This window comes from Drosophila erecta, unplaced genomic scaffold (genome assembly GCF_003286155.1).
Source record: "Drosophila erecta strain 14021-0224.00,06,07 unplaced genomic scaffold, DereRS2 tig00000021-arrow-pilon, whole genome shotgun sequence".
In the NCBI taxonomy this organism is placed as follows: domain Eukaryota; kingdom Metazoa; phylum Arthropoda; class Insecta; order Diptera; family Drosophilidae; genus Drosophila; species Drosophila erecta.
In genome coordinates, this window is record NW_020825198.1 from 14,034,883 (window position 1) to 14,106,007 (window position 71,125).

General features: G+C 40.6%; 6 protein-coding genes across 6 annotated transcripts in view; 3 read left to right on the forward strand and 3 right to left on the reverse strand.

The window, feature by feature from the left end:
• Positions 1–15,546: 15,546 nt before the first annotated feature.
• On the reverse strand, positions 15,547–35,977 carry LOC113563911. The gene is made up of 4 exons (XM_026977187.1): positions 35,813–35,977; positions 24,308–24,509; positions 20,887–20,996; positions 15,547–15,762 (listed from the first exon to the last, which is right to left on the reverse strand). The coding sequence occupies exons 2-4, from the start codon at positions 24,336–24,338 to the stop codon at positions 15,559–15,561; spliced, it is 345 nt and encodes a 114-aa protein (XP_026832988.1). The 5' UTR covers positions 24,339–24,509; positions 35,813–35,977; the 3' UTR covers positions 15,547–15,558.
• A 22,280-nt stretch (positions 35,978–58,257) lies between these two features.
• LOC26526976 lies at positions 58,258–58,773 on the forward strand. Its single transcript, XM_015158888.2, has one exon. It carries the CDS (start codon positions 58,409–58,411, stop codon positions 58,652–58,654), a length of 246 nt encoding a protein of 81 aa, XP_015014374.1. The 5' UTR covers positions 58,258–58,408; the 3' UTR covers positions 58,655–58,773.
• A 2,909-nt stretch (positions 58,774–61,682) lies between these two features.
• LOC6545569 (farnesol dehydrogenase) lies at positions 61,683–63,234 on the reverse strand. Its single transcript, XM_001972636.3, has 4 exons — positions 62,648–63,234; positions 62,433–62,573; positions 61,773–61,879; positions 61,683–61,698 (listed from the first exon to the last, which is right to left on the reverse strand). Exons 1-3 carry the CDS (start codon positions 63,221–63,223, stop codon positions 61,838–61,840), a joined length of 759 nt encoding a protein of 252 aa, XP_001972672.1. The 5' UTR covers positions 63,224–63,234; the 3' UTR covers positions 61,683–61,698; positions 61,773–61,837.
• Positions 63,235–63,553: 319 nt separating this feature from the next.
• LOC6545609 lies at positions 63,554–64,028 on the reverse strand. Its single transcript, XM_001972637.3, has one exon. The coding sequence runs from the start codon at positions 63,915–63,917 to the stop codon at positions 63,687–63,689; it is 231 nt and encodes a 76-aa protein (XP_001972673.1). The 5' UTR covers positions 63,918–64,028; the 3' UTR covers positions 63,554–63,686.
• Positions 64,029–64,940: 912 nt separating this feature from the next.
• On the forward strand, positions 64,941–66,621 carry LOC6545610 (CD82 antigen). Its single transcript, XM_001972638.3, has 2 exons — positions 64,941–65,279; positions 65,376–66,621. The coding sequence occupies exons 1-2, from the start codon at positions 65,223–65,225 to the stop codon at positions 66,405–66,407; spliced, it is 1,089 nt and encodes a 362-aa protein (XP_001972674.1). The 5' UTR covers positions 64,941–65,222; the 3' UTR covers positions 66,408–66,621.
• Positions 66,622–67,626: 1,005 nt separating this feature from the next.
• Positions 67,627–71,125, forward strand: part of LOC6545611 (hemocytin) — a 13,885-nt gene continuing 10,386 nt past the window's right edge. The window contains exons 1-11 of the mRNA XM_001972639.3: positions 67,627–67,799; positions 68,435–68,530; positions 68,610–68,774; positions 68,837–69,226; positions 69,286–69,413; positions 69,469–69,564; positions 69,629–69,826; positions 69,929–70,092; positions 70,152–70,309; positions 70,371–70,525; positions 70,585–71,125. The exon at positions 70,585–71,125 is cut by the window's right edge and continues 62 nt beyond it. Of these exons, the coding sequence (XP_001972675.1) occupies positions 67,696–67,799; positions 68,435–68,530; positions 68,610–68,774; positions 68,837–69,226; positions 69,286–69,413; positions 69,469–69,564; positions 69,629–69,826; positions 69,929–70,092; positions 70,152–70,309; positions 70,371–70,525; positions 70,585–71,125 (2,195 nt within the window). The 5' untranslated portion in view covers positions 67,627–67,695. The remainder of the gene's footprint in view (positions 67,800–68,434; positions 68,531–68,609; positions 68,775–68,836; positions 69,227–69,285; positions 69,414–69,468; positions 69,565–69,628; positions 69,827–69,928; positions 70,093–70,151; positions 70,310–70,370; positions 70,526–70,584) is intronic.

The window sequence follows — 71,125 nt, forward strand, 5'->3', positions numbered from 1 at the left end:
AAACGACCTCGTCAACAACTCCAGCTTAAGAGCAAAAATATCACAAGTGGGTGGAAAAAAGGGGGCGGGGCCAGCAGCATCATCATCATCATCATCATCATCCACGTCACCCATGGCAACTTTGTTGCTGGCAGCATAGTTGGCAGCAAAAAAAGTTCTTTCGTGCTGGGTTTTGGCCGGGCTGGGAGGCTGGGGGTGCTCTTTGCCGATTGCTAAGCAACGCAACAGTTTGCCATGGCTATAATACGTTATAATTTGTTATTGAGTTCTCTTCAGAGCAGCTGCAAAAATGCAGGGAAAAAACGAGAAAAATGAGAGCAGCCAGAGCCGGGCTGAGCTGAACTGGGCTGAGTTGGGGGGCGTTGGGAAATATGCGAAAAAGTAAACAAAAATAGAAATGGCAGCCGGGCCATAGCCGAACGGCATTTACCCTTCCTTTTCAGCACTGGAATTTGGCTTGCCAAAAATGGGCATCATTTTGGTGTTTCTCCTTTCTGGGCTTCCGCTCACGCGGATTTAAACATACTCAGGGGAGATACTCCTATTGAAAGAGTATGGAAGGCTGTGTCATAAGTGCCCTTATCCTTGTTGGTTTTGGGTCCGAGAAAGGCCTGCACAAAAAGTATATTTTTATATATGTATAGATATATATGATTGGCAACAACAGCTTTTTAGTGCCAGTGAGTCCCTTTTATATTTTTATTTATTTCATGTTTTTCTGCTTACTCCCCGCCAGCTTTGCTTTTTGTCATGAGGAGAAAATATAAAAATAAACTTTTTTCAATTTGGCTGTTGCTTTGTGTGTGCCTTATGAAATTGATGCTCGAAAATCGCACTCAATTAGTTGGGATTTCATATTTATTTATTGAAGCTGCTGCTTTCGCATCGTTTGAGGGAGTGAAGCCAGGCACGCGTGTCCTTATGTGAAGGACTCGGGGATTCGAGGAAGCAGTTCTTGGCTCAAAGGGTGTTTATGCGCTTCATTTAATTTATTGCCGACTTTATTTGAAAGACAAATACCATCCCAAAGCCTTGATGTCGAGAAAACCACCTAAAGGTTCGTTTGATTGGACAAATCTCTAAGTTCCCTTGAAAATTTTTAAGTAGTTTTTATAAATTGTTTAAATTAAATAAAGATTCTATATTTGTTTGGTTATTTATAGGGACATCTTTTTTACAAAAAGGACACCTTTTATCCAAATCGGAAAGCTCGTAAGTTCATCAAAAAGCTTTATCAAGTTGCGAGTATAGGAATAGGAAAAACCTTTATTCTTGGAATGTCCTTATAGTTGTAAAACAGTACCTAGTTTTATAGAAAAGTTAATTAAGTTGCATACTTATGGCTAGAAACAATACAGAAAGCTTTGGAACTACTTTTCGCCAACGGTATAGTTTCCTAAAGCTTTTGTAGCAAAGCTTTCCAAAGCTCGGTGCGTATCCTTTAAAGTTCATGAAAGCGTTTTACAGTGTTATAAGAGCTTTCCTGCCATATAACACTTTATCCTTAGCTTTCTAACAGACCTCGAAAAATATAACTGTTGACAGACATTAGCGAATATTAAGCCATTTCGGCAAATTGTGCGTGGCCCCTGGTTCCCCCAATCCCTATTCCTCTTACTTCCGAAACGCCTGGCAGCCAATATCTCGTTAGTGCGTCTGTAGCTGTAGCTTAAACACAGGACATTTACTTTATGTGTCCTTAAATGACAGTCCCAGGATGAGGACCAGCCCGCAGCCTGCGAGGCAAGGCGATGCGATGCGATGCGATGCGAACGGGGAGCTGAGAACTGAGGCATAACGATTACATTAGAAGCGAGTAAAATTTCATAAAAATGCTCTACGTGCGCTGCCTTTTTGAATATGTAATGATGCCACGATGGGAGTGCAATTTGCACACACACACACACCCGTACGCTGGCACACTACCACACTCACACAGAAACTAATACCCACGTAGTAGCGACCGAAAGCGCCAAAAATTCTATTTGTGGTTAGGGCGGCCAACTTTATTACGGCTAAAGTATGCATGGAGAGTTAAAAAACGAAAGCCACAGCCAGCAGAGCAGCAGAGCAGCAAAAAAGGACCAAAATATTTTACTATCAATTTGGGGGCTGGCATTAATTTGCGCAAATTTTCGCCACTCCAGTTTGATCAATTGCGGCCTATGGTTTATTTTACGCCAGTTGCCTGTCGGTTGATGAGGGTGTTGTCAGTTGGACCACCTGTCAAAACGCTGGCTGTCCTGCCTGTGGTCAGTGGACAGTGGGTCAACTAATGAGTTTACACAATTGCATTCAGGCGGTTGCCTGATTTGCACATTTTAAAATTTAAAATTTCATTGGAGCAATAGCCAAATATTTATGAAATTATGAGATTTATTCTGAATTTACTGGCAGAGTTGACATGGATTGTAATGGATTTAGCAATCACACATCATATTTAATGTCAATAATAAATAATACAATAATGTCTGAACGTATATACTTAATATTTTTATTAGCCACTAAGTATTATCTTTATACTAATCGCAGCATTCTCTGGAAAGACACTTTAACTTAATTATTATTAGATTGGGACCAGCATTCTATTCACCCAAGGCTACTAAAAGCACCCAACTATTTGAGGTTTCTGACCTGTGAGGAATCCATTTGTCTCGAATTTGGACTCCCCTACAAACAAATTCAAATTGATGAAGGTTTGTAGGTCTGTATAAAATTTGTAGTCCTTGCAGAGGGCAATGCTTTTACCAAGCGAGTGCTGGTATTTTATGGTCAATAATTGAGCAATAAATGCAGGTTTTTAAGTGTTTGGAGAAACATAGCACTTCTATTTGGGCAATATTCTCACATTTCACTTGCGGCCCCACCGTGCAACGTCTGTTTTTCAATCCATTCAACTTGCCTATAGGCCTGGTCGGCACAGTTGGTCGTAGGCGTCCTGCGGTTTTCATTACATTTTCGATTTTGTACATTTTGCAGTCGTCGTCGTCGCCATCAGAGTTCGTCATCGTCCTGTTATGCCGCCCGTGCCCCTCGCTTTTCGCCACCGTCTGTTTGGGCTGCAACTTAAGCGGCTTTTCCCTGTAAGTGCGGGTGTTCTGCACGTGTGTATGGGTGTGTGTGTGAGAAAACTGCCCCGGACGGCGGCAATTTGGCTAAAACGGTAAGCACACGCCTACCTGCGCCCACAAAAACGCACTACACAAATTGCTATTTATGTGAGTGCCCCCTCGCAGTTCAACCTTTGCCCCTTTGCCTTCTCTGTTGGTGCGGTTGAAATGAGCAAATTGTATGCGATTGTGGCAACCACAAAAGGGAAAAAAACGAAAAAAGGCCCCAGTTGGAAAGCAGAACCTGTAGTGCAGCCAAGGTATTTTCGTCATTTTTTTTTTGGATTTTGTAAAGGGGTTGTGCATGATGAAATTTGGGTCACGTAGTTAAATTTTCCAACTCGTTTCGATTTTTTTAAGCAACTTACTTAAAATAAATTAGTTTTGCCAAAACCACAAAACAAAAACGCCGGCAGAGGGGCAGCCAAGAATATCAAAAGCAATGTATGAAATAAATGTGAAGAAATCAGTGCCAATGCCCAAAGGACTTTCACGTTACAAACAGGATTCGGAACGGACAGAGAGCGTCCTTTAGCGCTGGTCAGGGAATGGAAGGCGGCGGGCAGGCAATTTTATGGTCAGACACGCAATTTACGCCCTCGTCTATCTCGGTGTGATTGTGTGAATGCAAAGAGGCAAAGGCAATGGCAGAGCCAGCAAAAAAATGCCCAACTATTTGCCATTTCAGTCACCAGGGGGCCCATGACTCGACCGACCAACCGACCAACCGACCGACCGACCAACCGACCAAGAAGAGGCCAAAGGACGAAGGCTCGGCTAGCTGTAGCCGGTTGGCAATTCTATTAAAGCAGCAACGCGCTAAGCATTCGAAATCGAGTGCATTACATTGGCCGGTCAGGTCCTTGGGCCAAAGCCAACACAGTGGGGTAAAGTGGGGAGTTGCAGAGTTGCAGGGCTCAGAAGGGGAGCTAGGTGACAAATTAACAACTACCAGGGGTTAGGACCTGGCTGATCAACAATTGATCAACGTTTTCTAGGGTCAGACAAGTGCTTCCCAATGGGAAACTCGACAAGCAAATTGGACAACACAACCAGCAGACATGCTTATCACTTTTATTTATTACATGAGCCATTTTAGAAAGTCCTAGAAAAGAACAAAATCAGTTATCTGCAGAACTACACCAGCTCTTTAATGGGTAACTCAATTTCGCTGTTTCATATAACCATATTCAAAGGCCCAAAAGATCATTCTTCTTGGCCCATTTATTCTTAATTTAAATTGGATTAAGGGCTGGCTTTAGTTTCAGCTTACAGTGAACACTGTTCACCACCATCAACATAACCATCTGGCCATACCGTTCGGCTAAATAAAAACCAATTACTTAAAAAAAATCCCCAGCAGGCGCAACTGGACAACGGACATGCAAAATAGACCAACGAAAATCTATAGAATTTGAAATAAAACTGAGCAGAGCTAAACTTTATTGCAAAGGCGCACTGTATCTATGCGATCAGAGCAAATTAAAATTCCAATATATCTGCATATTGGACTAACAAGTGCAGTCAGAGATTAAATAAAATACGTTTTTGTTGAGATTTTTAATCAAAAGCGGGGGAGAAAAACGGCGTTGAGGCAAAAGTGTGATCACAAAACCAAAATATTCCTCCTAAAAATTCACCACTAGGGCGTTGGGGTGTGGGGCTTGGGGAATACGACCAAAAAATTACACATACGTACTGTTGGCCAGCCCACAACAGCAACAATGACCCATACCCAATGCCAGCTCTGCAATGCAAAACTGTCCGGTGTGTTTGATGCACAAATCCCTCAACTGAAATAGATTTACGTCACTGCCAGACGACGGCATTTGGTAGTACGGAAATGGTGGGCATACGGGACGGGTGCGGGTGCGGGTGCGGGCTTATACGGGGCTCAAGCTGCAACTGCAATTGCGTTTGCTGGCCATTTTCGGCTGCTCCTATTCCGTAAACCCCCCACATCTGACGCTCTTAGCTCTGGCAATTTATTTGCAAATATTTTTCAACATCAAAAATATGTTTTCTTTTTGCCTAACGTTTGTCCTCTTTTGCTTTTTATACCCAGTGTTCGAGCCGTACATGGGCATACTAGATTTATAATGGTGCGAGTATGTGTTTAGGTACAGACATCGCTTCAAAATCAAAAAGAACTTGATATTAATGATATCTATGATTGATAAAACAAGTAATTCCTAATATATAGAAAATGTATAAATGATTAAAATATTCCTCCTCCCATTATATTACAAAGTCCATTGGCAAATGTTATTTATGGCCATGAGAAGTCAAACCAAAAGGTACTACTGCGAAGTATGACAATGAATGGGACAGGACACCATGCTCTGGCACATCCGGATAAGAAATCGAACAACATTTCCCTGTGCGTGCCTCTCCTGATGAGATGTCACATGTCGTCGCCTGCAATCCGGTGTCCTCATCAGCAGGCTCATCCCGAAGTCTGTCTGCCAGCTGCCAGTTGGCTGTTTAAGTCCCTGGATGCGGGAAAAGTATTCGCTTGAAAATATGGAAAGTTTGCCGGCAACTATTTTTTAATTAACTCGATTTTGGCTTGAGTTGTTCAGACCCAAGCCATCAGGACAGAGCAAGCGAGCCGAAGCAAAAAGAAAGAAGTCAGTTGGTGCAATTCAAGCCAATGTCAAATCCATTGCTGGACGACTGGCTTGTTAAATGTCAGGAACACGCCTCACTGATTTTTCAGGGTGGAACGAGGGGCGACGAGGGGGTGTCGGTGTGGCAGGGCAGAGGGCACAAGGAAAAGGCAGACGCAGAAATTTATCTGGCAGGAAAATTCGATTTTCCTATTCTCATTCTGTATGGGAGGCTGAAAGCATGCATCTGGTTCCACAATCAGATTCATTCATTTTCATTTATTGCCACGATAATACAATGCCAAGCTGTCAAGTTTGTGTAAAGATAAGAGTAAAAACCCTGCAGTGGATGGGTGTGCCAATCAACATGGGATTATTTAAAAAATTATAAAAACCACACCATTATTTCGCCCAGAGACGTGAAAAGTTTATTAAAGAAATGCATTACTGCACGGAGCGAAGGAAAGGTTAATGAATACATTCATTAAAAGATATTAAATGTATTTTATATCAATAAACACGATCATGCCGGGTATCATTAATAAAACCATACATTCATATCAGTTTTAAAATTTAACAATAAATTATAAAGTTAATCGCTGCATAATCTATATGACCAAGTTAAAGGCAAAAATGGCAGTACTGAACACCTTCCTCGCGAGTCTTTCACCCAGTGTCTCATTGTTAATCCACTAAACATCAGCGGTCTTACTTGTGTTTTGCTGTACCTAAGAGCCCCAAGCGGCCTTTCACTTGAGTCAGGTTCATGCCTCAGTTTTCTTTCTCAGTCGGCTAAATTGCTCCCAGTTAAAAAGCACTTAAGAGGGGTACTTACTCTAGTATTCCACTTTACGCTAAAAAAAAGACATTTCATCGTCGGCAGGCACGTTTAACAGCTTGTCCCACGGACAGTCGTCCTCAGATACCCAGTTTGTAAGAGTGGACTTTTGAATTGTATATGGCAGATCTACCTTGAGTATTTGCCCGAGGAGGATACTTAGTTGATACCACAGTCCGAGCTCGAGGCTTAGTAAATATTGACCATTTTAAACGGTCATTGAGAAAAAAACAGCAATAACTTTGTCTAATTGGAAAAGAACCAGGAATATTTTCATGTGAAATATTAAACAAAAATGTTCCTAATAATATGTAAAATAAAAAAAGAAGTACACAAAAATTAAGTAAATAAAAATCCGATTAAGAAATGTTATGGAGTTTAGAACTTCAGCCTTGGGACGTTTCTTCATTTTTTTTGAATTTCTACAACTCATCACATCAAAAATATTACAAAAAAATTAAAAAAATTAAATTTCCAAAATTGGAATGCAGTTTTTTAGAGAATTGCACCAGAAACATTTAGTGGGTATGCCATTTCAAAATCCAATTAAGATATGCTGAGTTATGGAGTTTGTCAAATAGTTATCCGCATATAGATTTGATTTAAAAAGTGAGCCGCCTAAGGCGTCCTTAAATCGGCGAAAGCTGAGTCATTTATTTATTTATAAGCACACAATCGAGCAGGGGCACACAGACAGGAAGCGTTGTTGGGGCAATCCATTTACGTGCCACTTCCACCTTTTCGTACTCGTACTCGTTCTCGTTCTCGACTCTAGGTAGTGGCTAATTAATTTTACACCGTTTATCGCTGCGTTTCACGGGCATACACTCGTGGCTTAAGTCAAACAAATCAATCACGGGGGGAAGTTGGGCAGAAGGATGGCGCCGGCGGTTGGCGGCCAATTAGCAAAGCATACACCACACAGCTGCTCTTTGCATGGCGACAAGACGACGCCGTCGCCATCGCCGGACGCACAGGACTCACAGGACGCAGGACTCGCAGGACATCCACGATAATGTCAGTGCGGTAAGCCCTTAAGACAGATGAATGAAGTGGCAAACATAGCAGACAGTTCCACTCGACTTACAGCCCAGCTCAGTTCTGTTCAGCTCAGTTCAGTTCAGAGGCGTCGACTGGCTACTGACATTTACAAATCAGCAGTCATTACTTATTGCTCTCGAGCACACAATGTCAGCCCATATGGGGCGCCAAAAGCAGATTTTACTGAAGCTTGCATATACAACACGGAAATGGAATTGATAAGACTTAAAAATGTTTGGGTGCATAAAAACATCAATTAAGAAATTGATTAATTTAATTATTTGACAATTAAGTATAATTCAGCAAATGGCATACCTTATTGAGCTGCCTTTTTTAAATATATCTAATCCTTTTTTTACGGTGGAATAAGACGATGTGAGGATACACATTTGTTTTTAAAGCTTACCAGCAAATCCCCCGTTTGCAGCGAAAAAATCGGAAATGCACCATTGAGTACCGACAATCGGGAATTCGACTTTGGCATTCACGATTTTTTTAGAGTCTAGTTCCGAACATTTTTTTCTGCCTGCTATATAAAATTGCAGGATTGCAATATAGCCATGTACTTCACAGGTTACGCATATAAAAACCAGCGCTTAAAATCCGACAGTGAAAAAATGCTAGGTGAACAAATAGACACGAGGAGAGCCAAAGAAGAACGGAGTATAAATGCAACAGCATTGAGAAGAAACTGAGTTCAAATAAAATAATAAAAACGAGGCATTTTTCAGCTTCATTAAATACCGACAAAGTTTGTTTTATATGCTGCAAGTCACAGGCCAGAAAGCAGCAAAAGATGGAGTTTCCTCCTACATATGAAGGGCAGGAAAAACAAATAGAACGGATGTTTTCGAGACGATCAACTGGAAGATACCCTGCACTTGGAAATATTAGCCAATTACACAAATGAGGCATATTTTAAGGTAATTAAGTAAAATGCCTATGCTAAGCAAAGTCTGGCTTCGTTTTCTTTTGTCAAAAAGTACAACAAAATATACATTATGTGCGAGCCTAAGACGCAGCCACAATTGCAATCAAAATACCCTCCTTACTGCATTGGACTTTAAGAAAACTGCGAGGACGAACAGGATATATATCCTCTTATTGAGGTTGCGAGGTTGCTGGCACACGGCCTTTGGGCCATTGACAGTGGTCGGAGACGCGGTTTTATGTTGGTAAATGAATTTGATAAGGAAAATGGTTTTTTGATTGGCAAACATCTCAAATGCAAATTGGGGTTCGGCAATGGTTTCCTGCGCAGTGTCCTTGGTGCTTACCGAAAGTACGACACAAAACGGCGATCCAGACCACTGTAAATTGGACATTGACAAATATTCAAAGCGGAGGCAGAGCACAATTGCCCAGAAGAGCATTGCCTGCAGTTTGTGTTAAATCAGCAACAATTGTTTGAATTGGAAGCCAGTCTCATATCTGTTTCAGGCTTTTGGCGTCGCTCTGGCTTGGTTTGGGCTTAGGATTGGGCTTTGGCCAGCCGCCAGACAGAGGAAATTAAAATTTATATAGTAAACCGAAAGCGGCAGATGCTGACTTCAGCACATTGTTTGGGTGGAACTCTGCATTTTTGGTACTTAGCATGCCTTCTTTAAAGCGGAGGGGAAATGCTAGCGGGCTAGAAATGAGCGGAGTGGAGCGTGGCTGCCAATAAGCTTCCAATAGGCCATTTGTCAGCTTTGACCATCACGACAAAAAGAAAGAGGCCATGGCAAGAATCGCTTTTTCCTTCCTTCCTGCTTTCCCAATGCCAAATGGTTGCCAATGGCTTTCAATTGGGTTAAGTGATTTGGCATTCAATCAATGTTCGTTTTTCTAACTTCCCCTTCAGCGCAATCACCACATAATTATAGCGTTTCCTGACTGTTTGTTTTTACCCTGGCATATAATACATACGGCACGTCTGGAGCTCTGGGCCCAAATGCATGGGGCAAATCAACAGTTGGCAGGACGAATGGAGGTGGAGTCGGCCCATAATGACTTTATTATCTGCGCCGATAGAAACTGATCTGCTGGCGGCCAGGGTCCTGCGAAATATGTCCATTGTTTTCCTCTCTGTGCGTGTGTAATTTAAATCAATTATGCGCTTGGGACCGAGAACATGTACGCGCTGTCCATGGATTTGGACAATGAACCCGACAAAAATGAGCAATAATAACAGCAAATTAATGAGTTGGGCAATTTATGGCGCTTTTCCGTTTAATCGATCCGTTCGCCCGCTACAATCAGATTTCAGCTATGCGGATGTCCTTTAAAGCCTTGCTGGCAACACACACATTACTCTCCGTCTACCACCTCGAATTCATTTGACATTTGATTTAGAACGCATTGTCGAACAATCCCTGTCTGAGTTGCCGAAGGAAACGAACAAATAAAAGGCTCAGCCGCAATCATTGCGGTAAACAAAAGACAACTGCAGGGTTCACGAGGACACATGTTTATCAATGTCCTCGGCAAAAAATTAGTTCAAAGCGGAATAGAAACATCGGGAGCAAAAAAATAGCACGTTATTGCGATAGCTGGTTGAAAAAGCAGCAAAGCCACAGACGCAGATGCTGAGTCTCGAGTTGCAGATAAAAAGCCGGGACCTAAATTGACAGACCACATATTAAGCCAGGATATGGATTGATTTATTGCCTTCAGACTCCATTTTACGTGTTTTTCGTGATACACTAAAAATTTGTTACACAGCCCGCAGGGAACGCTGAACATTTTTTTTTTTTTAAATTAGCAAATAGAGTTTAAAACACAACGAACTTAAAGGTGAAGATCGTTAATTTAAAGCAATTGAATATGTTCTGTTTTACTCACTTGTTCCATTTTAAAATGCGATTGTTACTTACCTAGAAATGACAAAATCAAAACACAGAGTTAGTTTACTTATATGTTATTCAGAAAATACTTATAAGATTCTTACTTAAGATTATATCCTAAAGCTTTCGCATTTCATGCCCATTCCCACATCATAAGACCCTTGACAGCACATGAGGCCTATTTGTGGCAGACAAAGCACAGAAGTAAGAAATGACAATAATGTATTACACTCGATCACAAAAACAATGCCTACGCCACATCGGCCTCCACTTGTACATAAAAAAAAACCGAAAAGGCGATAACAAAACCATTCACAAAAAACTTGAAGTTCTTGAGCAAGGACATGCCCAGAAAACACAGCCAAGTAAAAACAGACACAAGTGGAATCTCCGCAGGCAGGACATAAAATATTTCTGAATGGACAAGAGAAGCAACAGAATTTCCAAGTGTTTTGTATTGATTTCAATTGTTTGTTGGCACCCGAACATAAATATCATATTGATTGGGGATACATAAGGAATACTTGAAGTAGACCTGGAAGGTCAATCACTCTTAAAGAAACATTGAAATATGGCTTTAAAATGTCTATAAACATGTTTGGGTTTTCGGTATGGAAAGTAACCAATGGTATTTTGCTCTCGGATTTTATGTAAGAATATAGCATTTTTTCATTTTAGAAAAAACATTTAGAAAATTCTTTCCGGTACAGTTGAATTAGCATATTGATGCAAGTTTGTTAATGCCTTTCGTGAGCAACTAAACAAATTGGTTAAAAGCGTCGATTTCATGGCTGTATTTTAATTATAGAGCTTTTAAGTTTGCTTTACCTTTGCGTTTAGTTTTTTCATTTTAACTAAACTGTCTGCGTGTTTGCATATTTAATCAACATTTTTCCTTTTTGCCTGGCCAACTTCCGCCTTCGCTTTGGAGGCGGGACGACTTCAGCTTTCGTTAAGTTAGACTATGCTCTGCGTTGGCATTTATAACTCAGTCCAGGAAGGACTCCTCCGGAGTGGAGGAGGGAGTGTTGAGGGAGTGTATGAGTGGGTTGGTCGTCTGAGAATGACTGGCATAAATCACAGAGGGCAATATGCAACACTATTTCCAGAGCGGCACTGCAAATACTCCTCGCTGCTTTATGACCCCGCAAACCTGAAACCTGAAAGCTATTCCAAGTCCTCTAACTTCTTGTTGCAGCTTAACGCGTTAACTCGTACCTAAGCCAAAGTTTTAATGGGAGCTTGAGGAGTTCCTGGAAGTTCACTGGAGGTATTACGGGTCGTTGCGAAAGACCTTCGTAGCATTTTATTAAGCCCCAGTGATCGATTATATTGGCCAGGGCGGAGACCAAAAAGTTGGTGCTTGAGGGAATCACTGAATAACTAAGTATCAAAAGATAAAAACCAAGATGAATGTCCAGCAAAAAGGAACTGCTTTCGGATAACCAGCTCAGGTCTGTTTTTAAAACAACATAAAAGTCGTACATCGGCGAGCAGCTTAAATATTTATCCAAGCAGGAGCCCTGTTATGGTATTCCCAAAAACTTGTTGGCTCTAGAAAAACTAGCGAAAATAGAATTAAAATTTAAGTTCTCGTCATCCTGGACAGCTTCCAAAAGGAAGGAAGAAAAAACTCCAGCACACGCAATCCAGGCAGCTGCATCTTTGGACTTGTAAATTGCATTTGCAGCCAATTTACACAGAATTAAATTGAATTTACGCTACGCTTGCCCAAAATATCAATGAGTGTCGCCCAGAGAGGGAATGCGCACAGATGGCTGCTGGTGGGCGGCATGTCCTTGGCATGCAAGGACTCTCCACAGAGCACCGCAAAAAGTCAACTGCATTTTATCAAAATTCAAATTGTATTTTCGTTGCCCGTCGCCGAGTCCTCCAGTCTGCTTGTTTAGCATGCGTGATAAGCAGCCAACAAAAAGCAAAAAGGACTGTCACACAAAAGTTGAAAACGCACACGGTCGCACACAAATGAAGTGCCTGCAACTTGGCCGTGTAGTTTGTTGCATGTTGCACATGAAGGCAACAAAACGAGGGGGGAAATGGGACCTAAGACAGCATGGACAACAAACTAATGCACTCACTCGTGTGAAGCCAACCCACCCACCCCACCTCCAACATTTCGCTGCTTTAGTTGTCCGTGGAACTCACCGACTTCCTCGACAAATCACACGAGCTCACTACGGCTAGCAAATGAATCCGTGCCCAAGTTTCCTACCTGCGTAACTTTACAAGTGTTGAAAGCTGGTAAGGAATGGGCTTGAGCAGATAGTACAGGCGTATAATAAGTCAGTTAAGTTCTACTATCGACCAATAAGGATCAGCCGCACCTTCCACGAATAAGTGTTAGTATTTAATCAATCCTACCTCGTAGAATATGGCAAATTATGAACCAAGAGAGCAACCATTTTTATAACCTTTTGTCACCTCGTTTTAGTTTCAAGAATTTAAGTTTGGATTATTTATATTCTTGATAAATTTAGTGTTTAAATAGCTGCTGTTATGGGCCAATGAATTTTTTATACCCCGTCTGTATGACAAACAGCGAATTTGAAATGTTTCACACCCACTAAAACCAAATAAATATGTGATGACTGTTTCTGTATATATATTATACATAAATTTACACCTCAAATTTTTAGCCACAAATACATATTTCGAAGTAGTAGCTGAATAAATTTGTCACAGAAAAAAAATCCAATAAAATTACACAGAAATCGAGCTTCAATAGGCTTTAAAAGAAGGAAGAGCTGTATGTGCTGTAGCATTTCTTGGCTCTATTGAATTTTATTGAAAACATCGATACGCCGTAAACAAAACTAGGGTTAGGCGATGTCCCAGGGAAGGGACCCCCGTGTCCCAGCGGTCGCCAAAGGTCTAACCCTGTATCCTCCAAGTAGCGTTAAGGATTCCGTGTACATACTCATCAATATGATATTAATGCTTGGCTGCCAACAAACAATTGAAAACAATACAAAATACTTAGGAATTCCTTTGCTCCTCAGCCCGTATTTATTCCCCAGTTCGTGACGTGTTTGTCTGGTTGTTTGAGACCGTGTGGATGCCTCAAGTTTGGCCTTGTGCCAGAAATCCTACCTTACTCATTTTTATAGATGTGTGTATATACTCATACATATAGTTCTCCGCCACTTTTTGGGTACGGGCTTTGTTTTCGTCTTGGCAAGTGGATATCGAAATTGGGTAGGGAAAAGGCAGAAATACTTTTCGGTTTGGGCCGTTATGCATATTTGCCATTTGTTCACCTCTGGATCTGTTCTTTGAATGCCAGAAATATGCCGCAAGTGCTGTCAATTGTTGATGATGTGGGAATTGTTCGAACCTAATGTTTTTAAGGAACCGATCAATTCTACAGGGCTTTAATGTGGTACTTTTCGTGTTCGCTAGCTGCTGGTAAACGGATATGGATATATTTAATTCACATGCATCTGATAAACAGGAGCTCACGGCGAAGATTAAATATTTTATAAGCCAGAATACTCCTGCCTTCTGTCTAGAAATGTTTCACTTAGCTACCAAGTAGCTTTAACAAGTGACGATTTTACCTAATAGTCCGCTTATAAAGCTGGCGATATTTGGTAACTAATACATATGTTTAGCAGTTTACCAGCTAATAAGCCAGCAGTTCTCATTTATATTATAAAACTTCGTAATGAAGTGGGCAAGAACAAAGAGTGTCCAGCGAACTTAAAGTCCTTAAACCGAATTGAGCTGGTCATGTCCAGCACTGCTGAAGGGCAGCTCCGTGCTGCTGGGCCACATACACGATGGAGATTGGTAGGTGGCAGATGAAGCCCATCCTGTTGGCAACAACATCTTGCTCGGAATTTACGTGATGTACATTTAAACGCGGGTGAGCAACCGGAATTATGCGTCCGCCGGGTCTGAAGCTGGTGCAGCCCTGGGAGTCCTGCGATGGCAGGGTCCTGCGATGTGGGGCTGCAGGGTTGGGATTTTCGAACAGTTTGCTAAATTGGCATGGCCAGACTGAAGGCACAAGGCACGCCTAGGTGAGCGCGCGCCCTCCAATATTTCTGGCTCGACTGCGACGGGTCTATAAGTATGCTGGAGCAATGGCGGCGGGGAATCGCACATCTGCTGAAAAAATTGATTGATGATTGATGGCAATACAAAAAGGACGACGTATGCCTCCCGCACATGAGCATTTCGGTGGGAACGGTGCATTCACATCCACATCCACATCCAGGTCCACATCCACATCCAGAAATAGAGGGAAACACCGAATGGGAGAAAAGCGCAATTTCGCATGAGTATATACTCGTTTCGGAAAGGGGGAGGCGCTCTGAATGTGTAGGCGGCTTTACGGGCCTGGGCTGGCACAAATATTCATGAGCAAAATGCCGTGTGCTCGTCGCCCGTCGCGCGGCTCAGACAAAATTTGCATAAATTTGGAATTTGAAAAGCTATCCAGGCTGATGGAAATGATGACGAGAACAGCACACACCTAAACACCCACTTCAAACAAACCGGGGAGGCGACGATGAAGATGAAACGCCCCAGTCAGTTGTGGTACGTTGTATTAAGGCATTAAATGTTTGCAGAGCAAATATGTTGGATCCAGAAATGGGAGTGGAAATGCCAGCCAAAATTGCTGAATTATTATCGAGAATTTTGGATAAGAAGCCTTGTATATATCATTTTGCAAATGTCAAAAATGTTTGCTCGCACTCGCTCATATGTCCATTTCTAATTTGCCTTGCTAAGTGGCAAATTATTTACCATTCGCCAAACCTCGCACACGAATATCATAGAATATAATAGTCTCAGAATTAAACATAAGACCTTTGTAAATAAGCTGACCCATATACATATTTTTGCAGGAAAATTGAAATAAAAAATTGTCCCCAAGAGACTTTTTAGACTGGCTTAGACTGTGAGTCACCTACCAATTTTCTGTGACTAATTTGGCTCGGCAATTGCTGCAGTTGCATGTGCAGCTTGTGCGATTGCAGAAGCTGACCCGATGGGCTTGATATTGTTCCTGGATTGCTTGATGTTGATGTTGGGTTTCTTAATGATGTTGTTGATGATGTTGTTGCTGAAGTGGCACTTGCATCGCTGGCAGCGGAATGCAATTGCTGTTAGCAAATTGCCTGGGTCTTGCAGCAATCGCGCAAACTGTGGCGGCTGCTCAAACTGAGGCGGCCGGAACTGGATGGCTGATTTGGTAGTGGTTGCTGTTGGTGGCGTTGCAGCTGCAGACGAGGGTAAGGGTATCCAAGGGATTGTGGATTTTGCTGCCAGCGCAAGCGCCGCACGTTTAGGGCGCCACATGGATAGGCAACCTGCAAGAGAATTGATGAGAGATTCAAGAAAAAACACAACACGAAATGCTGACAGATATCCGAGGAAGCTGTCACACGGGAAATAATAAAAACATATGCATAGTTACGGTCAAAAAACAACAACATCAATGAGCAGGGAGCACAACATCGATTGGTAAATGGTATGGTTATAGGTATGAGTTAAACGGAAATCATGACAACAGATAGTGGTCTTGCGGTATTTAGAGAGGCTTATGAATATGTAGTAGTAGCAGTAGAGTAGTAGAAACAACATCAACAACAACAACATCAATTATAGAACAACATCAATTTATTGGAGTCAATAACAACATCGATTCTTATAAGTTATAACTTATTTCCGATTCCCAACTCTATGTGATTCAATTTTATGTATATTTTTCCCCATTCCCACCTTGCAACCGAAAAAAACACACACAATCTTCAGGACTTGATTATAGACTTAAATACATTCAAAAAAGGAACATTCCGACACACTTAAGATACTATTTTACTTACCTTACCTTATTATTAATTAAATTGTATAATTTGTTAGAAATACACATTTTATGAGCTTGAAAAAAACATGCAAAAATGCTAGAGGGGTAACAACATATATTACTGTTGCTCAAATCGAAAGGAAATGTATTTAAAAAGTAAAAAGAAAGTAAAAGTAAGAGTAAATGACACATTTTGCAAAATGTCTGAAGTCTACAATTATTACAAAATATATTCCTACAAAATTGTACTACAATATACTCAAAAATAGTAATAAAAAAAACATTATTTTTGGAAGGACCGAAACTGCTCGTGAAAAGATGTATCAAAATTGCGGTTTCATTTTGGTTTCACTAAAGTGACGAGGTGGCATAACACCCACAAAGACGCAAAGACGCAATGGCAGATATACGGCAGCAATGTAAATCGACATTTTTATTACGCTGTTGGAATATGTCAAGCTCCTTTTCTACAATAAAAATGTCGCGCATTCGGCTTTGAAATGCAAAAAATATTCAAGGGCTCCCACTCCTTCCTTTGTGCGGAAACATTTTCGAGTTGAGGAGCTACCAGTTTTCTAATAAAATATATTTTTACACATGCGCATGCATAAAATATTCTCTTTGTAGTCGGTGTCGGCAATATTTCATGGGCTTTATAAAGTTGAAAATTGTTCCTTCTTTGGCTCAGACAGCTTTTATGGCCGCAGAAGAATGGAGTCAGAGGCTGGTTCTTTCGACATTAATCAAACTCTTTATCTCAGTAAGCGAAAAAGTTCCAAAGCGGTATTAGTATAAATTTGTTTAAAAACATAATTTTCCCTCATTTTTTAAAACTACTTGTATTTCACTACAAAAATATAGATATTTATACAGTGAACTTGAAGAAAAACTGTATTGGCCAAATGAAAATCCCATGCTTGAAGATTGATTCTTCCGCACTGCTGAATTTTCGTTACAGACTGCTTGGCTCAGCTGGCTATCTTAATTAATTAACTGATTTGCAAAAATAATAATAAAACTGTCAGCCGCAAGAGAGGGAGAGCAAAACAGCCGACAGAAATCTCCTATCCAACTCAACATACTATGTGGCGAAAATATATATTTTTTTCTTATCTTAAATTCCTCTTGGCCAGCAAAAGGACACGGGTCCATCTGACTTTCCCGCTTACACTCTCTGCTGGCCATTGGCAGAGAGTGGCAGAGTGTGGCCGTTGTCCTTGTTTTTCCTGGAAACTGGCATCCGCCAACACTTAATTAAAATGGCATCCGGCCGAGGCGGAAAAAATCCTGAGCGGCCCAACATGCCAACAACCACCTCCAACCCCCCGCAATCGTCCACCTATATAGACCAGGCCATCCCATCCATCCATCGCGTCCAGTGGTGTGAGTAAGTGAATTCGTTTCCCGCTTTTGGCCGTTGATTGATATGCCAATGAAGCGAACGCCAAGCTCAGGGCTCCTATTCCATGGCTCCATGGCTGCATGGCTCCATGGCCAGACGGATCCCAGAGACCAAGGAAAGAATGCGGAAAAAATCTAGTTCGTTAGCTCTTATGCAAAGCGGGACAATAGTGTACACTGCGGCCCAATCGCCGGCGCAAAGTCAACAAATGCAGATGGGGCCAGATAAATTGCCAAACTGAAGCGTCCAGCACCAAAGCGGCTTCGGGCCCAATAGCAATAGCTTGGCTTTTAGCTCAGTTAGTTGCGGTTCGGTTCGGTTCGGTTCGGTTTGGTTTGGTTCAGTTTGGCAGAGGCCTGCCAAGGTACTATATGGTGTATGGTATGGTGTGCTATGGTCACTCTCGTCTGCAATAACAACACAAGTTTTTACTTTTTTCTATGCCGAAACAAAGTTTGGGTGAATAATGAAAGAGGAGTGGCATCCGAAAGGTGTGCTATAAAATCAAAGGGATTTTTTTAATCACGACGGATATGCCCTTTCTATAAAAGTCAAGCCGATATTACCAATATGCATGACTGGCCAAAAAAAAAAAAGATTAAATGCCAAAGAATGCACACATTTTTGTGCCGTGTAATACCAAAATAACTGACTAAAAACGTGCATAGGCCTTTTTAATCATGGGTAAGGGTATTTACTATTCATTAGTTCTGGAAACCCACAACTAACCACAAAATCCATTCATTCATGAATTGTGCTACATCAGGGGCGAGCGTGATTAATTGCAGGTTGTGGTTAAATCCTTTTTCGTCCTGATTTCGGAATTTTTCTGGTTAACTCGGCTAGTTTTTTTTTTTATTCCCTTTTTCTACTATCTTTTGAGGTAGGTGTACCGACAGAAGGAAAAAAACATTGCCCTTTCTATAAGGGTGTATTAAACAACCGTGTAAGGAAGGGTTCAATTAATTATAGGCTTCCTTGTTTCCTTGACTAATGGAAATTTAAATCAGTCACTAACTTAGGGATTACTGCACAATTAAACTTATTTTCTTGAAGCATTTATACATTAAAATGTTCCAGAAATTGGCACAACCAACACTTAGCAATAAATTACTATATGCTTAATAAAATTCAGATAAGCTTTGGGCATTTTTCAGTCGATCAACCCTTAGTTTAAGCTCGTTTCGGAAGTCTTGACCCTTTCAGCCTAACATTCTTTTTCTTTAACTTCCGTTTCTAAGGCTTTTGAATTATCAGCGACAGCCATTCCCTGGCATATGTGCAAAGTTTCTGCCCACTTTCCGTATTTGCTCCTTGCTCTATCTACTTGGCAGTAGATATTTTTCATTTTCGAAAAAAGAAAATTATGACTTTTCCCACCCAATGGCTGGCTCCGCCTTCTCTTGCGTCGTTTTGGGAAATTTGAATACGACAAAGCAGCGCATAAGATTCAGATAAAGCTAAACTGCCAGTTGCCATGAAAAGTTGAGCGGTGTTTTCAGGCTTTTTTCATGACCGCCGCCTTGTACGGCCACAGTTTGACTTTTTATTTTTATGCTAAACTGTTTCCTCTTTGCAAAAGGCCGTATTTCGTTTGCGCAAAAAACTGGCTGCCAAACTGAGGCACAAAGAGGAAACCGGAAGTTATATCGTCCTCCGGATGATTACTGCACTTTCAGTGTGCAAGTTGCACTTGCTGTAGTGCGCTTCAGAGCTCGACTTAAAGGATCCTTCACTTATCAAAGCACTCGATGCGTTAATTAAAAGATCAGAAGAGGATTTGCCCAAGGAATGAACCTCTCTAACCCGACTCAACTGGGCTCGCCTTGACTCGATTTAATGAAACAACTCTTGATTATGCAACAGGAAGAGTTGCTGCCTCCTTCCGTCTCCAGCTGGCAAAACAATGCGGCAGTGACAGAGGCAGAGGCAGAGGCGAAGAACAAAGGTGGAATTCCTTCGACTCGCCCCCAAGTTTTAATAAGTGGCACACATGCAGCAACAGTCGACTTCTTCTTGCCACACACAGTAGCACATTGGCAAGTGCACAAGAATGGAAAAGACAAGGCTAAAAGTTCTGAAAGAAGCCGGAGAAGAAAGATAAACTCCACCCCAAGAGCCCAAAGAGACCGAAGAGACCGAAGAGGCCCGGTCGGGCCTAGACTAAGAAAATGTAATAAATTTCCACACAAAAACAGCCACAAATTTCCCTCTCTGTGTTTGTTAGAGTAAACAAAGAAAATATGAAAACAAAAGGCTGAAGGAGCAGATAGGATGGGATTGAATGGACCAGCCTATCTATTCTTCTATCTCAAAAAGTGGGGGACTGAGGATGTCCTCCAGTTTGCACAACTGTGCTGCAGTTCACAACATTTTGCATATTCAATAAACTGTTTCTTGCCGACTTGTGTTTAGTTTGATTTCCTTTTGAAGACTCTTTTTGTCCTTCTAAGCAAAATTAAATTTCAGTTATGAGTTTTTCGACCGGGAAACAAACAGAGCCGGAGACACAATCAAGATTTGTTGTTTTTTCTCTCAATAATTGATATATTGTGAGGTCAGGAAAAGTTCCCTCCAATTTGAAGACAAACAAAGATTAGTTTTACTATTTTTTCTTCCATTCAAATAAATTTACAAATTTTAATTACTTTTCCAGCCACATAAACACGATTCCCAGCAGGTGGGGCGATAATCAACAACCTGAAACATGTGTCCTAACTGCATTGACATGGTTACACATGTTCGGCATTTTCAACTAAAACTCAATTGGGGTAAACATTACCAAACATAAATCAAAAACAAAGCAGAATATATCTATATTTTTGACAGTGGAAATTGCAATCAATTTTCAAACATTATGGTTGCACTTTTCAAGCGTCCTTTTGCCTGCCTGTCATAAAATGGCCCAGACCACCGCATTTAAGGTTGGCCAGAGTTTTTGCAGAAATAATTTGGCGCGGGAGCAAATTACACAAACATCGAAATCGAAAGCAATCAAAGGGGATTTGCATAATTCTTGATTTTGCATGCAGGTTCGATTTTTTATTTTTAAATCATAGCTTTATTCCGTAGTTTCCCTGCACAAATATTTTATATGTATAAAAGTAGCGACAGATACCACAACAAATTATAAAAACAACATCCAAACAAAGGTGCATTTACAAGAAAATTATATGTCTAGCTACTTAATTGATGAAATCGAGGACATTGTCCTTGGCCACTTACCCCTGCTATGGACTGCTTGTCATTGTGGAGCGTTGCCTGTGCTCCTGACGTGGGCGACGTGGCGGGCGTGGCGGAGCTCTCCGGACTGAAATAAGTCAGAAAAGCGCAACCTGCAATGACAATCATTAAATTATTAATCGGCGGTGGCAGGTGTAAGGCGAGGAATGTCCGGAGTTTAGTCCAGGCACAATGGGTATGATTTTTAAGCTATCTCTTACATTAATTCAATCCATTTGCTTTCGCAAAATCCATGTTCGTTTTATTACACAATTAAAGCCCTCTGCCCTGTGGAATGTCCTGGCGAAAGGATTGGTAAGGACTGCTAACCAGCACACATACACACACACACATGACGGTTTGCGTGCGCAAAGCGTCAACGTGTTTAGCACAGTTTTGTGGCCATTTTCATAAATCCGTGTAATTTTCCCCACCGCTTTTTGCCTTCCTATTGTTTGGTTGTGGTGGCCCGCTAGGTGTTGTTTAGAGAATGGCAGGGGGATCCTGTCTCTGCTCCTCATTAACTCCTCAACTGCCGCCCTGTTTTCCACCGGCACGGCGACAGGCTCGTGTCAGCCTAAACCGATTTAGCAACACATATGCCGCCAGCACGAAGCCAGCCCCTGACATGTGGTCATACCCAGAGCACCCTGCTTCCCTCATTGACTGTCTGTTCCTGCTCCAGGTACACTCAAAAAAATGCATTACATTCAGGATAAAAAAATGTATGCTGTTGCAGTAGGCATCGAACCTGGACCTTTTTGGTAGGTATGGAATATCATATGGAATTTTACTATTGATCGATTGTATTGCTTATGGCAACAGAAACTACATTTGTCTTTTAGAATGAGAAATTTGGTTTTAAGCTTTGACTTTTTTGCCCGAAAGTCAGTTGTTAAAAGTGTCAAAAATGTCGCATACATAATAGTTAGAAATGATACAAAATGCATAATACATAGTTTTTTAAATTTTCTCTGTTTTTTTAAGGCTTACCTTTTATACCCGTGTAACCAGTGCAAAAGCAACAATTATATTTAACCTTTAGCCCAAAACGCGGGCACGTTTAGGCCAGGAGTAGTCCTTTATTCCTGTCCCCCCAGTCCCAGTCCTTTCCCGTGGCCTTTTGTCTGGCCAACTCAAAAGGCCACAGCATGCAACACGTCAAAAGTTGAACGACAAGCGACCAGCTCCAACAACCGAAGGGACAAGTGCAAGAGCAACAACCGAACAACCTGCCAACTGTCGACGTCAGCGCCGTCTAACAACATAAAAATTGTCGGCACATTGTTGAAATGCCAGGAAATTATGTGCAGTCCCCCCAAAGGACGAATGGCGGATAGGAGTGCAGAAAGTGCTGTGGGGGCTAACAGCTGCCAGTAATTAAAATGAGCAATTCACATAGTGTGGCGGCAAAAACGGTGACCAGACCAGTGCCTAATGAGTTTATTAATTAAAAATCACTCTCCTATATACATACATGCATGTACAGTTGTGTGCATTGATATAGTAAGGCTCAAAAAATGTCTCAACTAACTTGCAAAATGTTTTATATTTTTTAATTAAATAAATAAAATAAGTTATTAAGGAATATTAGTACCTTTGAAGTCTGAGATAATTTTAGTCGTGTTGAGGATTTTTAAGATTTTAATACCAGCAGCAATATATAAATGTCAAGCTTCGAACCTAGTCGCATAATTAAGTCAGCAAATTACAGAGTCTGCATTCATTAAATGTCTTAAAACTAATTAATTTTAATTGAACCTTATGGCTGCCTATAGTTACTCGCAAACAAATCTGAAACTGCTCCACTCCGCGGTTGCCACACAACTCCCTAAATTTATTAACCCACATTAACCACTTTCCTGGCAAAATGTTGCTCATGGGGCGCTCGTAATGTGCCTCCAAAGCAATATTATAAGTTGCTGTAGGCTTTTAAAACTTTTCACTTTCAAGAGGAAACTGCGGTTTGGTATCTCTTTTGCGGCAAATCAACTTTCAAGCTGAATGCTAATGAATCATTTTTGCCAACCCACTGACCGCAGTCGGTAAAGGTAGCGTTAGTTGGCCCATACCATTTATTGGTGGTTCTGGCGGGGTTAAATTTATGTTGGAGGCATGCTCGAGCAACAAGGAAGACCGCTGCACAAACCAACAATATATTTTAACTTTATTTCGTAATCTTTCGTATGATTAATATAGTTTAACATGGGTATGCAATTAGTCAAGATGGGAAAAATGTGGCTACCTCATTTATTAAAACTCAATGCTAAGGAACAGAAATCGAATACAAATAAATTTTTACGAATACAAAAAATTTGTATGGTAATACCGTAAATGCAAAATATCTATACACATAATTGCAAAAACTTAGAATCAATTTCTAAACAAACTTTTGCACAAAGGTTCGGTTTTACAGATTTTTTCTGGCTATTTTAAAGGTCAAAAAGAATACGAAAAAACAGTATAATGGTAATATCTGGTGTCTTTGAGCAATAAATTGTTTCCTTTGCAGGGTCAAAAAAGTTTGGATATTTCTCGTGCGGAAAGTTTACCAAGTGCTGTAATAGTCGTGTGTCTGTTGTTAAGCAAATTGCAGGCTTATTAGCCGCCACTGAATTATACACCACTTGTACGCCAAAAACGGAGCCAACGAGGGAGAGCTTTAATTTTCAAATATGTACTGCACAGGCGGCTAGGTAAATAATTGATGCCAGGTCTTGAAGAGGAAGACCGTGGCTTGTGTTCTTTCTGATCCTTTTTATGGTATTAAGTTATTATGTGCTTAAACCTAAATATAATGCCGCCGGCTTCAGATGTTGAACGCCAGCCGTGGCTGTGCTTTTATTGTTTATTGAGAGCAGATCCGATGTAACAGGCCGTTTTAACTGTCTCCCCACTTGGCTAACACAAAGGAGCCGTCCTGCTCCTTCGGTGAAACATCTTAAGTGCAGCCTCGAGTTGCTGTTATTCTTCGTTGCCTTCCATTTCCATCACACAGGAAATTGTTATACCTAATGGGTTTTTCCCAGTCTATGCCTGCCGGAGGTAAGTGGGCAACCTTTAAATGTTAAATGGAGCTCGCTTAATAATTGATTAGTTTGAGGCTCACAAGTAGTTAAGTCCCTTACCACCCAATTCTTGGGCGCAGGGAGCGCATTGTAGCAATTACAGCTCTCTTGCCAAATTTGCAAATGCAAATTGATTTTGCGGATGGATTTTGGGGTATCTAACTAAGTTTAATAACAGGGTTAATGGAATTAAGCTACCTACGGTTACCTAATAATATTTTAATCTTCATGGATATGTGCAATAGTGATTAGGTGATGCGCTACAATAATGTTATCGAATTTTAGCCCATTGGTTAGATGAGAAGATGAAATTGTTTTATGAAAAAGTTCAATCTGGTAATACTGGTAATACTTACTGGCTATATGTTCATTATGAAAGGCCAACATGATGAATAATGTTACACTCTTGTTTCTATGTGTTCCGTTTCACAAATAGATATATTTTTTCTCGCAGTTTTTATAATATCGTTTTTATATTTATAGTATACTGATATTTTTTCCTTTCGTATATCACACTTCCTTTATTCGAATTTATCTGAATTTACAAATTGCCAAGACCTGGAAAGAAAAAAAAACGATTTGTGTTACTGGTTATTGAAATAAAACATTTATGAAATGTACTTATTTAACAAATTAAGTTAAGCCTAAAATGTGAAACCAAATATTATATTACTAGTTTATAGTAGAATTTTAGTAGTATATTTATATACACCTTTATAGACTTTTATCAACAGCAGTTATTTAGTATTTCTGAAATACTGCTCTTTTTTCCAAAAAAAATATATGTGAACTTAATACTTCAATAAAATTACTATGGCTGCTTTTATATTATTTTAATCCAGGGTATCATTAATTCCGTGGCCTTGCAAAATATTCCTTTTTTTGGCGCTTATAAACCCGCCAACAACTATTGTTTTCCATATATGTACAAATTTGAAGCTCGCCAACATCAGAGTAGGAGTTTTCACCCTTTGATTTTTAGTTAGACTCTCAGTAAGTTTGACTGCGCAACTGTGTGGCATTTCCGCTTCCGCAACGGAAGCTAATGGAAATGGAAGGGAGCAATTGCGAGGGTCCAAATGACTTGGAAATTCCGAGCTGGAATTGAAAAACAATGTAGAAGCAATTTTTAAATAAATAAAGGGCAATTCGGAATGCTTCCTCATAAGAAGCTAAAAACATTTGTGCCTCCGACTGTATAAATAAATAAAGCTAGCTTAAGGGCCAAGTATTCTGGTTTATTTTAGCTGGCAAGATAAACAATATAGATAAGAAAATGGGAACATTATGTGTTGTTGAAAGAAATGTTTAGGTAACCTTTCATTTACGCAAGCTTTCTCCATCTTTATCGACGAAATCATTAACTACCTCAAATAGGTGTCGTTTGTATTGGCTTTCCCTTAAATGCGTCTGGTAAATCTTTAATGAGCGACCTAAACGCACTCCAAGTAAATATCGATTTTATTTTCTTGCTAATTTTCTGCTCGTTATTGCTATTCCTGCCCCTAACAACAGGACAGCACACACGTGGGCCAGTGTTGAGCTGCTCCTTTTTTGTCCTCAACCAAAAAACAATGAGCTTTCCAGCTAGCTTCTTCTGCCCATAGTTCCTCTCGCTCCTTCCTTCTGTTGGCCAGGCTGTGTTTGTGTTGTCTGCAACTTTTCTGACCATTCAACCAAAATAGTCCGGAACATTGTAGGAAAAACAAAAAGGGGAGCAGCAAGGGTAGCAAGGACTATAAGGACGTCTAATGGGGGGGTGAGGTTGATGATGACGATGACGATGACGACGTTCACGTCGACAGACTTCCTGACTTGCTGAGTTTCCTGCCTCAGCTTTCTGTTTTTATAAACCTCCAGTGTGAACTTTAAAAAGGTATATTGGACTAAGCTAAGTCAGATCAGCTTATCTAAACAGGGTATCTTTCGGTTCGGTAAGAACGAAGCAAATTGTAAATGCTTGTTTGCCTCATCGTACGTAACACAAACCTTGGTGTGTAGGATTTAGATTTGCATTTACCAGTCTGCACCTCCTTTTCCATGCCCCATTCACTTTACTCATGCAGAAGCCTAAGCAATTGGTTTATCAGTATATATGCTGGGATATAAGTCTAGTTGTTAGAACATGCTCTGCAGAAGGCACTCGATTTGAAAAAACCCCTAATGAAGGCGATGATGGTGGTTATAATGATACTAAATGTGATTCCTCTTAGCTGCAGTTGGCTATGTGATTTCCTGGCTGTTTAATTATGTTACGGGAAGTTTTCATTACTTTCAGTCTGGTTTTACTCGTAACCCATTAGCATGGCGAATAAATTCCATTGTTTTGGCTTTTCGTTTAGCCCGCATATATCTTCTCATTTCCCACCCGCTGAAATTCGGCTAACATAATGGAATTTCCATGTAAACAATTTGCATGCTTTTAGCTTTACCTCATTTACATGGTATTGGTTGCGTAAAGAGAGATTAATGTCGAAAAATGCCTGCCGAGGCAAATTAACACATCAAGTTTTTGTATAAGCTAAGGTAATAATTGAGAGATCTGAGATAGACCAATTTTAATAATTTGTTTGTGTATACCGTGCTCTAATGTGCTGCTGGTCACTTTTTGCTTGGCTTTCATTCCATTAATTTCACTAAACCCTCATCTTGCCTTTTTGTCCCTGTGTGAAACTGTTTGTCAGGCTTATGAGCTTAAGCGAGGACACTCTTTCACACGGAAAGCGAAGAGATATTGCTAAGTAGATGAGAATCTAAATACATACGCGCATGCACTCTGGAAAAAAGTGCTCTAGTTCAGTGCTCTGGGACCTATATAAATGAAAAAAACACGGACTGAAAATTAAGTGCTTAAACCATAGAGAAGTTAATTAGGTGTAGCATGCTGGCCGTATTTTCCTTAACATTTTTGTTTTGCCTGAATTTTGGGGAAAAGTTTTAAAAAGACTGTAAATGAATAATGAGTATTGTAGTTAAAGTTTTGCTTGATATCTGATATATTATTTACTTACTAAAAAAAATGTTTTTTTTCAAAACAAATCAAAGACTTACTTTAGATCAGTCGTCTTAGTTTATTTTCCCAAATTGTAATTAGTTTGCAACAACTGTGCCGTGCATATCTGCGTGTGTACATGTATGAGCATAATAAGTCAAATTAAATAAATTTAATTACATAACCAGCCCAATGCCAGGTTGAAGAGGACCCATCGAGCCGGATACTCAACTTTTGCTTGTGAGTGTGGAACACGACCCACGCCAAAGCACCCACTCACCATCCTCCCACTCACCCACACAACTGTCCTGTAGATAGACCGAGTTGCATTTGTGCCGGAATGTTTGTGTGAATGCGCCTACTTAGCCTTTAGTTTCAAGTGCACGGCCTCTCCGGAACCCCCTTTTATGTGGGGTAGGATACATGCAACCCATCACCCACACAGCCACCCACCACCCACCACCACATCGGGTGCAGGTGCTCAAGCGGAGCCACACACATACACACATCAATTCATTCTGAGTGAAGGCAGGGGTGTGCATGTGTGTGGGAGTGGGAGTGGGGCTCCTGTGTACAAGTTCGTTTAGTCCTGGTCGTCGTTCATGTGAGTGGTGCTCTGAATCAGCATCCCATGTACCAAGCACCCGCACCCATTGCTATCCTGCCACCAGGACCTCGTCCGCAATCGTCCACGAAACTCGACTGACTTTCTCCGTGGCTCTTCTGCCCGCCTTTCACCCGGTTTTCCCTTTCTCTGTTTGACTTAACAAGTCGTCGGGCGGCGAGTAATTATGAAAATTTTCAAAATGAGCTCTCGTCCTGCTCGAGCCCTCACAGTTCAGTTTTTGAAAGTTGAGTACGAGTAATTAAAAATTTCGTAGTGTCGCCGCTACTCAACTGAGTTCCCCGGTCTAGATTTGACTCCTGCCCCAACAGAATTGTCTGGCATATGCTTATTTAGCTGTTGTTTTCGGAAATACGAGGTTATATGAATTTAAATTAAATTCATTTCGCTTTTCTGTATACCCCACCTGCTAAAATATACAAACACTACACTCCTAAGCTATGTAGGTGAATGTGTTTTTCGTTGGCGGGCTTCCTCTTAATTAGAAAAGCGGAAAGGCATTTAGCTCTAAAGCGCTTCCATATAAAACCTAAACATGACTGCAATTAGTTTTGGTAAATGCCCAAGATGACGGGTGCCACATAAAGGTACTTTGAAAAAATGTTAATTGAGTTCACGTGGAATGAAAATTAAAACTTAATTAAGTACGGTTTAGAAAAACAGGGTTGGGTTACTAGAAAGAACGATTGCAGAAAGGATTCTGCATCACTTTAAGGACTATTGTCATTCCATTTATTTATTTACCAAGTATATTTAGAATTCGAGTTGTTAAATGTTTCTACCCGAGCGACAATGAACCTAATTGCGTCTTTGTTTGGCCATTATCCTTGCCACCTAATTTCATTTCAAGAATATGATGATGCACATTAACAACTTGGCTAGCCACAAAGCAAACGAAATGGCATCTAATCTTGCCATTTATGTGAGTATGAAGTGTGAGATAATGGCTCGTTTGTGGGAGTAAGTACTTTGTTTTCAGCTTAGATGTGGCAAAGATGGCAGAAGCTTCAATGACAACACATTCAAGGCATCTGATGTAGTTTAAATGGAGGAATACTTGCAATAATTCATTTGAGTGGATGGATTTCAGACTCTCATTGAAATATTTATTATTTTAATTAAACTGTTTTTAAGATTTTAAATCAGCTGAAGCTGCATGCAATACAAATGCCAAAGGACAAATTATATACAAATGCAAACGTAAAACAAAAAGTCACTTTTGCTTGTAAGTATCATAGGCTTGGTAACGTTAAGTTAAATTGAAAAATTCGATAAGATTACATTCAGCATAGTTCAGGTAATGTGTTCTAACCCAATCCTAGCCAAATGAATTAACTGGGCTAAGGCAGCAAAGTCACTCAGGTCTGTTCAAGACAGTCCCGAAAATAATTAATAATTAATCATGCTGTAATTTGCTTTCTTGGCAGGGCAGACATTATAGCCAAATGACCTTTTGGTCATTTACGCTTCAACCGAAAAGCAGACGAATCCCAGACAGTCAACGCCAAAGGGATGATGATGATGGCGTACATGAATATTTAAGCGACACCCACATACATACACGGTAAGAGTTGGATGGATATGTAACTAACTTGTGGTTTCCCCGTTTGGACAACACTGAACCAGAAATCCGAAGCTAAAATGTTGTTGATCTACTAGATACCAGAGCAAAGGGAAGTCAAGTCCAATGGTTTGACATATTGCAGTAACGAAACAAAGGGTGAATATGTCACAAACAGGCATGCCATTCCACTGTATGAAATTCTCTTTCAATATGATCTGGGCTCAAACGTTACCCTCTGAAATATAAATAAAGAATGCCATCGAAATTGCCCTATTTCTCCATCCTGCCCTTTCTTTTAGACACCTTAACCGCAAGAATCTTTGACCAGTGTGGAAATGGAAACGGAATGACTATAACTCATATGAGCGAAGCCACAAAGAATTGCAAATGTAATTAACAATGTAATTTTGGCCTTAACATGTACCTTCACCACCTCGTTTTCCTCAATCTGCACGTGTACATGGGGTATTTCAAAGACAATTTAAATGAGTACGGTTGTCGGTGAAACGGTGAAAAGGTGAAAAGGTGAAAAGGGTCTGGGCAAAGTCTGGTGCTGAATGTTAACAATAACAATGCCACAGCAACAATTGTAATGATGAAATAAAAGTCAAGTGAATACAATGGCTTCGAAAACAACAACAGCAAATGCAAAAGCGGCAAACCAAACATGAAACTCACTCACTCAGAGTAAAACTACAATATATGGATGGTTGGTCGGTTGGTCGGGGGGAATGGCGATATGGCGGAAGAGGGGAAACGGAAATACGACTACACCTATTATCAGAATGGTTCCCTCACCCTTAACATCTGACTTGTATTTGGCATGAGTTGGTCGGGCTGGGTTGTTGTTCGTTACATGAAAGGGCAACTTTGTAACAACAGCACGGCCAAATACAACAAAACAGTGTACACAGTTTTATAATAAAAACCAGTAAGCAATCCAACAAGCCGTGTTGATAGACGGTTAAGCTACCCCTTGCCCAGCTTGTTTGCCTCATATAAAATCAAAAATCACTCCCCAACTGTTAATCATCGCCCAAAATTGTAATGGCATGTGCAGCAGTCAGTCCATCCTGCCACGTCCACTTATACTCCCCATAAACATGTATGTAACAGCTTGTAACACATATCTGGGGGAACAGAGATTTTTGTTTTTGCCGCCGTTTTTCAACTCAACTCTTTTCTGTGTAACTCATACTACACAGTGTCTCTGGCCTTCGAGCTTGCATGCGAGTTTAAAGTTGTTGGGTGCCCGGTTTAGGTTTACCTCCGACCCACCATGGAAAACCCATCCTTCTCCTTCGCCAAAAACACTCTTTTCGTGTTGCCGAACTGAACTGAACTGAACTGGGAACTCTGAACTGTGAACTGGGTCCTGGCTAGTGGGTAGTGGGTCCTGGATCCTTGGTAGTGGGTAGTGGGTAGTGGGCCCTGGGAACCAAGAGCTGAGTTGGGAGACTAACGGCAAGCCAAGCGCCCCAGGTGCAAAGTGTAAATGAAGACTGATTGCAGTGCACATTCAGGGGGGTTTTGGTGTGTTTTGGGGAGAAAGGATAACGAAGAGGTTGCGAGCACAAGAGTGGCATAAAAAACGCCGCTCTTTGCCCGACCCTCTTGTTTGCCGAAAAACGGGGGGTAATTGCGGTTAAGTGCTGGTTTATTGGCTTGGTAAAAGGACTTAAAAGATATTTGAATTTGGCAACGCGACAAAAATACACCCTGAGCGATTCTAGCGCCCATGTATACAATTACACGTCCAACGTTGAGGGTAAGTTCTGGTGCCCACAACTTGGGGGATTTTATTGAATCCTGGTGATATGGTATGTCTGCCGATACCAGCATAAATGAGTTTTACAATTCATTATGCCAACGTTTAATTCATCCGAACTCAATTGTTGGCTTTCTGTTTCGTCAACATTAATTTCTAAAAGCATTTGCCATTCAGCGGGATGCGGAGCCCCATCAGCGGGTCACATTAAAAAATTAATTTTTTAATTGAAATACAAACCTCCTGGCAATCCGAAGAGTTCCCAAAAGGGGTGAATCCGTGGGTGGATCCAGGACACTCCACATACGTGTGTATGTGTAGGTGGATGTGTATGTCCATGTGTTCAGATGGCGGGGGACAGACAGCTGCTGTCGCTCACTTAAGTTAATACGCAAACCAAATGTCACTCAACATTATCAACAGCAAACGTAATCAGTTAAAACTTTTTCCTGCCTCGCTCTTCGCCGCTGCTGTTGTTGTTGTTGTTGTTGTTGTTGCTGCTGCTGCTGCTGTTATTGTTGTTGTTGTTATGGGCCTAAACCATTCCACAGACCGACAGACTGAATGACAGACAGTGGTTATTGTTGTTGCTGCTGCTGTGCAAAAGTTGGCAACATGTTTGTACTTTATTTCAATTTTGTATGTCCTCTACTTGACTCTGCTCCTACAGGCAAGCCAACGTTGTGAGTGCTCAAAACAAAGGGAAACAAAAGCACGTTTTACAACGAATCCTAGATGTTCTGCCATGGAACATGTATTTTATCAATGGCGATCCATTTCCAATTAACTTATTGATTTTCGCAAACATGCCAATGTGCAACTGACTTATTGTTTCTGATCCAACTAGTCATAGTTATAGGTATAATTCACCTAATCTGCAGGATTATGAACGGAATCCATCAAGCAACCAACTCACCATGGACTGTGCGCTATTCCCTGGAAAAAGTATTTTTTCTATTTCGTTTCACTTTTGGGTGAATGAAAACTGAACACCAAACTGTAGGCTGAATGTCTAAATTTTGCTTTGCTGTTGGGGGCGCAACCTGATATAGTCCTCCTGCCTTCGGAACGAGCTTGTCGTAAGTGCTCGCGGGTTTTTGCATATTTTTGGGCAACTGCTCGCGCCGCGTCACTTTGCAAAACTGCTAACAAAGGGCACGGGATGGGGCACGGAGGCAATGTGGAGCTGTTTCAGACGCGAAGTGGCGTGTGTGGGCCACTTGACAGCCGTTTAAATGCATTAAAAAATTACCTACTCTAACATGAGCAATGGAAAAACGAGAGGTGGTGGTAAAAAAAAAAACCAAGAAAAAAACAGCGGCAAACATGTCAGCCGCCCAATTTCACATGTGACAGAGGGGCGGAAGCGGGAGAAGCGTGAAGGGCTACGTGGATGTCACGCTCGACGGCAAGTATGGAAAAATCAAATGCGCTGCAACTGCCGTTCGATCTAAAGGGGTCAACAGCAAGGAATGGATTGGTTCTGGGCAGGGGTGCACATTTTCCGAGACCTATTAAACAAGCTTCACTCAGTCTGAAGGCAACTTCCTGGGTTTGAAGACCTCTATTGGCAACTCATAACGAAAGTTATTCACAACATCTTAAGAATAATATAAGCTAGGAGGCTTAAATACCAGTTTTGAAACCATAAATATTATTGATAAATATAAACTTTATATAAATATAAAGTCTTCAAAGGCATTTTTTAACAAGAATAAAAAGATGTGGCGCCGAACGTTTATTTCCACTTGTTCCATAACAGCTATACATCAGTAACCAAGTTTGCAACCACAACATTCAGCTTTAAAAAGAGTACAAGAGTTTATTACTGAAATAAGATATTTATATCATAAGTGATATGTGTAAATGAAGGCATACGAACTCATTATTTCTGAAATGCTACAATTCCTTTTCTGATAAGTTCATCCTTTTTGTTAGGATATCAAGGAAGAACCACACATACCGAGGGAAACAACTCAGCGGAATACCCGTGCTGCAAATTACGGACCTGGGTGACTGACAGTCCGAATTTTTTTGGTGGTCCTGTCCTGTTCCGGGTGCAAAAACGCATTACGCATTCACTTTGCTCAACACTTGTGTTCATTTAATGCAGCCTATCCGCATCCTCTCGTTTCGATCCCATTACCACTGCTCGCTTACCGCACTCTGGTCTGTGTACTTTTGTTCAAATATTCATTGCAAATTCCAATTTAATTTTCGCTTAAATTGGCAATACCAACAGCGAAATCTGCAGCTGATAGCACCGCTGAAGTTTGTTTTCTTTAAAGCCATTTTCAGTTCTACCTGAGCCATATAAAAATAGTTCTGTATTTTTAGTGCCGTTTTACATATTAACATATTAAATAGTAACTGAAGACTGATATTATAGAGATAAAAATATGTGATATGTGTAATTAGTAATATATTTCATTTTGATATCAGCAGTATTATAATTTTGTCCCGAACATTTATCAACTCCACACATTTAAGCTAGGAGTTGTGAAGCACTATAAATTAATTAGAGTTTGAGATAGAATTTCTGGCACACTGACTTATAATTGAAACTTTCCTACAACTGCAGCCATAGCCAAATTTAAAGACGCAAAAAAGGAACAAACAGAAAGAAGGAAAAACTAGATATACAGATAGATAAAGCAAGCTCTAATGGCTTTAATAGTTTTCTCAATTATAAAGTTCATACTTTTTTAGTAAACTTTCTACTCCTTGCTTATTGATACAATTATTCTTGAAGATATTGTATATGGTATATGGTATATTATTCTATATTAGTACATTTACGAGATCTGCTCTACCAGTATGCAAAATAAAATGGTCCCATGCTGCGACATTTTCCGCTTTATTGCCTTAAGATTTATGTCTCTGAATTGGCCTTATTGGGGCCAACTTGGTATGAACCGACTTGGCATTATTTCCCAAGAAATGGCACATGCTGCGTATGAGCAATATTTCAATTACATTTTAAATGCGGGCCAAAAGATTTAATCATTTCTCTTTAACTACTTTAGCTACTATTTGAAGCTATTTACTGCATACATTTTTGAAGAAAGCCCGCGAGTATTTTAAATTTTTTATACAACTTTTCTGCCAGTGCTCCAGCTCGTCCGAATTTTTCTTAAAACCGCCTCAAAAGGTCAAATGGCAACGGAAGGTCAACGTTTGCTCCCTACACATAAAAATCAAATAATTCTTACAATATAAAGATTGCTGAGTTGAGTTTCAGTTTTCACATTGTCTAACAATAGAAAAGTTGGCCAAAGTTGGCTATATTGGTATTAGGTTTGACCTGGAAATTTGAGTGCTTAATAATAAAATGGCTTCTCAGAAAAAATCAATACTTTCTAATTGAGTTCATCAGATCGATACCTCATCTTCTGCAAAGAAACTAATAAGTTATGGATAATAAGCAATATTTTTCTAATAAGGATACCTTCCTTAAACTTCCCCATTTAAGTTGCAAACGATTGCAGTAATTTACTTGCTTACTTCTGGCGGAAATGGAGAAATTTTGGCTTATATAAATCGCATTGATAAATCCCTGGCCAGCACGTAATATGGAAATTAAAACACAACTCAAACAAAGAGCAGTCTAGAAACGCAAAAAAATCGTCTCACCCACCTGCACATTTACTTGCGCAGCAAATGTTTCCTCACATGCAAAATGGACATGCATTGTTTTCATTTTCTAGTAACCTAACAAAATGAAAATACGTTACTGGGTCTATTTCGTGTAAGTATAAAAACTGCAATTAAAAATTTCTACTTTCTAAGCGAATATTTTATATTAAATACTACGTTTTTATGTAAACACAAACACTTGTGATATCTTTTATACTAAATCAATTTAGGAAAATGTTTTGGAAACCCAAAATGAATGAAAAATGTCCGATGCAAGCCTTGTCTCCAAATCAAGTCCTAGATGCCAGACATTTGTGGTCGACCTGTTAGGTTTCTTCAGCGAAAAATCTGGTCTATTACGTTTCTGACCCAACATTTTTGCAGCCTCATGGCATGGGAAATGGAAAATTGTTACTGAAAATCGCAGACTCCTCCAGGGGCAGACCCAGGCATCCGTTTGCAAATGTTTCAAGTTTAAAATGAGCGTGTAATTAGAAATGTAAAGAGGGTAATGAGGAGGAGGGGCAGGCCAGGGAAAACGGAAAGTGGAGTCGAGTCAGCTGCAGAGCAAAAGTCACTGCTGCGTCTCGTCCCCAGGAAATGTGCCACGCAAACGAAGAAAATGGCGAATAAAATTGAAATAAAGTGGTGCAAATGCAAAAACGTGCACACACCCGTTCAGCTCACCTCACCGCAAAAGTGCTGCAACCACCTTGCAACGGTTGAAGCAAGTTTCTGCCTCCAACAATGAGTAGCATAAAAAGTTATGTATAAAAATCTTTCGCTATTTTTTGCTTGCACTTCCGTTACAAGGCGAACCGAATTTGCATGTGACATTTGTGGTCGGGTTTTTGTTGATGGATGAGGGTCGACAGATATCTTTGCATCAGCAAAGTTGGTTGATAAAGCAATGAACGACGTTGTATACGTGTGTTCAAATTAAAATATATGATATATGTATGAAGGAATGTATCTTAATTACAATTTTTAATCGGTCTTGATTGTGATTAGTAGCTATTAAAATATCGCTGTATGGAAGATAAAGGCTTTGCTTGGTTGTTGAGTATAATAAATCTATTCAAATTTGTACAAAATTTGTATAAAATTTACAAATTGGGAGGTAGTTTAATGTGACGAGAAGAAGATCAATTCCTAACAAGTTTATTATCACTCTAAAGCATTTTCTTATTCAATGAAATCATTGACATCATTGACATTTAATAATTTATGTTTTTAAAAATAATTGTTTACCAAAAATGTTTATTTTTACACTTACCACTTTGTAACGCCCAATTAAGCTGTAAGCGCTTTAATAGCCAAACATTTGAAAACACGACGAAAAGTATTTGTTGTTTAATTTGCTGTATAATTCAATTTGTTTTCACGGGTAGCATATGTGCTATTTACTCTGCATATTTATTCAATAATAAATATAAATTTGTATTTCATAATTTTTTTCACCTAACAGTGTTTGCTGGTATTTAATGATCTGGTGCACCTCCTGGTCTACACGGTTTTATTACACATTGCATTAGGCACTACATTAATTCCTGATGTTTCTGTTGTATTTTTTTAATTTCGCTTATGCTGTTTGCAGAATTAATTTATAAAATATTTAAAGAACGACGCGCCGCAAGCTTTTATTTTTGGTTATTTCTGTTTGTGTTGTTTTTTCCCATGAATTATTGATGGCGTTTGTTTTGTATTTTGTTATTCATTTATTACTTTTGATAATATTTTTTGCAGACGCTGTAAAACATAAATGCACAGTGATGTTTAAACAGGGTGTGAGTGGGCGTGTTACAAATCCATATAAGGGCGCGTAACAGCGAAGCGATAATAAACATGCACAAACACAATAAATTTTACATTATAAACAGCAGTAGCAACAAAATGTACAATTAGCAACAGCGAAAGCATAAATTTCGGTTAAGAGTTTAAACGGGAAACAGCGAAACAGCAAAATCTCGTATACGCCATGTGAGCGCGTGATAATTATGGCTTTTGGGCACGCAGTGTAGGCCACAGAAGATATCTTGAAATTTGTGTATATTTTTTACATCACCTTCCCGCCCTACTGTAAAATGAACGCTGAAAGCGAAGGATGTCAGCAAGGACATGGACGCGAGGTGGCAAGGTCTGTCAATAGCTAAAGTTGGCTGACGAAGCCAAAAACAAAACACTGGCTGCGAAGAAGCCAAGCGCAGCCTTTTGGCAGCTGGAAAAACACATATATGTACACGTCCATGTGGGCGCAGTCTGTCTGGGCTAGTAAAAGGCAAACGCGGAGTAAAAGGACTCCGGTTGAAGCGACAAAAACGAAATCAAGCCAAAAGCTGAGAAAAAAACGCAAGCAAAACAAAGTCGAGCGGATGATGAGACCTGACTGGCCCAGAAGAAAATGAAGAGAGAAAAGCGGAGAAAATCCGGAGCCAAGTGATACAAAAAGGATTCTCCTCACCCATTTAAAGGCGAGGTGTTCACTTTGGGCCAAAGTATATCATCCTTTCTAGGTGAATACAATGAGTCCCAGTCATTTATTGGTATGGTGTTTATTAGGATGCTTGCTGTGTATATCTAGTTTGTCGAGAAAAGCCGGAGCAGGTGAAACAAAAAAGGATATTCGAAGGTGAGGTTTCGAAGATATTTCCTAATATGTGGATATGATTCTGCGTTATTTACTATTAAGTATCCTATATTGTCTTTTAGTATATGTTATATTAGCGAAAATAGCCAAAAGGGATATTTCTCATTCATTAAAGGAAAAGTGTTCACTTTGGGAGCAGAGAATAAATACATTTCTAGGTGGATGCTTTTATTCCTTGCCCGGAGCAACTGAAGCAGACAATGATGTGACAATGAACAATTATGGGTCAGTTATTGGCCATCTTTGGGCATTCTCCTTTTTTTTCGTTTTTTGAGATCCTCTTTTAATGTGATTTATTGATTGGAGGTCAAACTTTATACGTCCCACTACCTCAGGTCATATATGTATGCACATATATACCATAAAAGGCAGAGAAAACGTATTTGTCATGCCTTCCACTCTGTTATCTTTCTATCTTCTTTGGCCCTTATTCCTCTCCCTGTTTAGCCATTTTCCATGATGACTTTGCTTGTGTACGCCCGACTAGGTTTTTGCTATTTACACACGCCTACATGGCAGGGGGCCCATTCTCAGCCTTCAGAGGCCATAATATCTTTGCCCCGCCAGAATGGCTGCGTCGTCTGTTTTATAATTTTCACAGACGTCGCCCCCATCACAAGTCCCCCCACTTTCCCCCACTTTCAAGTGCCCTGGGTTGACACTCGCACAATCAAACACTTCATAAAAAAGCCGCGCTTGTGCCCATTATTTATGTATATTTTCACCTACATTTATTTTATTTATGGAAGGCGAAACGAATGCAGACAGTAAAACTAAAAGGGAACGCTGTGGGCTAAGATGAGCCAAAAAGCCTAAGTGAGAAACATCGAAAACACCAGCTGAGAATGGAAGAGGATATCTTTAACATAAAAAAGGAAGGACTTTGCGGCATAAAAAAACAGGCGCTATTAATCAGAAGCTCCATTTTTGGATATACTCGTATTAAAAATGCTACGAAAAGCTAGTGTTTTTTGTTGAATATTTAAATAATTTTGCACACTTTTTGTGCAAATAAATCCATTTAAAAAATCACATATATTTAATTATAACAAATAAATCGAACGAACAACGCAAACAGAGAAGGAGAAACTAATTTTAATAGTATCACTTTAAATCAGTCAGTAAAGCTATCGACGTTGAATTTATCAATTAAATATTTTTTTCTGCTCTTGTGAACTGAACGCCAAGAACCCAATAAACATTATGTATGGTATATATGTGTGTTTGTGTCATAATAAGCATATTTAATAGAAGCTGTGCCTCCACCGCTGCGCAGTCATGATGCATTTGCATATATGTCGGGGCATAAATATATAGAACGCAATTTATATATGCATCTAGTTAAAGTTTTTCCTCTTTTTGGATATGACAGCGGGCGGGGAGGGTGTGGACTTGACAGGCGGCGGGGGAGGAGGTGGTGGGGCTGAGGTCAGAGGGCACGTTCGGATGAAGCCTGCACTTGTCACGCCTTGTCTTCTTCTCATTCACCCTGTCTATGTATGCGTGCATTTGTGTGTGTGTTATTTGCATGGGGGCGTGCGTGTGTGTGCGGTTTGGCCTCGTTGAAAATGCAAAACAAAAACACAAAAATGAGCAAGCGAGATAAATAAAAAGGACAACAGTGGAAAAAAGGACGAGACTTAGAAGGCAATGCCCGTGGCTTTTTGGGTTTGCCCATAAGTGTCTGTGTTTGTGGATGTTTACTTCTGTGTATGGATTTGACGACATTTGCTATATTGTAAGGACCAAAACAAGCTTAGATCACACTACTGTGGAGCGATTTAAACAGAGAGAATCCTCTGAAAAGCCTGGCAATTGTGGCACCATTAAGTTTTGAAACGCAGCCCAATCGCTTCTTCATACTTCCTTTTATACTCTACATATAGGAACAACTTTGGTATTTTAAAAGTCTTTTTCGACTATAGTTTTAGATTTTCTATTTATCGTTAAATAATATAATTTTTTCCACACAGTTTCTCATTTAAAAGGCACAAAGGAATAAAAATAATTTTTAATAATCGTCACGAAGCTTTTCATCCGTGCATTTCTGCCATCAAAGTTAGTAAAAGTCAGCGCAACTCAAGGAGTTTTAAAGCACTCATAAAAAGAGAGTTCTGAGCTTGGGAACTTGAACTGGCTATTGTAGCAAAATAAAGCGTAGAAAATAAAGGTTGAAAATAATCAATAATGGAATGAAGGAGTTTGCCGAAACTTTGGCAATAAGTGGTTTCGGGCTTGGTTTCCCTCGGGCAGACTCTGAAGGTTTCGCTTAATTTGGATGCCTCACTTAAATACCAGGCAAAAGTTGGTATAGCAACAGATGCAGCCTGCGATTAAGCTCAACTTTTTGTGAATATTTCTGTCGCTTAAATATTACATTATCCTGGCTAGGCCCGCCACTCCTTCTTAACCACAACGGGGTAATGAACTCAATGCGCGGGAGGCAGCCAGGCGCTACAACCACAAGCTAAAGGGGGGTAAACTAAAATATTTTAGGAAAATGCGTTCGGGACTAGACGAATTTTCAATACACTTTCCCCTGGGCTGAAAACAAATAATTCATTCTTCTAGATTAATTAGAAAACTGTTGCCAATTAGCTTTTATTACAGGAAAAGTTGATTTAATGCACACAAGCTCCATTCAGAAGGTCACATCGAACCGTTGATTTCAGCATGTCCTCAGCAGTACTTAGGTTAGGGTATAAATAAGAGGCCGCCGCCTGTAGCGATTGGCTGCACAAATGGAGCGTTTCAAGCCGGCAGCTGCAGCTGCTGTATCGAAAAACAAGCCCCTTTGCACGTGTACGTGTCTCTGTGTTCGGTGGGTGTCAACAATTGCACAGCTGGGCACACATAGCACACTCACACACACACAAACACACACACGGCCACAGAAACTAAGATGCTGGCCAAGGAAGCTGCGGAAGTGGAAGAAATAATGGCTGTAGCGCCTGGGAGAATCAGCAGTTGCCGCACTCACACATGTATAACTTATAGTAAGTCCATGGGTGGACAACTTTAAAAGGTTCAGAGTGGACAGGAAGAAAGGACCTCGGAAGTAGACAGGACCATAGGTCAGTGTATAAAATGTAATCAACGTTTTTATGGGACGTCAACTCTTAACTTGAATTCAAGCACACTGTGCGTATGAGTAATGTCTGTTTAACAGGTGGGAGTTGGATTGGAAAAGTAATAGCCTGCAATGCTTGGAAAGTGTTTCGCTGAACATAATAAAACTATTTTAACGTTTTGTGTCTGCTTAAATTGTCTATTTTTATTGCGGTCAATTTGAGCAGACATATAAGCTACGCGAAATTGCTTAGTTAGCTGAAGATAGAAAAACTAGCACTCTTAAAGAATGGCCATATAGACTGAATGGCTTTGGCAACTTGATTTATTTGACAATGGTTCTCAAATGTATCCGCAAATAATAAAAATCGTATAACATTTTAACTTAACGTGCGGCAAAGCAAACTAAGAAGTAGCAGCAGAAGACATTCAAGACAAAACTCAAAACATGAATTAACTTTAATTTTAAATTATTGCCAAGGACGAGAGACTGCAATCAAAGCAAGCATGCTATCAATTTGAAAAATGTTTTAAAAAGCTTTTGCGAATCAGCATTATTAAAATGAGCTGGTAATTAATTGCATTTTCCGAAATACTTTTGCTTTCCACCAACGAGATGTTGTCGAATTTTTGAAGCACAACTTTCACTGAAAACACAAACACTGGGGCCGAAGGGTGGTGGCTTTTGGAGGGGCTTTAATTCTCTTTGACGCTCGTCAAAGTTACGGGCCAAAATGTATCAACACCCGACTCGTCGGTTGGATGGCCAAAACAAGCGGTGCAGGATATGGACCGAAAGAGGAGAAAGATGACGCCGACGATGACGAGGGCGATGGCGATGGCGATGACGAAAACTCGTAGCACAAACACGGAGGAGGCGACAACAAGGACGACGCGGTGGGTGAACGACGATAAATGTTTACAAAGCGGCTACTGCCACACAACTGAAGCGACAGGATGCAATAGCTGGCAATGCCAGGCGGCTGCGGAACGAATGGAAATGGAGCAGTCAAAACACGACTTCGGCTTTTCCGAAGGACTCTTTTTGGGATGGCCGACGGTGGTGGTGTTGTGTGGTATCGTTGTGTGGGTGGGGTTTTTGGATTGGGTGGTGGTGGGGTCTTTGTTTTTGCCTCGGGAAAGTGAATTCGCCGGTCGAAGTTTGGGTTGCCTGACGGCCTTCCTTACAGTTTTTTTTTTTTTTTTTTTTTTGGGGTTGGTCGTGGGGAATTCGCTTTAACGGGCTAACTAACCTACCGCAAAAACTGACTCTAGAACTTGTAAACATAAAGATAAGAAAATAGCCAAATGAATTATTCAAACTTGCACGAATGTAGTCAGGCCTGAGTGCTCGTGCTGCTGGCGCCTGCGCCAGGATCTCACACATGTAGTGGTCCTAGGACGAAACGGCCTAGACTAGAAAATAGGCCTAAGCGAATCAACATTAAGCAGAAGTGCAGCCCACACACGCCGCTTGAGACGCTGCCAAAAAGGACGAAGGAGTAGGCGAGAGTGGGTGGTTGGCTGGTTGGGTGGTTTGAGTGGGTGGTTGGGCAGAAAAGCTGATGCAGCGCGAGCGAAAGTTTAGAGAACTGTGCGGAGTATGCAAAACCAAAACAATGCCAAATTAGATGGCGAAATCAAAACCAAATGCACACGAGTCTCTTTGTAATTGCCCCGGCGATTCTCTTTTGAAATTTTCTCTGCAAAACTCTCTCTCTTTTGTGACATTTTCGCCTGTGTGGGTGAGAGTTCGCAGTTCAAAGTTATTAGTAAGGCAATACTTAGACACGGTAGAACTTCCTAATTAATACATGGGCACAACGAGGCAAATGTTGACTTGTAATCGAAATACCAAGTTGGAAAGTGAGTCACGATTGATTAATGGCCTGACCACCACGAAAATACCATCTAGATATAAGAATTACACGATCTTTAGGTCCATAATCAAATTAAATACCTTGCACTGCACGGAAGCCAAATAGAATCGCATGAAAGGTGATAATTACCATTGAAACTACACTGTTTCCATCCCGTGACTTTGAACTGAAGAAGCTCTATATTTACCAAAACTTCTTGGTTCTCCTCCTCGACGAACTAGCATGCAATCTATAATATAAGTGAAATGAAAGGAGTGAAAGTAATTTCTATAAAACAGCAACACTTTCTAACCCGACTGAGAAAAGAAACGTCGACATCACGAGGCGATGGGTAAACAAGGTTTTCGTGTGACATTTTTATAAATTACTCAAGTTGAGTGCCCTTGAGCAATTTCTGAAAATAAACTAGCTATCCACAAGAGTAAGTCGAACAAGAACAAAAATAAAGCCCTGAATTTAAAGTGATTTATGGCACACGAGCATCAGAGAAATGTACATTTTTGATGTACTCAATTTTGAGATTTTATGGAAGAAATGATATGAGCACTTCAAACGCAATTGCCACTTATAGTCAGACAATTTCTAAGCATTAATTTGAATAAATAACCTTTCCTTTTCCGAACTCCTGTTGAAATGAATACCTTTAGTCGCATTTCTTGTCAAATTATGTCCTTAACAATTGAGTGAAAAGTCCCAGACGAGCCGAGTGGTTAGCTTAGACATTTTGTAAAAGCGGGCGACAGGTGAAAATCGTGACTCGCATGAGAAACAAAAAGTGCCTGCCCAAACATAAATACAAACATCAGCTGTAAAGACATACAAAACGACACGAAAACTCAGTTGAATACATACATATGAACCTGACGGTGAAGGGAAAAATCGAGATATATAGAGACATTTTTTGTCAGAGTCATCTGCGGAAAGTCACTAATAACGATTTTTCAATAAATTCAAGTCCTCGAAAGCGTGCTGACCTTTCTGTTTCTGTTTTATCCCTCTTGACTACTTTCCTTCTCCGTTTTTCGCCTTCTTAAATATAGTTATTATGTTGCTTTCTGTATTGTGTTCTACTTCAGTTTCACTTTCACTTTTTATGGCTTTATTTTCGCTCTTGCCTTCTGGAGTCTTGAAAGCATTAAGAGATAAAAGGCAGGGGAAAGCAAAAATATGCTAAGATGCTAATTTGTAACAGAAAGTAACTACAAAAATCAGATTGGAATTTATGATGTTTAACTAACATAGTTTTAGCTTACGAACAGTGCTTAGAATAGTATATTATTAAGAGTTTCCCTTTACAAGCATACTAGTAAACAGTAACTGCACCTTTAATTTATAAAATCTGAAATCGCAGAAAAAAGTCCCACAGGACGAGGCAGGAAAAAAGATAATTTGCGCTGAGCAAGCAAAATAATTTCCGATTTTTGCAGAAGCGCAGACACAGACTAATTAACGATGTAAAACATGAGGAATGCCTTGCATTTCCTTTCTCAGGAAATAATCAAATATGCCTAATGCTGCCAACAAATGGCGCTGAAATGGGTGAATACATGAAATTGGCAAGAGTCGCGCGTCCTTCTAGGCCATATATTTTAGCTAATCCCTGAGATATGCAGCCAAAAGCTCTTAAAAGTGCGGAGTACTTTTTAGAGCTCTTAGACTTTTCAAGGCTTACATCTGCTGTGGATGGGTTCCGCTTAATTATCCCGTCGTCGCTAGAAACCAATTACCACTCTTCGTCCTCTATTTCTTGGTTACATATTTAAGATCCTGGGCTTCCTCTTGGGGCTGTCTCATAGTTGATCGTTTTGGGCCTATTAGCCTTAATGGGACCATCATGCTTGACTACCAAAAACTCCACCATATATGTATGTACACATTTTCAGCGAAACTGGCAGACATTTTTCAGATGTCCGACTTGCGCTGACCTTTGGTCTTGCAATTTTTTGCACGTCTTTGCAGTTTTCAATTATTTATGGCTTGTGGACGCCTTTGCATTAAAATTGCCCAACCAGGCTTAACCAAGTCCATGACCACGTCCAGGCTGAAACGGGTCTAGCGACCAAATTGCCGTACAAAAATATTACCTCCATTGCATATGACTCACTCCCTGTGCTGTTTTGCTTTGGTCCGCTTCAGTTCGTTCATGAAACCTGCGAAAATTGCTTTATTCCAGGGCAATATCGAAGTGAGAAAAAATTTAGAAATATCCTTTGCAGAGCGAGAACCCAGAGGTCCTTTGGTCTCGACTAAATTAGCATGTAAATGTTTTTGAGCTGACTATAGGCAGTAGTTAGCAATGGGAATTTAATGTTTGGTAGGCACGTTATTGGAAATAGCGTTAAATCATGCGAGTCCCAAGCTTAAAGGGATTGCAGAAAAGGACAAGATAACAAATATGTACATAAGTAAAAGATTAATACAATCCATATTGATAGAAATTAAACTACCCAGCTTTTTTTTCACAGAGAAAATCATATTTATTTTTGGATCTGAAAAATTGTTAATTAGTATCCATATTAAAATGTACTTAATATGTTTTCTAACTATTCTTTGTGCGAAAACTTCCACGACTTGGTGCGGAGAATCAGAATCAGTTGGCCACAAAATGCCAGGAAATAAATTATTTCAAGATTCAATTATTGCTAATAGCATGGCCCAAATGGAAATCAATTCAATTCACTTGACAGGCAGACACAGCAGCACTCAGGGAGGACCTCAGCGGATAGGAATAAGTTCAAGCCTCGTCGCCTTCTCTAGATATATACATATATATCTATATGAACGTACGTATATAGAAATCGCATGTGTGACGATTTGAGCTAATGCATAATTGATTGCAAGGTATCGACAAGACGATATCAGTTCGCACGCTGCAATGTAGGCTAAAGGAAAAGCAGGAGGGATGTTTTTATTGGCTAAATTTAAAATATATTATGGCACGCTTAAAGGTGTCACATAAAAATTGATACGCAGGCTGTTTATACCATAAATTAAATATATATGATGGCGTAACAACATGAAATGTTTTTTTCGGTAAAAAACAGTTTTACAAAGATGTTATTTGGTTTCATATCAACAAACCATTGAAGGTAATTAGTTGAGCTTATATGCAGCATCGGTAAATTAGTTCGTCTAAATGCATTTTGCATGGAAATAGCCGGGAACTTTGAGCGGGAGGGATACCTCCAAGAGCATTTAATCCAGTGCTCAACCCAGACTCGCAAACATGTCCAGTTCTTTTCCGCTTTGCCTGTTTCTGCAGTTGACGGGCATGCAAACCCATAACTTTTGTCAACTGCAGCCGTAACTCCCCGCCACGTCCCACGTCCAATACCCCACATTCCACATCCACATCCACATCCCGTTCCCAAGGACCAAGGACCAAAAAACCACTCCCCCTAAGCAACCACAAAATATGCTCGGCGCAGGGAAAATTTCATTTTTCTTCTGGTTTAGTTTACTGCAACTCGTCGTCGGAGTTCTCTGCGTGGGCACAGTAAAGAATGGGTAAAGGAGATAAGTTTTTGCGGCCCAGAACTGGAGGACTGGAAGAGTGGAGGACTGGAGAACTGGAGGCAACTTAACGTGTTGCAGCCGAGTGAGAAGCGATGCCGGCGCAACGAAATTAAGAATTAGTATTCATGCCCCACAGTGTCATTTCCGCGAATGCGTGCGGGCGCAGAAGACTGGCAAAAAAGAAAAAAAAGTAAAGCACAGAAATGGAAAAAAGAAAAACTTTTTGCCAGCATTTCTTGATGGGAATGGCGTGAGACAGAGCAGCACAGGCGATTGATATGCATACTATCAAAGAAAGGAGGTGGCTGGGTGGTAAGTTCAAAATGTGTGACAGGAATTCGTGTTAATGTGTGTGCGTTTGTGTGTGTGTTTGCTTGGTGGAGGGTTTATTGCTCAACTTTTCATATAAATCCTTAATTATGACATTATTTTGCATATTATAAAGTTGCCAGCCCCCTTTAGGCCCCCAGCAGAAGATGAGTGCCAAAGCATTGACGGTCGGAGGCTAGGATCCTTCTCCCTTCGTATCCTGCCGTCCACATAATATGTGCAATAGAGTCCGATGCCACAACGAATTTCACATACTACAAATTTTGCAGCTCGTGCTGCGAGTGTCAAGCGGACAGAATTAAGCCTCAAATGGTGGATCTGTGCGAGCAGAAGGACTCAGATTCAGATGCAGGGCTAGAGCGGCGAGGGGTAACAGGTCGCCAATAGTCAGGCAGTTTGAAATATTTTGTATTTTATGCCAGCAAAATTCCGTTGGCCAAGTGCCAAGTTTGCCACCAATGCTGCAACAACCGTCTGTGCATCAGCACCACCAGCCAGGCATCATCCTCTGCACGGTGGTGTAGGTGGTGCTGGAGGTCCTGGAGGTCCTGGCGGTGCTGCTGATGGAGCAGGGGGAGCAGGGTGTGCACCACCGACCACAAGCGAACGGGGCAGGGATTTTCGATTTTAGGCTTAACACGGCCGAGCGAAAAGTTCAACTCGTTGAACAGGCAGCCTAGGCATTGTCCTCGTCCTGGTTGACATTAAAACTGATGCAAATATGCGCTCCAGGACATCGTCGAGAGTGCCGGCTTTTATTCGTTTGCCTTGTCTGCCTCGGCTTTTTTAGCTGAATCCCAAACCAGCTGGCTGACTGGCTGGCTGGCTGGCTGACTGGCTGGCTGGCTGGCAAATTTTTGTGGCTTGACGCCCAATGTGAGAGAAAGGACACGCCAGCAGGGGACTTTCGGTAATATGAAAAATATTGACTATAAAGTGACAAGTTAACACGTAATAATTTAAGTATAAGTTTTTTTAACAATGCCAAAAAACAGGCCAATTTTGTTACAGATATATTTGGAATTATTTTTAAGATACACTTCAAACTGGCAGACAAGCACGACATAATATTTCGATATTTTACCTTTCCAACTTTCAAATAGTCCCATCTGGAACATCATTCAAGCGCCTACATATCTTTCCCGTATTCCTCAAGCTTCACTTGAACTTTGCAAACCTTGTCTGTGTTTTAATTTATTTTACCCGCATGAGTCCTGCACTCCTGCGCCTCTGCGTATGCTACACATATTTACTTAGCCGCCTAAGCTTTAAAGTTAATCCAAAACTTTTGACCTTGAAAGTGGGTGGCCATGCTGGTGGGTGGGTGTCCAACTAAATGGTACGTCTAGTGCTACCGATTTTTCGGGCATTCCCTTCAGTGGCGCACGACCAGACGCATGGTGAGTTTGTTCTTTTCCCAGTTTAGGCTTACACACTTTAAACAAAAGATAACCCTGGCGGCGGCCACGCCTACCAAAAGGGGGCCAGGCCGACCGCCCACTCCCACACATTTACAGCTGGCTTAAGCAAACAATAGTGGAAATTTGAAATTGTAAATATTTGCACTCCGTTTCCGAGAGTCAAGCTCGGTCGTGGGCACTTTGGAGTCCAGGGGAGCGGTGGCGGGAGCTGTGGGGCTGGCGCGGAAAATGGGGGCGTGGCAGCCGCAGATGGAAAGCCAGGGGGCCTTTGCCTTTTGCATCTATGTTTAACTAAAGTTTCGTGCGCTTGTGCAAATAGCACAAGGATTCGCCTGCGTCCTTTCGCCTGCTTGGTCGTTGTGGACCTTGCCCAAAGCGGATTACAATCATAAGCGAAAATTAATGAATTTCTTACCAGCATCTTAGTTGGGCAAAATGTGCGCATAAGGAGCAGCCTCAGCCAAATTAGAAATTTCGAGGCCCCAAACCCCAGCAATCCTGCGGCAAAGTGAAATATGTACCTACCCGAAAAGTCAAAAGTGGCTACAAAGTTAAATGTTGTCGACACCACGCTTTCACGTGGTGGCAAAAATTCTTTCCGACTCCACGTGGTAATTAATTAGACTAGTCATTTGTCAATATTATCTGCGACTTTTATAAATGGCAGAACAATTTCCCCTGGTTATTTTCAAAAAAATAACAAAGATTGGAAGCTCAATAGCCGCAAAAATAAATTTTGGATGCCGGAATTTTGGTGTGCATGCAATGACAAAAAAGCCTATGTGCAACTATACCAAAAGAATACTTTTTAAATGAAACATATATATGTAGAAAATAGGAGGACCAGAATACAACGTCAGCAAAAGCAACAAATAAGAAATGCAAAAGTCTAAACAAAAGCAATTACTGCTCATTAAACGAGCAGTAGGAACCATCTGAGCTTGCTCATTAAAATGATAAACACTCATGCTACTTTCTGGCCAAGATCTTACCACATAAAGCACACATTTGTGGTCAAAGTAACAGCAGGGAGGGCACGTAGCCTTCTTGGCTATATTCCAGCTAAAGGCAACAACTTTAAGTCATCTGCAACGGCTATTATCCTTCCTGCCCAGAATTTTATTTGTTTCTGCAGCCGTTGGCTTTCAACAAGCAAGGTTTTCACACTTGAGTACTCCACATATTAAATTGTTAGCATACACAAATGTTGGTAATGGGAAGTTGGCACAGTTTGTTACTCGGTAACTACTTAATCGCAGTAAGTTGACTTTTAAACTATTAATAACATTTCCAATATCATGGATATAACAGCATCAAGTTCAATCCATTAAAGAAAATATAAAGGCCTAACATTTCAGCTCTCTTTATACCTTTTTTTTTAATCTTTCAAGGTTCACCCCATCCTTCGGTTTTTCATTTCTTAATCTTGAGCGGGAAATGATGAACCAAATGGCCTTCTAAAAGATATTTACGAGAATAATGAGAAACATGAGATGCATTCGCCCACCCACGGGCATGAGATTCAATCGATATGCAATTTTCTTAAATATCATGTAGATAGGTAGAATGCCGTATGCCGCTTAAAAATCTAAAATGCAAAAATCGTTTATTTGCTCAAGAGCCGTTAAAATGTACAAATGGGCATCGTCTTGGGAGACCGAGCCAAGTGGGGAGTGAAATGAAGTGGGAAAAGAGTCGGACTCGGCCAACTCAAACATGGCCATTTGTTGCAGGTTCAATTTCAGAAGATTGCATACGTAGAAAGCGGCACAAAGATGAAGAAGTTGTTGTTGATATTTGGACGTGCAGTCGAGCGCAAAGAAGAACACAGTCCTCTCCAACCATTTTAGATGGGACCTCTTTCTCTCTGCAGACAGACGGACGTATGTAGAGCTCACATACAAAAATTATAAGGATATGTGCTACGTGTAGTCAATAAATAAAACAGTTGTGCAGTTCTGCTACCAAAATAAGATGAAGCGCCAGACAGGAGCGGATTCAGCACAGGAAGGTTGAAAAATATACCAAAGAAATAAATTTCGATATATGGAACTATGTATATAACAGATCAGACTTCGATATTTACAAAATCTTACTAAAATAATTAAAAAATAATTTATAACAAGGTGGGATGTACTTTTTTGAAAATTACAATGCGTTAAGCTAGATAACAACGATTTGGGTAAAACTTGTAGCAAGTATAAAAATATACCCAATAGTAAGAAAAATCAAATATAAAGCAATGTAATAATAATAATAATTTAATAATAGATAATAATAATAATATCTGTAATTAATAATCTAATCCTAATAATTAATTATCTAATAATTAATAATAAGATAAGGTTAATTATGGGGGTGGCAAATATTATATATACATATTTCATTAGATTTCTTTAAGAGTTTCTACTTGAGTTACTGCGCCACCCATGTGGATCGCAATACTCGATCATCTTTCCAGTGAGAGACATAAGGCATTGCGGTAATTCAGTTCCTTCCTTCTCTAAACATTTTCAAGGGCAAGTACAGTACATTTAGCGCAAAAAGAATTGAGATGTTTGGCAGGAGAAGCGCCAAGAAAAAAAAGGAAATAAGTGGGTAAAGGAAAACCAAATAAGAACTCACTCACTCTGCATACTTGTTGTTGCTGAAATTCATAACGGCGCTTTCCTCGTTGTGGATCACACAAAACAAAAAAAAAAGAAACACGCTTATTCGCGCCTAGTTAGAAATTTAGCTCATGGCAAAGGAAATCAAATCATATTCACTTTAACCACTGCCTCTTTCTTAAGCCATCGATCGCGGGTTCTCTCTTTTCATATAAATCAAATCATATAAATTTCATATATTTTCAAGGGCAAGTACATTTAGCGCAAAAAGAATTGAGATGTTTTGCAGGAGAAGCGCCAAGAAAAAAAGGAAATAAGTGGGTAAAGGAAAACCAAATAAGAAGCACTGCGCACTTACTCTGCATACTTGTTGTTGCTGGAACTCATAACGGCGCTTTCCTCGTTGTGGATCACACAAAAAAAAAAAAAAAAAGAAACACGCTTATTCGCGCCTAGTTAGCAATTTAGCTCATGGCAAAGGAAAGTAAATCACATTCACTTTAACCACTTCCTTCTTAAGCCATCGATCGCGGTTTCTCTCGGATAATCGTAACTTTTCCCCGCCCGCGCGCGTTCTTCTACCGAGAAGAGCCCGTTGGCTTAGCGGCCAATTCGTCCAGCGGCTCTGGATAAACTGAACCCAGCAGCCAGCGACAGAGAAGAGGCGCTGAGAGAGTCAGTGAGAGAGGCGGTATGGCGAATAAGATGGGAGGGCAAAGAGAGTCGCTCGATGTTTTTGGAAGTCCACAATGATCCAGGGAGACGAATAGCGCTTTTCCACTATTTATGTGCTGGTCCACTTCCAGAAAACAAAACTTCCAATGTCGAGGCCTTTGATGGAATCACGATCCACTTGGCTTACAAACGCCTTACAGATGCGGGACAAAAACTAACTCACGGCCCTCTATTTTTTGGGCTATAAATAAATAGGCAATAATAGGTATTTTCTTCTTTTCTACTTGGGCGGCTCTCGAGATTTGTGTTTGGTGTTATTTATATGAATATATACGTTACTTACGTATTACGTATACCAAAGGTTACTTCCAGGTTCCCAAATAAAAATAACTAGCCTGCGATCGGTGCATCAGGCGATACCTCCATGTTGCGCGTGTAGTCGTATCTCCATCTTCTCCTTAGTCGTATCAGATACCTATGCGCTACAAACTCCTAGAAAGCCCCTGCATCCAGCCAATTCCGCACCTGGCATCAAAAGTAGCAAAGGCAGCAGCAGGATGCCTGGAAAATGGCAAAGTAGAAGGCTGGGAGCAAACACGTTCGATTTAATACAAATGTGCACCGGCGTGGGAGGAGTTCAGAAAGCAAGGGTGCACCGGGCTCTGGGTGGGATTTATGTCGAACGACGTTTTAAGTCTTCGTCGCCAGCAACAGCTGTTCCACAGACTCGGCTACCAATTCTATATAGTGGCTGCTTAGATAGGGGCACTTCTGCTTATGCAGTTGCAACAGCTGCGCTTACAAATGCGCAGCCATAAAGTCATTGCATCCGCTTGGCCAGCATATTTGAAATAATTCTTTCTAAGCTCATCTGGTTATCTAATTTCAAAGTGACTGGGTAAATAACTCATCATATGAAACTGCTGGTAACTTCTTTAAGCTCTGCCGGTCATTGGCTTTTGCTCTTTTGATCACTGGAATTCCCTCACGAGATAAGGCCACAAATATGATTTATACCGTGTGAGCTCGAAGTGGCATTCCAAAAGGCAGAACGATAACAGTTATGGGCAGTGGTCGAAAAAGTTGTTGCATACTTCAAGGTGCACATTTTGAAACCGAAGGATTACGAGTACTAAAACCGAGTTGCAACTGCTAAATTGCCGGCAATGCAAAGGATGCTGGCAAATTTGTGGCTTCTGCTGACTGAATTGCCATTTCAGGACAGACAACCAGCCACACACACACGTGGATGCCTATTTCCGGTTGCAAGTTTGTGGGAGTAAGAGGCAAGACACATTAAGTTTGCCATTAAATTCAAAATACGTGGGAAACGCATATGGGAAGTGCAACAGCTGCATATTGTTTGATAAATAAATAGTAAAAATACACATACTCACGCAGAGCACCTAAATCACGCACATTCGTGTACACTTGGAGAAATGTCAGGGGAGCAATGAAAAATTCCATATAAAAGTGTAAAGAAAAATGCATTTTTATTAGTGTTAAAGCGGGGTGACTAAATAAACTGTTTTTTCTTAGCACATTTAAAAATGACAAATTAATGTATATGCTGATTTAACAAAAACTCATGTCACAAATATTTTTGTATTACTATTTGTAAAAAATATGTATAGTTCTTAAAAGGTCAACATTTTTTTCATGGTAAGTAGGTGTGTACATTCGTACGTACATACATACATATGCCACGCTTTTATCTCCTTCGCATGCACAAAATTCCATTGCAATGCTTTTTGGAGCAAGCTGTTGGCAGTGATGTTGGTAAGATAGGGAAAGCGGGTGAAAGAAATGGAAAAATCGTAGATAAGTTGGGGGACCGAATTGATTTTAGATTCCCACCACTCACTTTCACACTTACAGAACACAAAATGTTGATATTTGTTGATATTTATTGTTGTTTGATTGGCTTAAAGTGTATGTCACAAATGCACTTTCCCACTCCCAGCACTGAAAATAGTTTCACTAAGCACAACTATTACACAGTTTTCAAATTGTAACGACAATGATAAATAAATGTTAACAATGTGCAAATTGTTTAAATTTGCACAACCAACGTGAGGAGTTAAAAACAAAGGCAGCACATTTACGACCACAATAACAATTGCATTATCACATGTTGGAGTTCCAGAAGCTGGTTCCTCCTTAAATGTACATATAGAATTTTGTGTGAGCAAAAAACTTGTACGTTAAGTTTCGCAGTTGGTGGGTTTAACTTGTTTTTGCGTTGTGTTGTTGGCTGTTATTGTTATTGCCGTTCTTGGTGCAAGAATTATAGTTATTTGTGTACCCGTTAAAGGGTATATAATATGGATAATACAAACCTAGTTCGTTGAATGCATCGTTTCCGACCCCATAAAGTATATACACATATTCTTAATTATGTCTTTTTCTTTAGACTTGCTTTGTTAAATTAGCTGATGTCTTAAACAGGGTAACTTAATACTTAATGCCAACTTAATACCTGAACTACCGTCCTTGCAATCAACAAATTTGCGTGTGTAAATAACTCTGTCAAGCTAAACGGAGGCAAATTAATTATGCAAGTCTTGGCAAAAAGAAATGTCGGCTATAACTGCTTACACTTGGCTAGTCGTCCGGGTTAAAATACTACGTGTCCTTTTGTTCGACTACACTTCTTCCTTTTTCCTTGGCCGTCGCACAAAAGGATAATTTAATATGCACGTCGCCTAACCTGGGTAAATTGTTGAATCATGAAATAAATAAGACGGCAGGAATGTGAAAAAGTTGCCTGCCATAAATAAATGTAAGTGCAATGCTTGCGGGCTTCTGTGCAATCCTGCTTTTATTGTTCAAGTTATTGCAACTGAATTAATATCAGGCATACAACTTCATTGTTGTTATATTTTTAATGTGCCTCTGTCTGCAGTTGAATGGCACGCATGCACCTTCAGTCCAAGTGTATATGGGGAAAACGAAAGCAAACAAAAAGCAAACTACCCACAATAACACTTAATTATTGAAATGCAAATGCAGGGGCGGTTAAGAGGGGAGTCGGACTCAGAAGTCCGCCAACTTTTCATGTGGAGTCAACTTATCATAAGAAGAGGTTCACAACAATATACGGCTGGACTGCCAAAGAAAACCCGACTATTGTGGCCGTTGCTATAATTTAAGTCCAAGTTGCCGGGGTCTTTCAAGGCAAAAAGTATTAATGGTAAACATATATAAAGTTTAAGTTTATATTCTACGATTTAGAGGAGCTCTGTAATATATATGTGTATGCACACTCATCATTGCAAGATGAGTTTCCAAAAATATTTATTAGTTTGCTTATAGACTTGCAGTCCATCCATGGAGATCCTGTTGTCCGGTGGGCTTAATGTGCATTAAGCAAATGTCAAATACCAAGCTGTCATCGTCGGCAGTCGTGTATATCTTCCTACCCCACATGATGTCCTTTTTCTAGGACTTGGGCTCTTGCAGATTCCGCACACGTGCGTGTACCTTTGCTGCCAGGTTAATGTCCTCAAACGGACATGTCCAACTAGGTCCCCAGGGTAGCCAGCACCCGTTAGCCAGCTGCCTCACATTCTTTTTGTTAATTGGGAGAGATAGGAGACGGCTGGGGAGCACCAGATTGGAATATGGGGATAATTACACTTCCGAATCTGCAGCATCCTGCCTACAACTGCATCCTGCAATTGTCGGCCGAAGGTGTTGACATGAAATTAAAATTAATTGAGAATTCCGTGCACATAGCAACGCAATCGTGTCGTCCAGCAACTTAAAGTCGGAAGTCAGCAAGTTGAAAAAGCCATTACCTGATGGCCAACGTACTCCATGGACAAAAAGGTAACACACAAGCTACACACTTGGCCGGTAAATATATCCTGCCTGGCATCTGTAATTCGTCTAAAACTGGTATCTTTTATTCTAAATGATGTTTTTTAAATAATATCTAAGGCAAATTAATTATTTTTTTGGTTTAGGTTCGGTTTAGTTTCGCTTCAACCGTAAAAACTGTGTCTAATCTACACATTTTTCATCTCACGTTCCAAGCGTTGGGTATTTTATGCCAGTCTTTTTAACTCGTTCCTAAATCTAGCACCCAACTTTTCAACTATGACACTAAGCTTTATAGATTTTTAGGACACAATATAAAATAAATGTAGAATGTATAATGCTTATCCATTTGTGCAGGCTTGGATATATCGATTTTAGAGGCAAAGTATTAGATTAGCTCATGTTTATAAACCTGCCAAATCAAATTTTAAACTTCGCAGCTCAAAAGGCCCACTTGACCAATCTGCAAAGGAAAGCTTTCAAAGATCCCATCCATTGCTCCCCGGGCCACATTCAAACTGGCTAATTTCCGAAGACTGGATGCTGTGTGTGCTTGGCCTTGTGCTTATGCAAACCGAAATCGGCTTGCCAAGCATTACAATCAATTATGCATTGGCTTAAATCATCGCATACGTGATTTACATCCACACACACACCCAAGGCAAGCAGCCACATCCTCATCCACCCAATCGGAGACATTGCGAATCAACGGAAGGCATTGGGACCAGTGGGTCCTGAATTTTGTCCCCGGCTGGCATACTCCCCTTGCCCTCATCTTTTGGCCAACGCGCTACGTATGCAACTCAAGTGAATTAAATTGGTTTCCAGCTGGTCTGTGCTATTAGTTGTAATTGATTCTTGAAATAATTTATTTTATGGCTTTTTGTCGCCAGCCGCCTCCGGCTGACGATTGCCTTCACTTAACGATCCTTTAGTGGAGTTGAAAGTTCGGCAAATTGCATATAATCGGGATTTCCTGTCAATGTCAATGGCTTAAATTAATTTAAATGGATTTAGCACGTTCGCCCCGATTTTCGTAGATGGCAGATAACGGAATACTTGGCATTAAATGATCAAAAATAGTCTTGATTCAAGTCAACGAGGGAGACAAAGTAGTTTTTTAAATACTTGAAGCAGCAAAAAAGTATGATATAAATTTCTATCGCAATTTCAGTGCGTTCTAGCATACTTCTTAGCACCTCTTTGAATATTTTTAAAATATCAACAGATTGTCAAATATTGCAATAAAATGGATAAGTATCTTATTGTTGACTGCTTATTTTATTTAAGACAAGCCCCATTAGTTATCTCGCAATTTGAGGTCCCATTGGCATAGCTGAGATACTTTACCTATGCTGTTGAGTGTATTTACGGGTTGGACCCTGATGGCTGCTGCATTATGTATTCGCCACTCTACAGTCATTTGCGCCATTCCAAGTTCTTGGCGCTAGCATTATTAAAAATTCGCCTCCTGCATAAGCGACTGCTTTTCAGTGGCAAATGGTCGACGTCGACCCCTGACTGCTTCCATTCTGTTGCGAATCCTGCTCATTGCTAATTCCACGAAATCGAACCATCATAAAAGCTTGATGCTCCATTTTCTCTCTCTCGCCGCTGGCATATTTTTAAGTTTTTCAAGCCGCTCCAAAGCCACTTTCTTCCCGTTTTGGCGGTTTCTTTGCTGGCTTCTACCACTATACTCCTTTACCAGCTGCATCGCTAGACGACAACGAGGCGATGTGGGTGCGACCGAGGTTAAGGGTGGAAGTGCCAATGATGGGTTCTGTGTTGGGGCTGGAATTTATTTATAAGACTGCTGTGTTCATGAATATTTTGTTTTCCGCCGGCCACAACCAATTCCCTTCCCCTTGAAGTCGTCGCTCTATTCGCTTGCCTTATTTTTATAGTTTTTGGTTTGGCTGGCCAGGAGCACTTAAGTCTTATAAAAATCACAATGTGCCACTACATTTCTTACCATGGCATTGGTGGCTTAGGCAGCTACTAATTTAAATGTAAGAGTCCGGAAATACAGGTACTCTGAAAATAAGCATTCCATATTAAAGCAGCTATGGAAAACATTTTTCCCTAATTTCAAATAAATTTCATGAAAATTGAATACCTCATAGCTGAAAACGAGAACATGGCCAATAGCTCGATTCTAGCATTCCTATTTTTCGTTCTGCTGGTTCAAAAATTTCAATTTGTGTTAACTAGTCGAGTCGACTCAGTCATTCCGCCCCGTCACCACCCACTTCAGTGCTGTGGCAAACCCTTTTCCTGTCCGGGCAGCAGACTGCCACGCCAAAGTTATCCTTTCACCATTGTTGCAGTCATCGGCTGGCGCGGCCTTGGCTGATGATTTGATTTTTCCCGGCCTGCTGGTGGGCGTAGCTTCCCCCTGCCGAAAAGTCTATCGCATGTGGAAATTTGGCGGATGTCATGTTTGCCCTTGCTGCCTCTGTTTTGTTTTGCACATGTTGAAGAAGGTAATATTTTAATGCATTTAAACGACTGTCAAGTGGCACACACACACGCCAAGTTGGCTATGAATCCTTTCCGCACTGCCTATGCGATCTGCTTTTTGTTTCCTGTTTTCGGGCCTCCCCAGAAACTTGTAAAAGTCGCGAGTATGCACGTAGAGGACTCTTAAAAATATTTTGGCAAAACGAGATAGGCAATTGCACACTCCACGGGCATTGAGAATGCCATAAAATGTAAGAGTACTTTTTATCTGGGGTGCCACAGGAAATCAACAAACTCAAATTTCACCGAATATGCAGTAAAAAAAAAGTGGCAGCTCGAATTTAAGTTCCTGTATGGGTAAGTCAATACATATTTTAGACCGCAGTTGATCCCACAGCACTTTCTTAATTTAAACTCTATTTACATGTTTATTGCCCTGATAAATTTAAAATTATAGTTCGGATATTCCTATGATAAACAGAATGCATTTTATTGTCATAATTGTTAATTTTCGGCGTAAAGACCAATTAATTTCTCTCCTTTGATAACGGTCAAGCCGATCCTTTTGTTTTTTCATTTTATTACGCACATTAAACATATATAATTTTTGTTTTTCTTGTTGTATTGCAATTGTTGTTGTTCACGTCTGCGGTTCCAATCTGGAATGGCTTAAAATATGCAATTAATTGCAATTGTCGCCCGGCAGTTTGAAGCCTTCATTGGATGACAATGTTTACCTTTCCAGAGAATATGCAGCGGCAGCATCATTATTTTTCCATATGAGTATAATTAAATTGCTCAATTTCGCAGGCGACAGGATGCTGGAATGGCATGCGTATTAATATTCCGACAGAAAAAAACGAACTCAACTCTAGAATCCAGATAAAAACATTTTTTGCATACCTTAAAGAAAATTGCTCCTGCCACCGAAAATATACGTACGCATATTTTAAATACAGTGTTTTATTGGAGAATAATTACATTACCTTAGGCGATCATAACAGCTCACATTATCACACTTAAGAGTGATACAATTCATACAATTTGTGACGTTTATTATCCTTTTCATGGGTGACACATTGCTGAATTGGTATTTTTCCTATTTGCAATAATGCATACTCGAGAACTTTCGACGCAAAATGTTCCTATTCTTATACCTATAGCTCAGGTATTCCCAAGTTTGTCATACCTCAACTTCATTTATGGCTATATTAGGCTATGGCATCTGTTGGGGGATTATGCAGCTGTTCCCTGCCCTTCTTAGGTATGGATATATAAATCCGTGGGATTTTTACGGGTGCTACCTGTACCCAATGGAGAAGAGTTATGTAAAGCTACCTGCTTAGTTCTATATAAACCAATGCATGGACACCTTCAAATCAGTCTGCTGCAAGAGCGTCATCCTATCAGTTCACCCAAAACGAAACATTTTACTTCAACATGACAAACATCGTGTCAGTATCAACTAACGAGAACTCCTCAGTTGGCCAAATCTCTGGAGCCAACAAAAGTACGATGTCACCCACTGAAATATCCATTGAGCAATTGCCGAACCTCGCATCGAACTGGTCAACTTTTCTTAGAGATATTACCAACGATCGAAGGCTGCGAGCTGAGCGTATTAATCGGCAGTCGGAAAATGTCATCCAATTTATAAATAGATTTCCCCTTCTGGAATCTTCCTGAAAATCCCGCCAGAGGTGAAAATAATATTATCACCACAAACTGACCTGTATTAAAATTATGTATAATTAGATTAATGTAAAACCAAATTTTATAGAATAAATAGCTGAATAATAATTACATGCTTTTGGGTTTTTTATAACCACTGAATGTGTGGGAGAAAGGTCTTGAAAATACCAGAAAAAATGGATTTAAGGACGGAAATTACTTGTTTTAAGCGAAACCCTTCACTATTTGCCACGCATAGATACACTCAGTCCTTCCTGCATCTTGCCATTTGTATCCGATTTGGTATTACAATAGTTTGCCCCAGCTTTAGCTTTGGTAGACCAAATTCCTGCTTTTATCGTTATTGTTGGTTTCTGTACAGCATACAAAGATTATAATCTTTATTGCCGAAAAACAACTCAAGCGACAAATAACCAATGAAAATGAAAAGCATATGAGCCGTGGAGTGGACGACAGGCTATACAGATTGCCAGGGAATTTTGTGGCCACCACACATATTATGTGCTGTGAAATCAACCATTATTCAATAAAATCCATTGTGCCATAAACATCCTAGCTTGCGTATTGTATAATTTGAACATAAATTATTTTTCTTAGCGCTAGGCAAAGGGGCAAGTCAATTAGACTTGGGCACATCCGAATTCATTTTACTTCGAGATTTATAAGAGCTTCTGAAACTCCATTCTCATTGCAGTTGAAACAAGGATACAATGTGCCATGTTATCTTTGTTATCATCTTCATTCAAGTAAAGCAAACTCAGATATGCTAAGCTAAATACATTAAAATTATGATTCTTATTTGTAGTAAATGGCTCAGATAGTTTATTATTTAGTTTAATTATTCGATATTAAGGGAACTATTTCAAATATTTTACCGTAGTTTTCCCCCATTGAAAATTATTTTTTGATACGCCCATGTACTGTGCATTTGTCCGAAGACAATAGGTTGCATTTCCCATAGTCGGAGGAGCCTGCAGCTGATGTTTCCAGAATCCCGATTCTATTTAACTTGATTGAATGAATCGAGTCGTACGCAATCGATTTTAAGCCTGGCCTGTCATCAAGGCGAGTGTCCTGGATGCTCCAGCTCCATTCAATCCGTTGCCTATGCTCTGAAGTCATTGACGTCAGCTTCGTTTATCTTTTGAATTCATTACATGCATATGCCCAGCATACATACTTCACGAGGTATACGAGAGGCAGCAGACCGAAGCTCTTATACGGGTTTCAATAAACTTAATCGATTTATGCTCACTAACAAGGGGTGCCTCACTTAAGACAATGGCTGAAACTTAATTAATTCAAAAATCATATTTATTTAAGCTCTCCATTTAATTAGCATATCGCTCAAAGGCAGCAGGTTAAGAACGAAATCAGGACAATGCCGAACGCAAAGGGCCAGTGCAGGACATAAATTTGAAGACAATAGAGACCAGGTCTAAAGGACGAAGTGGAACTGAGATGGCGCTCCTTTATGATTTACGAGAACCAGGGTTCATTGGAATGGCTTTTAATAGTACTTGTATTGCCATCGACCACGAGAAAGCAGCGTTTGTGATTTATAATCTCGCATAGATGTCATTTCGGTGGATGGCGCTTAACATATGAACATTTGCATAGCGGCTGGCTGCTCTCCGCACATTAATTGCCTTATCGATGACGGGGCTTACGCTAATTTATGTGGAAATAGGCCTATATGTATATTTGAAAATTAAGTTTACATTGCCAAATTAGCCGCTAAACATTTATTTATTGCCAAATCTGCATAGTTTTATTTTATTGAGCAGCTTACGCGCTGATGAGCATTTGTTAAATAAATAATTTATTGGTCATCGTTTGTGCAATTCGGAAACCAATGAATATATATTATGTGCATCACATTTTCGGAACGTAACGATAGGCTATGATTAATTCCTTAAATTTTCGTTCACAAAGTTGTTGTCTTTGAATATATTATATATAAATCTAAGGATCACAAATTCTATGGGTATACATCTATACAAATGAAAGGGTATTCTTCTTCAGCGTAACCACATTATATATGAATAAAGGGAATATGCAATTCGATTAAAACTTTCGCTGGCTGAAATTAGCGCGAAGGGACTTAAAAAATTAATTAAAAACAAAAATCGGATAAATACATGCGCGGTAATTTAAATATTTGCACATGTACCAAAACCCCATCATTGAACGAGAACCATGAGCACCCTCAATGGACTCCGCTGAATTCAGCACCCATTAAATAAATAACCGAAAAACTTTTCAGCTTTCATGAATACAAAAGGAGATTCCTCCATCCAAATCGAATGAGGTGACGAGGACCACCGTTGAGTCGTTTGGTCAGCTTGGGCTAAATGTAATATGTGCATTTAAATTGAGTTTCTTAACGATATCGTGGCGATTCACCCAACAGCTGCGGTGAACAGGTTGAGATACAGTGACATTTAAATAGAGGTTTTAAAAAGTATTTATTGACATACATAAAAACCTTTGGATACCTTCACAGTGTGCCAGTAATTACCACTTAATATATAATATAAGCAATATAGATTTAAAACTATAAGAATATAATGGCAAACATTTTTGCAAATTAAACTATTCAAAAAGTGAAACTGTGTGCTGTTTGCCCATATCATCAGGCTTAAAAGGGCGTTAGGGGTGTAGAACCACAATCAACAGATGCACGCGACAACATATGGCGAAAGATGCTAAGTCTGAGAAAGCGAAAAAAGAGGACACAGTGAACAAAGGACGATGTTTACAGAGCGACTGGCTCCAAACAACTGAGTAGCCAGGATGCATTGGGGAGCAGCTTGGAGCTGCTTTGGAACGATATGGAAAAGGACCGTTTAAAACATAAAGTTGAGACCCGTGGCGAACCTCTCTTAAATCCACTCTGAAAGTCCTTCGCAGAGAGTAAAAGAAGTGTCGGCGGAAAAGGGTGTTTGATTTGGGGTATGATCCGATGTGGGGAATCGAATTCGCCGACAATGGGCAATGTGCAGCAATTTGGTTAAGGACCAAGCAATGGTCTTCGTCTAAAATAAATTAAACACAAACATTATGATCCAATCATGCTATTTTTTAACTTAAGACAAAACTAGTTACGCACTGCAAATAAAACTTAGTATTCATCGAATGTTGTCCACTGCAGTTGCTTGTTTAGCAGAAGAGAGATTAGAATTTTTCGCCTTGCGGCTTGATAGTTATGTTATGGACCTGCGAAGAAAGAAAGGTAAGGAAATCATATGTAAACAAGATCAAATGCTATAGTCGAAAAAATTAAAAAATTTTTGAAAAAAAGTAAATTTTAAAATTTGAATGCAGATTTTTAGAGAATTGCGCCAGAAACATTTAAAGGTATGCCACTTCAAAATCCGATAAAGATTAGTTGAGTTATGGGGCTTAGAACATCAGCTTTGGGGCATTTTTTGAATTTCTGCAACATCTTACATCAGAAAAATGACAAAAAAATCAAAAAAATTTTGAAAAAAATTAAATTTTAAAATTTGAATGCAGATTTTTAGAGAATTGCGCCAGAAACATTTAGAGGTATGCCACTTCAAAATCCGATAAAGATTAGTTGAGTTATGGGGCTTAGAAGTTCAGCTTGGGACGATTTTGAATTTTTTTGGATTTCTACACTTTATAACATCAGAAAAATTACAACAAAATTTAGAAAAATTAAATTTCCAAATTTTAATGCAGATTGTTAGAGAATTGCTCCAGAAACATTTAGAGGTATGCCACTTAAAAATTAGAAATGTATTACCTGAACATTGGGTGGAGTTCCTATGGCCCAGAGAACAGCATCAGCGACGTCCTCACTTCGCAGCATGGGCATGTGTTGTTTGATAACACCCTGTATCTGCTCCGGCAAGATGTCCGTATCAACAATGCCGGGGCTGACGGTCTGCAAAAGGATTAAAGGATTCATTGAAATTAAAAAAAGGCAGTGATACTCAAAGGACGGATAAAGAGACTGACCGAAACCCTCACTGAAGTTTTGTGCCTCTGGAACTCCTGGCGGTAGATCTCGTTCATGGCGCGAAGGGCAAACTTGGTGGCCGGATAAATGTTGAGCGAGGGAAGCTGGGGTCCCAGGTTGGGAACCTGGTAGCCCGCCACGCTGTTCACGATGACCACGTGGCCCTCGGTTCCCCGCGCTCTCATCGAATGAAAGGACTCCCGCACGCAGTAAACGGTGCCCATAATGTTTGTTTCTATGGTGGAACGCATTGCAGGACCATCATCCCGCTGGCTGAGTTCTCCGGTACCAATGATCCCAGCATTGCTCACCAACACGTCCACTCCGCCCAACTGCCTGCAGGTCCAGTCGAAGGCCTTCAACACCTGATCCTCCTGGGTAATGTCGCACTTGATTGCGTGAAGCCGAGACTGCTGTTCGGGACTCAGATCGCTGCGGAGCTTCTCCACTCGCTCCTGCCGCCTGGCCAGACCCACCACTACCATGCCTGCTCCGATTAGGGCACGGGTGCATGCTGCACCAATGCCGGCACTCGCTCCACTTACCACGGCCACTTTGTTGCACCAACGCTCCATGCTGCCGTTCAACTGACTTCTAAACGCCGAATGACTAGCCGTTTGGCTTTCCATCGCTGGAGACCAAAACCACCGGGAAGCCATAGAAATCAACGCACTACTTATTGATTGCACTCGCCCATTTAAGTAGGTCACTCACCCTACGACCTATGAAAGCGAGCCAATTCGTCTATAGGAGTCATACGGCATCAAGTTTACACTTCATTTTCATTTCATACGTTTTCCATGGAAAATTAATGTTATGCAAACGTATAATTGTAGATTGGCTCTAAAGCTAGTTAAAAAACACTTTTTAAAAACTAAAATGTGCAAATGTATAAATCCTTGCAATTATATATCCATCCTAGCGTTTACATACTTGTTTATTTGTTAAAAAAAGGTTATCTTGATTTTAGATTATTACAATATTTTTATTGGTTTCCTAAAGGCATACTTTGCGTCATCCCCCACTTTACGTTTCATCTTAGACTTGGCCTGAAGACTTCCACTCTTGGACACGCCTCTGCAGAGTCAGCAAGCGACTGCCCAGATCTTCGGTTATTTTTGGGTTATTCTTGGCCAAGAAGGTCTGTTGTTGCATGCTGGACATGTTCAAAGGACCTAGTATCCTTCCTGGCATGGGTCTCTCTATCTTGATGATTCGAGGCTGTTGTTCTGACACAGGCATCTTGCGCCGATTTGGAATCTTTAGCATAATTTGGATCCGCTTCACTCGCCGCAAATAGCTCTTTCAGTTTGAATGATTTAGAAAATACACAAGTTATTTATTTTGCCAAGGCTTAGTCTGGGAAGAAGTGTTAGGTAAAGCCTACTACGATTTGAATACACACAAATATAGACGGAAAATTCTACCAGCAAGACCAAGAAGAAATGCATTAGCTGACGAATTTTTTAATTTTTTTTTTTTTATTTTAATTTCAATTATTTTTCCAAAGGCTTTAATTAGAATGCTTTACGCTCAAAATCATCGAAGCTTAGATGTCTTTTCCATTAATTGGCTATTCATTTTTCGACATAGTTGTCCCAAATTTATTAAATTTAAATCGACATTATTTACTGTCGAAAACAAGAAATATAATTTTTTTTATGATTGCGTAAAAACCGACGGGAATGGCGTTATTGACTTGGATGTTGATACTGATCAAAAATATATACTTTATACTCTATATTTATACTTTATATACTCCTTACTGCGCTGCAAGCTTTTGATTGAAATCGCTATACCCTTTTCAAAGTACGAGTATACCCTAACAAAAACGGAAACTAGCTTCGGCAAGCCGAAGCCTATACACCCTTTGCAATAAGAACTCATAGGAAAATTAAGAAATTGGAAGGTAGAAAGATCGTGAGTAACGGGTATAGCAAACATTACCACAAAACATTTTGATCCATAAAGAGAACTTTACATTAATTCCGGTGTCTAGTAATAATTAAAGTTCAACTTGTGTAATTGTTTGTTGCTGGTCGGCTTTTGTTGGAAAACGGTTCCAAGTGGTTGCACATGGAGCTGGTGGCAGTGATCAAATAAGAGCAACGAGCATTGTGCCCCATGCATGGGCTTCTCTTTTCACTCTCTAGTTTAAAATTTTGGTGGATGGACAGCGTTTTTGGGTTTGCTTTGCTAAGCGAAACGCTTGAAAAGTTTCAATGAGAGTTACATACCTATCATGGGGTTTGTAGAGAGTTACGAGCGAGTTCTCTGTAGTCTCTTACTTTCGCTTCTCTGAACTTGCCACAGAATGTTGCATCTTCGCGCTGTTTAGTTTAAATTGTACTGTCCATGGCGTCGCATTGAAAAAGACCGAGTTGAAATACACGAGTGCTGTTTTGAAGTTTCGGTTTTGGAGTATCTACATATCTGCGCTTTTGAGCATGCAGTACATCGAGATATACATCACCACCATTGCTGATCTTTGTACATGTCGCAATTATTGCATTTCGTCATAAATCATTTGGTTCTAATTTACTTTGAAAGACCCACGCCCGCATTGACATTAACATGGCCTGCTGTTTTAATTACAAATTTGTGCTCAATCTATGCAACTTTTTATTTTTGGTGAGTGACTAACTAAAGTGAAAGTTTATACCCTCCTACTTCAGCCCGCTAAGCACTTCCTGTATGTTATGTTTATTTACTAATTACACTTTTTAGATCTGCGGCTTGCTGCTGGTTGTATCAGGTCTATATATCTTCTCCGACAACAAACGCATTCTGCTCTCCAGACTTTTGGCAGCATCCAGCGATCGGTTGAGCTCACTGCCGCAGCCGCTGCTGTTTTATATAGCACTGGGTGTGGCGATTGCGGGATTTGTGGCTACTCTGGCTGCCGTTGTGGGTTTCTGGGCCAGTTGCCTTCACACCTATTGCTTTCTGACCATATACTTCCTGAGCGTTGTGGTGCTGCTCCTGACCGAATCGGTTTTGTGCCTGGCCATCACATTGTGGCCACATTGCCTGGGAATCAGCCTGGACGAGACTCAGATGGTGCGCTCCTTGCAGAGCAACTATGGCGTTCCCGGGCAGGAGCAGTTTACCAATGCCCTGGACTTGGCACAGCTCCGGTTTGGCTGCTGCGGGATGAGAAGTTCCTTGGACTACGACACATCGCTGTGGAGATTGCAGGGCTATGGACAAAGGAACTGGCCGGTGCCGCTCAGTTGCTGTGTCCTGGAAAATGCGGATCAGGCCATGGCATATCTGGACCCCAAGCCGGCCAATGAATCGATGTGTCAGTCTCTGGAACGCTTGTCCTACGAAAGGGAGCGACACACGGAGTCCTGTCTGCCCCATCTGGACAATTGGTATCGCGAACAGTACGGCATCTTTCTTGGCGCCAGTCTCATATTGGCCATGATAGAGTTTTGCGTTCTACTCGCTATCATCATGAGCTGCACCGGACTTGCCTCGCAACGGGCCAGGCTCAAGAAACCTGCTCAGGAAGTGCGTACTCAACGAGTAAAGTCGCGACAAACCCTAATCGAGAACTTATACGAACCGGATGTGGAGCTGAGGGAAAATTCCAGTCACAGTGCAGACGGAATGTATCTGGGACCTGCTAGCCGGCATGTCAGCAGTGAGGATTTCAAGGAGTTGTATATCAAGCCGAGAGACTTGTACAAGCAACATAATTTAAGACCGAGCCCAGCCAGCCGTCCAGCACAAATGCGGAATTATTTGGTCTAAAACCTTTGGTATAACACTTGCTCAAATACAATATCCTAAATGATAGACTTACGGGCACGTATGGCTTAAACTAATACTAAGTTTAGGCCAAGACAAAAAGTATTTACCTTAGAAGTATAAATAATGTAATCACAACAGTATGTATTCGCTCAGTAATATAGTTATAATTAAGTAATAATATTTACGTGAAAATGGTGATTATTGTATTTAACATTTTCAGCAGTTTTAGCTTAAGAAATATAAAAAAAAACTTTTCCAATGTATTAAACGTTTTGCTAACGAAAATTCAAATTTCGATAGCTTACTGGGCTTTGGGTTGACTTCACTTGCCTGAAATCCAAGAAATATTTAGGATAACATTTTTCGCAATTTTTAACTATTTTTATTCTGATCAATGTTTTTGATTGTTTTAAATAAGTGTGCTGGTTTGATTTAGCTTAAATGGAATTTCGTACCTAAATATTATTTCTTTCTAAAAGCAGCAGCGCAAGTCACTTTACTAATGCGCCCTCTAGCGAGCGCCGAGCTAAGCTGCATAGCGAACGCGTGCGCCGTAAACTGCTTGCCCCTAGCATTTGCACTGCTTTAACCGATAACTTTTAACGGTCACAATGTAGTACGTTGAATTTTGAAATATTCATCCTTGGCCAACATTCAATTGTTTCTATTCCACTAACCAAGTTCAATGCCAGTACATATGTTGCTGTGTAGGACGCTGCTCATTCAGTTGCTATTTGCTGACTTGATAACTCTAGAATGGCGACATATCAGCAGATTGGGCTACCCCAAGTCAACAAGTTTTACCCCCTTCGCGGACTTTAGTAAAGTTATGACATAGGTCCCGGAAATGCCACTATCACGCAGGCATTAGCATCAGCGTAAACTTGGCACAGATTCGGTACATTGGCGTTGCTAATTTAAGAACGACGATTCCGATAAGGTGAAGATGGTGCTTTTTTTTTGCGGATTGTGGATAAGTAGTGGGATTCTGCCTAACACTTCCGAGTTATTTGATAAACCAGCTTCGGGATCGGGCCTATAAAAGGGGCTGCCCATTCATGGGAACCATTAGTCGCGATCGCGCATCGAAATCGTCAAGTTCAGTAAATATAAACAAAGTGAAAAGTGCTAAAAGTGTAAGAGTGCCAACAGTGAATTCGAAGTCTGGATTTTAAAAAGGATTACCAGCTCAGCAGTGTCCTTGCAGAAATGGATTACCAGTGCTAACTACCAACAGGATATTCCTGGATATACATTTAAACCTACAATTATCAATTAGCTTGAAAAAATGGCTAACAAAGTGTTTTTTGCGGCGTTGTGGCTGCTTTTTATTTCATCTGTGTTGACAGAGGATGGAGACATTATAATAAGCGATGATGACGAGGATATCAAGTGAGTGAAGGATAATGTAACAGAGCAATCGATATAAAATGATCAAAGGCAAAAAAATGTTGAAAAATATTTAAAAAAAAATACATTATGTAGATTAATCTGCGAACTAACTGCGAACTGCGAGTCTAAGTGTATAAAATAATATGTGAATACATAAAAGTTTGTGACAAAAGTAAAAACTATAGAAATCTATTAAGTTAACAAATGTCTCTCTAAAATATTTTAAGTGTTGTTATTGCTAAAACGCATTTTCACAGTGTTTCATTAATTTCGTTGCTATTAATATACAAACATTTAAGGATTGACGAAAAAAAGTGTTTTTTTTTAAATCATTTTCACAACTAATGCTATGATTCTCCACGAAATATGTCGTTGCTATTAATATACAAAAATTTAAGGATTGCCGGGAAAAACGTGTTTGTTTTTCAACCATTTTCACAACTAATGCTATGATTCTCCACGAAATATGTCGTTGCTATTAATATACCAAAATTGAAGGATTGACGGGATGTGTTTTTTTAAAATCATTTTCACAAATAATGCTATGATTCCTCTAAAATATTGTCCTTTCAACGATCTAATTGCTATCTGCGTAAAACCAAGCTTTGTGTCCTAATGATAATTTGCGAATTTAGCCCGCTGCTCCAGGCCGCACCGGAAGTCGACGATAAGGAGAACGAACGGAACGAACGCCATATAAGCTTCAACATCCATAAAGCCCCAGCAGTTAGGTAATGATAAGACTGAAGAAACCGCGATAGTTCGCCAAGGTCACCGGAGAATTCCTAACTAGACTATATTATTTTATAGTGCCAGATACACGTATGGCGGCTCAGCAGGAGTTGGTGGAGGATATGGTGCTCAAAGAGGATATGGTGGAGGATTTGGTGGCGATGGTGGTTATGGCGGCGGGCTGAAGACGTCTCATGCCGCTGGAGGACTGATAGCCAAAACCTTGGGATTTTTAGGCATGGGGTAATTATCAAAAAGCTGGGAAGTGCATCCCAAGTATTCAAATAAAATCTTCACATCTAAAGTCAGGGCAACTTTTACGGAAACGGCGGTCACATGCTGGCAGCCTTTGGAAAATGTTCGGCGCTCCAGCTGCCTTCCAATGTGCAGTCTGAATGCCACAATGGTCGCTGCAAGGTCTCCTGCCCAAGTGGCTATAGCTTTGCCCAGGACGTTTCAGTCCTGGAGATGTTCTGCAGCAACGATGGATGGATCATAGGGAACTCCGTGTTCACGGAGGTGCCGCCATGCCAGGCACAATGTACACCACGTTGCCAGAATAATGGTATCTGCATCTCCGCCGGAGTGTGCCAGTGTCCGGAGAACTACTACGGTCCGGTGTGCCAGCAAAAGGTGTCCATATGTGCCTCCTTTCCGAAGAGCCCAAAGAACTCCAAAGTTTCCTGCAAGAATAAGTGAGCACTTACATAAGCCTGGCTAAAACAGGGATACTACAATACAACTTTCTTCAAAGTATGTGCCACGCCGAGTGCATGAGAGGCTTCCAATTCCCAGACGGCAGCGAAATTACGAACATTGAGTGCCGCAATGGCCAGTGGGTGCACACCAAGACCGGGCTTTCCAAGACTCCAGATTGTGCTCGTGAGTAGAAACCTGTGAAGAGCTGAGGAATCTCTTATTGAAACCTTCTTTTCAGCAACTTGTGCGCCCGCCTGCCAAAACGGAGGACAGTGCATTAGTTTTAATGTCTGTCACTGCCCTAAGTTGTTCCGCGGAAACCAGTGTCAATATAGTAAGTAATAAAATGTTGCTCCAAAATTTAGCACTGTCGTTCAATTTAATAATCCCTCCTACAGATATCGACAGATGCAATGTGACTAATACCAATTTTAATGGAAACTACAAGTGCGCATATGAAGCGGAGGAGGCACGTTGCACATTTAGCTGCACTCAGGTACCGGGTCTAAAAATCGAAGGACGCATTGACATAGAGTACAAGTGTAACTATCTGACAGGACAATATCTGCCTGCCCCCCTGCCAAAGTGCATATTCCGTAAGTATCTGCAACACAACTTTGCAAGTCCTCTATTATAAGTATACATAACATTTACTTACCTTGAGGCTAATTTTTTCCTCCAAAATCGAACTACCGCAGCTCCTGGATACACGGTTCGCTCCACATCCTCCATGCAAGGCGTGACACATCAGAATGAAGTCTATAATCGCGAAATGAGGGATGGCATGGCTTTCGAACTCCTGACAGAACGTCAGAAACTACTTGCTCTGCTGGCCAAATATCGGGATCTGGAACGAAGAAGTGTAGGCTAATTTGAATAACTTCAGTCTGAATAGAAACTAAAGAAAGTACACTTCCCTAGGAATGGTGGTCGTCGGAGGAAACAGTTGTCACCATGAGCAGTTATGCCTTGTACCAGAGCAACAATGTGGATGTCGTCATCGACAAGAACCCACGACCAGCACTTTGCACCACTTGGGGTGGCATTAACATGAAAACCTTCGATGGCCTGGTTTTCAAGTAAGTCGGGCATAATAAAAACATAAGTGAATCGGTTTTGGTAACCCACCATTCCCAACAGGGCTCCTCTATCCTGCTCGCACACGCTGATTACGGATAAGGTATCGGGCACATTTGACATTATCCTGAAAGCTTGTCCGTATGGCTCTGGGTACGGATGCGCACACACCCTGAAAATTCTGTGGCAGTCGGTTCAGTACACCTTTGAAAACCTGAGTAAGAGCTTCGACACCAAGCAAGACGTGTGAGATGATTAATGAGAAAACTCCGTTTAGATGGCACCGTGCAGCTGACCACGCCCATTAAGAAACTTCCTATGCCTGTCCAGGTGATGGGCATGAAGGTAATGCCAGTGGCCCAGCACGTTCAGATCGATCTGGAGTCCGTGGGCCTCAAGCTGGACTGGGATCATCGGCAGTATGTCTCCGTGCAGGCTGGGCCCCAAATGTGGGGAAAAGTCGGAGGACTCTGCGGAACCCTGGATGGTGATACCAACACGGACTTGACCTCCAGGACGGGCAAGAATCTGGTCACCGTGAAGGCCTTCGCCGATGCCTGGCGCGTCGAGGATCACAGTGAATTGTGCCAGGTGGAGAACAGTGCAGAGATGGAGTTCGGCATGGATTCCTGCGAGCAATCCAAGCTACAGAAGGCAGTTTCAGTCTGCGAGCGTCTGTTGGCCAATGAAAAGCTGGGTGACTGCATCAAGCCCTTCAACTATGACGCCCTCATCCGCACCTGCATGGCGGACTACTGCAATTGTGCCAATCGGGAGCATCCGGAAAGCTGCAATTGTGATGCCATTGCCATGTTGGC

Bases quoted from the DNA above. Each gene is read 5' to 3' on its own strand.
- LOC113563911 (XM_026977187.1), bottom strand. From the start codon at position 24,338: ATGTTGGCCTTTCATAATGAACATATAGCCA. The intron at 20,997-24,307 runs GTAAGTATTACC...TTGTCATTGCAG, and splicing joins TCATAATGAACATATAGCCA to GTTGCGCTTTTCTGACTTAT. The intron at 15,763-20,886 runs GTAAGTGGCCAA...ATTCTCTTGCAG, and splicing joins ACAAGCAGTCCATAGCAGGG to GTTGCCTATCCATGTGGCGC.
- LOC6545609 (XM_001972637.3), bottom strand. From the start codon at position 63,917: ATGCTAAAGATTCCAAATCGGCGCAAGATGCCTGTGTCAGAACAACAG.
- LOC6545569 (XM_001972636.3), bottom strand. From the start codon at position 63,223: ATGGAGCGTTGGTGCAACAAAGTGGCCGTGGTAAGTGGAGCGAGTGCC. The intron at 62,574-62,647 runs GTCAGTCTCTTT...ATCCTTTTGCAG, and splicing joins AAACTTCAGTGAGGGTTTCG to ACCGTCAGCCCCGGCATTGT. The intron at 61,880-62,432 runs GTAATACATTTC...CTTTCTTCGCAG, and splicing joins GAACTCCACCCAATGTTCAG to GTCCATAACATAACTATCAA.
- LOC6545610 (XM_001972638.3), top strand. From the start codon at position 65,223: ATGGCCTGCTGTTTTAATTACAAATTTGTGCTCAATCTATGCAACTTT. The intron at 65,280-65,375 runs GTGAGTGACTAA...TACACTTTTTAG, and splicing joins TATGCAACTTTTTATTTTTG to ATCTGCGGCTTGCTGCTGGT.
- LOC26526976 (XM_015158888.2), top strand. From the start codon at position 58,409: ATGACAAACATCGTGTCAGTATCAACTAACGAGAACTCCTCAGTTGGC.